Source organism: Pongo pygmaeus, chromosome 18 (genome assembly GCF_028885625.2).
Source record: "Pongo pygmaeus isolate AG05252 chromosome 18, NHGRI_mPonPyg2-v2.0_pri, whole genome shotgun sequence".
In the NCBI taxonomy this organism is placed as follows: domain Eukaryota; kingdom Metazoa; phylum Chordata; class Mammalia; order Primates; family Hominidae; genus Pongo; species Pongo pygmaeus.
This window is the reverse complement of record NC_072391.2, coordinates 33,318,200-33,390,288: the sequence shown is the minus strand read 5'-3', so window position 1 is coordinate 33,390,288 and position 72,089 is coordinate 33,318,200. Positions and strand designations below refer to the sequence as shown.

General features: G+C 40.1%; 1 protein-coding gene and 2 pseudogenes across 1 annotated transcript; 1 reads left to right on the top strand and 2 right to left on the bottom strand.

The window, feature by feature from the left end:
- Nucleotides 1-5,815: 5,815 nt before the first annotated feature.
- Nucleotides 5,816-6,730, bottom strand: LOC129015296 (putative vomeronasal receptor-like protein 4). The gene has a single exon (XM_054452986.2). The coding sequence runs from the start codon at nucleotides 6,728-6,730 to the stop codon at nucleotides 5,816-5,818; it is 915 nt and encodes a 304-aa protein (XP_054308961.1).
- An 8,199-nt stretch (nucleotides 6,731-14,929) lies between these two features.
- Nucleotides 14,930-53,888, top strand: LOC129015111 (Y-box-binding protein 3-like; annotated as a pseudogene).
- Nucleotides 53,889-70,874: 16,986 nt separating this feature from the next.
- On the bottom strand, nucleotides 70,875-71,811 carry LOC129015885 (vomeronasal type-1 receptor 3-like; annotated as a pseudogene).
- Nucleotides 71,812-72,089: the final 278 nt, after the last annotated feature.

Sequence of the window (72,089 nt, the reverse complement as noted above, 5' to 3'; positions counted from 1 at the left end):
CTAAAATTTCTTTGGTAGAATACGTTTCAAAAGTATTTAGATATAATAGAAGTATAATTCTTTATATATTTTTTTCTGTATAATCTCATTTATATGTAGAATCTAATAAAGTCTAATTCAAAAAAATAGAAATTGAAATAATGGTTACTAGAGGCTTGATGTGGTGGGAAGAAATTATAGAGTTTTTGATTGAAGGGTACAAAGTTTCAAATAGACAAGGTAAGTAGGTTTTGAGATCTATTTCACAGCAGCGTGACTATAGTAAACCACAATGTAATTGTATATTTTAAAATGACTAAGAGTAAATTTCAAATGTCTTACCACAAATAATGCTGGTAAGCAAGTTGATAGATGTTATTTAACTCAATCGTTCCATATTACATATATATATTCAAACATCATATTTAACCTCATAAATTCATTCAACTTTGATTGCCAATCAAAACTACTATTCATACTTTAAAGAGAAAGAAATAAACTTTAAGAAATTTGATGAGAGAAAAAACTGTTCATTTTAAAATCTTAGAAAACAGACACATATATTTTTCATATTATATATATATATATATATATTTCAAATGGCTTGCTCCCTTAGTGATGTAAGTAAACTTTTTTTTTTTTTGAGATGGAGTCTCACTGTTCCCCGGGCTGGAGTTCAGTGGTGTAATCTCTCACTGCAACCTCTGCCTCCCAGGTTCAAGCGATTCTCCTTCCTCAGCCTCCCGAGTAGCTGCGATTACAGGTGCCAGACATCATGCCCAGCTAATTTTCATAATTTTAATAGAGGCGAGGTTTCACCATGTTGGCCAGGCTGTTCTTGAGCTCCTGACCTCAGGTGATCTGCCCACCTCAGCCTCCCAAACTGTTGGGATTACAGGCTTGAGCCACTGCGCCCAGCCATAAGTAAACTTTTAATATAATGAATAGTCTAAACCCAACACTCAGGAATAAAATGTATATTTTTAATGTTCAAAATAATACAATACTATAAAAGCCCCTGAAGCAACTGCTTAGAGTAAAATTATTCCTACATTTGTAAATAAATTATTCCTTCACTTGTTAGAGAAAAGATATTTGAATATATATTTTAAACTACATTTCAATGTATTAAATCAAATGAACATATGTACTTGGCAATAAAAAATGTATTAAACAAGTAGACAAGAAAACTTGCCTTCTTTTCTAATTTTAAAACTGACAAACACTCAGCATTTAGGTGCTTATTTGTCTAGTGTTACTGGAGTGCCAAAGAGAAGTACTCAATGAGAAATCTTTCCATATTTATATCCATGCTGGGTGTGAATATATGGGAATTTTCCAAGGGTGGTATTATAAACATTCAACTACTATTATAGCCCCAGACTGACTGATTAGAATAAACATGGGTTACAAACCACTGATGTGGTCATCTTGTTTTTAGGCCTAACATTGATCATGATCTAACAGAATCAACAAATGAGAGCTATATGCTGGGTGCTCTTTGGGCACCTTTATTTGCATTAATTGCTTTAATTTTACCAAAACCCTAAAGTTAGGGATGCGATCAGGAACCAGCTCATAGCGAATTTCAATCTTAACCATTATGCCCAACACCATGTCATCCAATGCTTGTTTTAAATCCTGACCTAACATTTTGGCTTTAAATTTTTTAATTTAGTAAAAATAAAGATAAATTTACAAACCACTTCTTTTTATCCATAGATAGTATGCAGAACTTAATTTTTGGTTTAAAGTATTCATTACAAAGTCTGAGACAAACACTTCAGTAAATGAATTATCACAATATTCCTCTTATGACTTAAAAGAACCATTAATTTTACTTTTGAAATATATTGAGTGTTTATATTTAAAGTTAAAATGAGCCTATTATTATACAGAAAATTTGTTGTCTGCATGAACCTTGTCATCCATTGAGGGGTCTACAGTTGCTAGAAGTTTCAGAAACACTAATAAGAATACTGTTTCTGATTGAATAATTAAAAAATGTTATGCTTTTTCAGTGAGTAAAATAGATTGGAATTACTGATCAGTAACTTACAATGTGGTTTAAATGTTATTTAATGAATACATGTGAGGTTTCTCTTAAACTCATTTTAACAAATTACTTCTACTGTTTTTCACTTCTATTAGAAAAAAGTATTAAAATTTCTGTTATTGCAAGCCTATAAATTTTATTCAGATCTAAACATAGTGCTAATCTTAAAAGATCTGTATGCTTAGGATTATAAAAAGCCTATTGCCATTCACACATGGAAGATAAATAACTCCCTTTCAGTAAACCCAATGGGACAATTGTGACTCACAATTATAAGCTATTAAAATATTAACACTATCATCTAGATGACACTTTTAGGTATCTGCATGTTCAAGTTGTTTAACTTATAATTCAAAAATAAATTTTTATAAACGATAAAAAATATAAATAATTTTTTTTAGTTCTTAAATACTGTTATTATTTCTACTTGACATAACATTAAATTTTAGAGGCTATGGCTTTAGAAACAAGAAATGTCATGATTGACTCCACTTTACTTCCTGCCTTATTTCACACAAACACAGCAGCACAAAAAAGGCCAGAAATGCTACAACTTGACTGGTAGTACACCAGTACCCTTCTAGGGAGAATATATGTGGGAGTATATTTACTTGAAATGCATGACATCTTTTCTTGAAGTACAGGCTTCTATATGGCAAGTAATAAAGACAAAAATTTTATAGGGCTATAGAGTAAGAGACATACTCTAAAATTACCTTCTAACTCATTATTTCTTTTTTCACTAGCATGGTTGTGATGGAATGAGCATTTGCAGCAGTGTTTTTTTGTTGGGTTTTTTGTTTGTTTGTTTTTTGGTTTTTGTTTTTAGAGACAGAGTCCTGCTCTGTTGCCCAGGCTGGAGTGCAATGGCACGGCCCAGGCTGAAGTGCAATGGCGTGACCCCGGCCCACCACAACCTCCGCCTCCCGGGCTCAAGTGATTCTCCTGCCTCAGCCTCCCAAGTAGCCGGGTCACAGGCACGCGCTACCACACCCGGCCCACCTCTGGACTTCTAGTAGAGACGGGGTTTCACCATGCTGGTCAGGCTGGTCCCAAACTCCTGACCTAGTGATCCACCTGCCTTGGCCTCCCGAAGTGCTGGGATTACAGGCGTGAGCCATTGTGCCAGGCCCACAGCATGGTCTTAAATAATCTACACTCTCTGCTTCATCATTTTTGGGGTATGGCCATAAGAAGTTTATGATTTTATTAGAAAAAGTGTTTTCTTTTTCTAATTTGGAAATTCAACATAATTTCACAGGCGGATCACAAGGTCAGGAGTTCGAGCCCAGCCTAACCAACATGGTGAAACCCAGTCTCCACCAAAAATACAAAAATTAGCTGGATATGGTGGCACACGCCTGAAGTCCCAGCCACTCAGGAGGCTGAGGCAGAATTGCCTGAACCCAGGAGGCAGAGGTTGCAGCGAGTTGAGACCACGCCACTGCACTCCAGCCTAAGCAACAGAGAGAGACTCCATCTCAAAAAAAAAAAAAAACCAACTCATCTACAATAACTGTAGTAATTATACTTTGAAATAAATTTAACCAAAAGTGGAAAAACCTGTGCATTATGATCTAAACAATATTGAAGTACAAAATTAAATACACAAATGGAAAAATATTACCTATAAATGAATTGGCATTATTAATATTGTTAAATATCCATATTGCACAAAATAATCCACAGATATAATGCAACCTCTAGGAAAATACCAGTGACACATTTAATATAAATTTTAAAACATATATCTAAAATTTATATTGCACCACAGAAGACCCAAAGTAGCCAAAGCAATAAAGAAAAAAAGAAAAGGGTGAATATATCACCCTACCTGACTTTGAAATATACTAAAAAGCTATATTAGCTAAAACAGTATGGTAATTGAAGAAAAACAAACACATAATCCAATGGAGCAGGAAAAACAAAAAAAGACCAGAAACGGCTGACTTGAAGTTACAAACTAACTCCAGCAGAAATATTTATGGCTTATTACGAGCCTCAGTTACACAGCAAGCACTGTCATGTTTCTTTCTTTCTTTCTTTTTTTTTTTTTTTTTGAGACAGAGTCTCGCTTTGTCACCCAGGCTGGAATGCAGTGGTGAGATCTCAGCCCACCATAACCTCCACCTCCTGGGACCAAGTGATTCTCCTGCCTCAGCGTCCCAAGTCGCCGAGACCCCAGGCACATGTCACCACGCCCAGCCAATCTCTGCACTTCTTGTAGAGATGGGGTTCCACCACATTTGCCAGGCTGGTCCTGAACTCCTGGCCTCAGGTGACCCACCCACCCCGGCCTCCCAAAGTGCCAGGACCACAAGCATGAGCCACTGCACCCGGCCTCACTGTCATGTTTCTTTGATATATTTATATATAAAAACATTTTCATGACTTATGAAACTTCCCTAGTACTTACCTAAAAAGAAAATGACTCAATAAATAAGTAAATTCACTTATGTCATCTATAAAAAGTAAAAGGACAATAACTAAAGAAAAGTAGGCTTATATAGGCATCTGCAACTAAAAGAACAAAGCGGAATGTTCTAAATAAAATATAACAATACATTAATTATGGAATTACATCTAAAAATTGTGTGCACTACTAAATTTTATAAAAAATATTCTTATAATCACTGACCAGCTCAGGTAATGGATACTTCATAAACTATAAAACAAAAAATTATAACAAACAAAATTATAGGTCTGGCATGAGTACCAGGCAAAGAGTTTGTATGGAGAGATTGTCAACCATAAGCCATAAGGTTTTACAGTAATGAATTTAATACAAAGCTGGGGGCATAAATTTGCTTTCAGCATTTTTGAGGTTTTTATTATCTAGTAAATTAATCACCTTATTAAAATGATTTGTTCTGATATTGCTCTATTCTTCTGAAAATAGGTACAAACTCATACTCAGACAAACACACTCACTCCATAATTTTCTTTCCTATGGTTTATCTTTAGAGTAATGTGTGTGTATTTTTAACTTTATGTAAATCAAAATTTAAAGTCTTTATGTGTTTGCAGGCAGAGAGGCCACATGTTCAAATAAAAATATCTAAGAAGTTTATAAAAATATGTATTCAAGGCTCACAAATGTATGGATTTTATTCATACTTCTAAATAATATAATCATAGAAATTACCCTGTAGTCAATACCTATTTATTTATTCTTTTTGGGACAGAGTCCCACTCTGCCACCCAGGCTGGAGTGCAGTGGCACGATCTCAGTTCACTGCAACCTCCACCTCTCAAGTTCAAGTGATTCTCCTGCCTCTGACTCGCGAGTAACTGGGATCGCATGCACTCACCACCATGCCTGGCCAACCTTTGTATTTATAAGTACAGACATGGTTTCAACATGCTGGCAACACTGGTCTCGAACTCCTGACTTCAGGTTATCCACCTGCCCCAGCATCCCAAAGTGCTAGGATTACAGGCATGAGCCATGGTTCCTGGGCGTCGGTAACAGTTTAATTGTACATTTTAAACAAAAAGTGTAAAATTGAATTTTCTGTAATACAAAGGATAAATGCTAGAGGTGATAGATACCTAATTTACCATGAGGTGATTATTATATATTGTATGCATGTATCAAAATATGCCATATGTGCTTTCAATATATACATATACTATGTACCCAAAAAATAATAATTCTTTATATTTTACTTAAATCATATTTAAAAATTTCAGTGCTACTTGAACAGTTTGACTGATGGCTGAAGACTCTTTTCTCAGAAAACATTTTTCATCACTGACTTATTAAAAACCGATGGTACTTCAATTGCAATTTTGCATAATACTGATTATTGTTTTATCAGAACTGATTTGCACCAAAGGACTAACGGTGGCATAGGCATTGAGCACAGCTCTCTGCACACTCAGGACAATGTATGGGTCATACATCCATAGCAGGGTTAAAGAGGTTGAGAAGATAAAGTCCACCCAGTATATGACCACAAAGAAACTCACCAGCAGCAGGATGGTCTGGGTGGCCCTTTTCTCTGGGGAGGGTCTTGGGGAGAGGTGGGTGCTATGGAGGTGCTGGGATTGCCTCCAATGCCTGGACAGGAGAATCACCATGTATGCACTTGAGAGCAGCATAAGTACTACACAGGAGACATACTTGGATAATGTCACAGTGAAAAACACTCCCCTGATCATGGAGTTCATGGGGGAAAGTGAGCAGTATTTACTGACATTCAGTAGCTTGATATGGGTCATGTTGGAAGAATGCACAGAGAAAAAGATTAGCCAACTACTGAAGGACAAATTGAAGAACACCCAAAAGAAGAAAACATGCAAAATGTAATTTGTGGATTTATGTTTAAACCTTGCCAACCAGGAGGTGCTGGGGCTGATGCTGATGGCCTGGAGCATGTTCAGAAGGCAGGTGGTGCAGATGGAGAGGCCCCTCATTGCCCTGTTTGTGTAAAAAAGTGCCTTACACTTAAAGTCATTCCCAAAATGCAGTGATTCAAACATGTCTAGAGGCAAAAAATCCACTGCAGTGAGGAGCATCTGAATGTGAATGAGGGCCAGGTGACAGGTGAGTAAGTCATGGGGTTTAGGCCTGCAATTCAGAAGAAGAATAAAGATGTGGAAGAAAAGGAGAAATGTGTTGGCTGAGGATCCAATGCCACCTTGAAAAACAAAGGCATTTTTAACGATAACATAAGTAGAAAGTAGTTTCATCTTAATGGCATAGAGGAAACATACTTTCTATATCTGGAATAAAAGAAACAATAGATCCCGTGTTATCAATGTTTGTTGTTCAGTGTTCAAAATTGTTACCACCATCATCTTTTTCCCCACTTATTCTTTGTTAAGCCTGTATATGAATTCTTGGGAATCCAGCTTCTGCATTCTTTTCCATACCAAATCATTTATATTTGTAAAACAGTAAGACTTCTACAATCATACAGTGCACAGTGCCTGTATCCCACTGTACCTGAGCCTCACTTTTTAGAAATCATATCCTTATTGTTCTGCATTCTCTCCTATTATATTTAGCACCCAGAACAGTGATGGACAAACAAAATTACTCAAAAAAAGGGCCAGGCACAGTGGCTCATGCTTGTAGTCCCAGCACTTTTGGAGGCTGAGGTGGGAAGATTGCTTGAGGCCAGAAGTTCAAGTCCAGCCTGGGCAACATAGTGAGGTGCCATCTCTACAAAAAAATTAAAAAGTTAGTGAGACACTGTGGCATGCACCTGTAGTCCAAGCTACCCAGGAGGCTGAGGTGGGAGGTTTGCTTGAATCCAGCAGGTCAAGGCTGCAGTGAGCCATGTTTGCGCCACTGCATTCCAACCTGGGCAACAGAGTGAGATCCTATCTCATAACAAATACAAAAACAAATAAAATTACTCAAAGGTATTTTTATACATTTAAATTAAATGAAAATTTATTCTAATATGAAAAGAATCACTAAAGCAAGCAATTGAAAAAATATTCAGCTGAGTCATTCTCACATCTCATCACTTTGATACATTCTGTTCTCCAACACTCTTCCACATTTCTGGACCCTTGTGATTATACTGGACCCATGGTGATAATTTGTGAAAATCTCACTATGTTTCAACAGCAGACTAGCAATCTTGATCACATCTGCAATCTTTTATTTTCTTTGCCATGGACTCCAACGTATTCCCAGTATCTGGGGAATTAATATGTGAACATCTTTGGAAGGTTTTATTTTGCTTTTCTGAACTCTTCTTAATGTATCACTTAAAAATGGTCCCAGCTCTCTCCCAGTTTAGTTTCCATTCCAGTAATTTCTTTTTTTTTTTTAATTTTTTTTTTTTGAGATGGAGTCTCTGTGTGTCACCCAGGCTGGAGAGCTGGGGCAAATCCCGGCTCACTGCAAGCTCCACCTCCTGGGTTCACGCCATTCTCTTGCCTCAGCCTCCCGAGTAGCTGGGACTACAGGCACCCGCCACCCTGACCGGCTAATTTTTTGTATTTTTAGTAGAGACAGGGTTTCGCCGTGTTAGTCAAGATGGTCTCGATCTCCTGACCTCGTGATCCACCCGCCTCTGCCTCCCAAAGTGCTGGGATTACAGGCGTAAGCCACCGCGCCCGGTCCTTCCATTCCAGTAATTTCTTATGTAAACTCTTTTTTATCTCGGTATAACATTGCTAATGTCCACCTCTCAATTATCAACAAAAAAATCACTATTTTATTCACTTCACGACAACCACGAGGTTGCATCAAAAGAATCAGATGTTGGCCGGGCGCGGTGGCTCCCGCCTGTAATCCCAGCACTTGGGGAGGCCGAGGAGGGCAGATCACCTGAGGCTGGGAGTTCGAGACCAGCCTGGTCAACATGGTGAAACACTGTCCTTACTGAAAATACAAAAATTAGCCAGGTGTGGTTGTGCATGCCTGTAATCCCAGCTACCTGAGAGGCTGAAGTGGGAGAATCACCTGAGCCCTGGAGGTTCAGGCTGCAGTCGCTGAGATTGTGCCACTGCACTCTAGCCTGAGCAACAAAGCAAGAGTGTCTCAAAAAAAAAAAAAAGTCAAAAATTTTTTACTCATATGTTGATCTGTTTCCTGAGACTTCCCTTAATACAGGGATACTTTCCAATGCCTAGAAAAATACTTGGTTTCCAACAATAAAAATATCTTCCCTCAAGTTGTCTCAGGATATCTCTAATACCATATCTAATATCTTGCAAAATTTTATAGAATGATTTTTCAGGCACTGTCCTATGTTATTTAGCTTGGATTCAGGCATCATATATTACCAATTTAATTTAATCCACAGCTTAGAACAATTCAATTTCATGACATGTTAAGATAAAAAGCCACTGCATTCACTCAGATTTTTCTGAGGTGAAAAGGTGTCCAATTATATTTTCAAAATCACTTATTGGGATACTGTTCCATAAGTGTAAATAGATAAGGCAATGCATACATGGTAATAATTAGTATTTCTGGCTTATAACTAGAAATTAATGGCTGAGGTAAAAATTGCTCAAAACACACATACACACACATATAAGTATATATATGTACTTATATAAATACATATATATAATTTTAAAAAAAGAAAAGAAAAGAAAATGCCAGCTCCATCAGACCTACATAGGCAAAATGTTCTGTTTTCCGGAGGACACAGCTGTGAGCAAGGAAACCAGACATGACTCCCCATGGAATGTAGGCTGCTTTTCACATTCCCCTTCCATCAATTTGCCCAGGTACATTTGTAGAGGGCAGAAAGGCTCCTCCATTCCAAGCAGCTGGATGTTTAAATATGTAGTGTCCTCCCCAGGAGATCTTACTTTTTTTTTTTTTTTTTTTTTAGATGGAGACTCTGTTGCCCAGGCTGGAGTACAGTGGTGTGATTTTGGCTCACTGCAACCTCCGCCTCCCTGGTTCAAGCAATTCTCCTGCCTCAGCCTCCTGAGTAGCTGGGATTACAGGCATGTGCCACCACGGCTGGCTAATTTTTGTATTTTTGGTAGAGATGGGGTTTCACCACGTTGGTCAGGCTGGTCTCGAACTCCTGACCTCGTGGTCTGCCCTCCTCGGCCTCCCAAAGTGCTGGGATTACAGGTGTGAGCCACTGCACCTGGCCGAGATCTTACTTTGATGTAAAGTATCAAGCTATCCTGCTGTTGTGTTCCACCCCTCATTCTTCAGTCTCCTCTGCTGCTTCTACTCACAGGAGTGTTTTATTTCACACATTTATCAGTCAAGCACCCACTTGTTAGCAGTAGACACTTATTTTTAGCCCTTGTGATATCCATCAAGCACAATTTTAATCATAACTAAACATAACATTAACTTAATCATAATTAGGAGTGCACATATATGATCTTCTTCCTTAACAAATAATACCTATTAAACTGTTAGATGATAACATCATGACATTTCTTCTTATAAATCTAAGAATCTTAGCATAGGACAGCAGCTCAGCCTGTTTAGGTTCAGGATAATGAGCTATCTTTCCTACTCTGATGAAATTTCTCCATTTGACCTCAGTCAGGACCACCCAGCCCATAGACTTCTATTGTCCACAAGTTTACTTTTTCCTGCTCTCTCTAACCCAGTCCAACATATCATTTGTTGTAATCAACATGACTTCATTTCTCAATCCAGTTGGCTTTGTTGGATCTTGATTTATTTGCCTTCTTGCAAGTCTTTCAACTCCATTTGAAACTTTTTTCCCATTCCCCAGAGAAAAAACTGTCAATCAAAAATTATATGTCTAAGAAAGCTATAGAACAACAATAAAGACAAAATATGCATCTGATTAAGGTCTACAAACATCTGTAAGGAACTCAAACAAATTTACAAGAGAAAAATAATGCCATTAAAAAGTGGCAAAGGATATGAACAGACATTTTTGAAAAGAAGACATACGGGCTGGGAGCCACCTCACGCCTGTAATCCCAGCACTTTGGGAGGCCCGGGGGGCAGATCACGAGGTCAGGAGATCAAGACCAGCCTGGCTAAAATGGTGAAACCTCGTCTTTACTAAAAATACAAAAAATTAGCCGGGCTCGGTGGCATGCACCTGTAGTCTCAGCTACTCGGGAAGCTGAGGCAGGAGAATCACTTGAACCTGGCAGGCAGAGGTTGCAGTGAGCAGAGATCACGCCACTGCACTCCAGCCTGGGTGACAGAATGAGACTCCGTTTCAAAAAACAACAACAAAAAAAAGACATACATGCAGCCAAAAAGCATATGAAAAAAAGCTCAATATCACTGATCATTAGAGAAATGCAAATCAAAACCACAATGAGACACCATCTCACACCATTCAGAATGGCTAGTTACTATTAAAAAGTAAAAAAAAAAAAATAACAGTTGCTGGTGAAATTGTGGAGAAAAGGGAAACACTTATACACAGTGAAAGTGTACATTAGTTCAATCATTGTGGAAAGCAGTATCGCAATTCCTTAAAGAGCTAAAAGCAGAACTACCATTTGACACAGCAATCCCATTACTGGGTATATACCCAGAGGAATATACATTATTCTACCATAAAGACACGTGCATGCAAATGTTCATTGCAGCACTATTCACAATGGCAAAGATGTGGAATCAACCTAAATGTCCATCAATGACAGACTGGATACTAAAAATGTGGTACATGCCCACCATGGAATATTATTAAGCCATAAAAAAGAATGAGACCACGTCATTTGCAGAGACGTGGATGGAGCTGGAGGCCATTCTCTTTAGCACACTAACATAGGAACAGAAAACCCAATATCGCATGGTCTCACTTGAAAGTGGGAGGTAGGCCGGGCACTGTGACTCACCCCTGTAATCCCAGCACTTTCAGAGGCCAAGGCAGGAGGATCACCTGAGGTCAGGGGTTTGAGACCAGCCTGGCCAACATGGCAAAACCCCATCTCTACTAAAAATACAAAATTAGCTGGGCGTGGTGGTGGACACCTGTAGTCCCAGCTACTCTGGAGGCTGAGACAAGAGAATCACTTGAACCTGGGAGGCAGAGTTTGCAGTGAGTTGAGATCACACCACTGCTCCACAGCGTGGGCAGCAGAGTGAGACTCCATCTCAAAAAAAAAAAGTAGGAGGTAAATTACAAGAACTCATGAACTAATGAAAACACTGGGATTTATATACTTGAATGTGGTAGGTAGGAGGAGGGAGAGAAGCAGAAAAGATAACTATTGAGTACTGGCCTTAATACCTAGGTGTGAAATAATCTGTACAATAAACCCTCATGACATGAGTTTACCTATATAAAAAGCCTTCACATGTACTCCCAAACTGAAAATAATTTTTTTAAATATCAGCATTAATTATAGCAATTAGAGTCATAATCTTTTATAACAGAAGAAACTTCGAGTAATTTTTTAATTGTTCCAAAGGCTTATTCTCACACAATATTCTTTCTGATTATTTCTTGTTAACTGCAGAGAAACTGTAGAAATGTGAGATACTAAAAATTAAAAATAAATACATTGAAAAACACAAATTCTCAAAATGAAGTTAAGAAGAAATAAATATATAAATAGCTCTACATAGAAATAAATGTAACATATTAATAGATCTATAACAAAGAAAGAGATCAAATTAATTAGAACTTTTACACAAAGAAAAGCCCCAGGACAAATGGCTTAACTGGTAAATTCTATCAAGCATTCAATAAAGAATTAATACTGGGCCAGGCACGGTGGCTCACACTTGTAATCCCAGCACTTTGGGAGGCTGAGGTGGATGGATCACCTGAGGTCAGGAGTTCAAGACCAGCCTGACCAACATGGAGAAACCTGTCTCTACTAAAAATACAAAATTAGCCGGGTGTGGTAGTGCATGCCTGTAATCCCAGCTATTTGGGAAGCTGAGGCAGAAGAATCGCTTGAACCCAGGAGACGGAGGTTGCAGTGAGCCGAGATCACACCATTGCACTCCAGCCTGGACAACAAGAGTGAAACTCCATCTCAAATAATAATAATAATAATTAATACTAACTTTTCACAAATACTCCAAAAAATTGAATCAGTGAAAACGTTTCCCAAGTCATTCTTTCAGATCAGCATTACTATGATTCCAAAATCAAACAGAAACCTTACTAGATAAAAAATGACTTATCATTACCCTTCATGCATACAGACACTAAGATTCTAAAACAAACAAAAAAAAAAACTAGCAAACTGAATCTGAATCTAGCAAAATATAAAACTTTTTAACACCATTGTCAAATGGGATTATTTCACAAATGCGATGTTGGCTTAAAATCTAAAAATCAAACAATTTTCTAGTTTAGAAAATAAGTAGAACCATCTTCTATTACAGACTTACATAATCATGTATATTAGCAAGGTATTCCCCAAAAACCCACTAGACCTAATAAACAAGCTCACCAAGGTCACAAGATACAGAAACAACCTATAAGACTGAATTGTACTTTTAGATGAGAGCAATGAAAAATCTGAAAGTAAGCAATTCTTTTAATAACAGCATCAAAGAAAGAAACATTTAGAAATAAATTTGCTGAGCATGTTGGCTCATGCCTGTAATCCCAGCACTTTGGGAGGCCAAGACAGGTGGATCACTTGAAGACAGGAGCTCGAGACCAGCCTGGACAACATGGAGAAAACCCGTCTCTACCAAAAATACAAAAATTAGCCAAGTGTAGTGGCACACGCCTGTAGTCCCAGCTACTCAGCATGCTAAGGTGAGAGGATCACCTGAGTCCTGGAGATTGAGGCTTGCAGTGGGCCAAGATAGTGCCACTGCACGTCAGCCTGGGTGAGAAAGCAAGACCCTGTCTAAACAAACAACAAACAAAAACTAGAATGAGATCATAGTCATTGCTCAATAGATTATTATATCAAAAAGATGGTAACAAGTGTTGACTAAAGTGTAAAGAATACGGAATCCTCACACATTGTTGATGAGAATTAAAATAATGCAGCCATCACATGAGAAAAAGGCAATTCTTCACAAAGTTATACATGGTTTTACATATGACTCAGAGATCCCATCCTCAGGTAAATACCCAAAAGAATGAAAATCTGCAGCACTCAAAGATTCATATGTGAATGCTTACATCAGCACTCTTCATATAGCCAAAATGAATAGAATCCAAATATCCACTAACTAGTGGAAGAAAAAATAGTATGTGCCATAGCCATACAACAGAATATTACTCACTAATCAAAAGGAATGAAGAAGTGATGCTTACTACAACAGAAATGGACCTCTAAAACATTAAGCCAAGTGAAAGAAATCAGACCCAAAAGACTATTTAATTGATTATTTCACTTATAAGAAATTTTTATAAAAGACTCACCTTTAGAAACAGAAAATAGATTGAGGATTGTCTAAGGTTGGGACAGTAATGGGGAGTGAATGCGAATTGACTAAAATTTTCTTTAAGAGAAAAAGATCTGCTGACGGAGCCAAAATGCTGACTGGGTGCAAGGAGGAACATCTCCCACCCAGAGACCAGGACATCAGGAAGGCGGGCAAACTTTGAGCCGATCTTTGGAGGGAAGGCATTGAGAGTAGATGGAGGGAGAACACAGATGCTGGGCTGAAGAAGGAGGATGCTGGGAATGCTGCACAGGGCTGCTGAGCATTGGAACTCATTTCTGGCCCCTGGTGACTCTTGAAGAACGGGTGGGTTGAGCAGGTGAAGAGTGACCCACTCTCACCACAGACCTCTGGAATTCTATAAGTAGGAGGTCCTACAACCCCCACAAACATTTGAGCTGGCAGAGAGAGCTGCTTAGACAGAAGGAAAGGGCCGGACTCTAGCCTGTGCAGAGCCCAGAAGGGTTGGCATGGAAATAGCCACAGTGGGCCATGACTAAGGATGCCCATCTCCCAAGGTTTGTCATGCTCTTCTAGGAGACTTTAGCCTTAGAGTTACCATCATACCTGGACAGGGCAAGATAGTCTTGCAGTGGAATGGGCCAGTCTGGCTTGAGCACCTTCCTGTCTGCTGTCCTCTCCTGAGGACCCAGCATGGCTGCACCCATTTGCAGCACAGCCTCAGATGCCTAACCAGGGTGCTTCCCTGGGGCCCTCATCACAGCTCCTTTGCTGGAAGACTGAACCTGACTGTTGGACAGCTCCAGCAGACTGACCACTGCCAACATGCACCAGCCCACTCACAGATTACCCCCACTACAGCCTCCGCCTGCTGCTTTGCTGGTGTAAACTCACCCAAGAACACCCTCTCCCCCGGACTGCTTTGCTGATGTGCAGTGCATGTGGGTGGACCTTGCCTTTCCCACTGGGGCACGTGAACACATGCACCCCACAGCACCTGACCACCACCATTGTGAGTGCACCCCAACACCTTTCCTCTGCTAATGGGTGGGAACCCTGCTCTGCCACCACCATTGGCATGAAAACACACACAAATGCCCACAACTGTGCCACTGCTGCTGCTAGCACAAATGCATGCACAAACACCAGCAATCCACTCCTACTACACCACTGCCATTGAAGGCATGAACGCACACACAAACACTAACAAGCCCACCCTCACCAGTGCCCTGCCACTGCTACTGCCACAACCAGTGTGAGTGTGGGCACCACACATGTCTAATTTTAATTGTTTTTGTAGAGACAGGGTCTCCCAATGCTGCCCAGGCTGGTCTTGAACTCTTGGGCTCAAACAATCTTCCTGCCTCAGCCTTCCAAAGTTCTGAGATTATAGATATGAGCCACTGCTCCTGGACTAGCTCCAATTTCGAAAGAAGTTCTACTCTGTGTAAAGGCTATCAAACAGCATTGCATGTTACAAAGAACTCTTGGGTGAAAGAAAGAGTCAATTGGTATGGCAAATTTTATTGCTGTCTTATTTTAAGAAATTGCCACAGTCAACCCAACCTTCAGCAACAACCACCCTGATTCACAGCCATCAAAGTCAAGGAGAGACCCTCAGCCAGGAAAAATATTATGACTTGCCAAAGGCTCAGATGTTCATTAGCACTTTTTAGCAATGAAGTATTTTAAACTAAGGTGTGTACTTTTTTGGACATAATGCTATTGTACACTTAACAGACTACAGTATCATGTAAACATAATTTGTATGCACTGGAAAACAAAAAATGCATGTGACTTGCTTTATCGCAATATTCACTTTGTTGTGCTGGGCTGAAACTGAACATGCAATACTTTGCAGTATGCCTGTACCTTTTAAAAAATGAATACAGTGGATAAATATCACAAACATAATGTTACACCAAGAAGCCAGATGCAAAAGTATACATGTTATCTCATTTCATTTATTTAACAAAACAGCAGACAAAACAGAGTTTCTGGCTTCAGGTAAGGGTGGAGTCGCTTTCTGAACAAACACTTTCACTGAAAATAATAAGTTCTTGCATCCAACACAGGAGCACTCAGATTCATAAAACAAGCTCTTAGAGACCTATGAAGAGACTTAGATAAGCAGACAATAAGAGTGGGAGACTTCAACACCCCCACTGACAGTTTTAGAGAAATCACAGAGGCAAAATGTAGCAAAGATGTTTGGAACCTGAACTCAACACTTGACCAATTGGACCTAACAGACATTCACAGAACTGTCTACCTCAAAACAATAGAATATACATTCTTCACATGGCACATAATCTAGAATCAACCTTTCAATCGGCCATAAGACAATTCTCAGCAAATTCAAAAAATGAAATTATACCAACCACACTCCTGGACCACAGCACAGTAAAAATAGAAATCAGCACTAAGAAGATGCTCAGAACTATACAATTACATGGAAATTAACAACATGCTCCTGAAAGATTTCTGGGTAAACAATGAAATTAAGGCAGGAATCAAGAATTTCTTTGAAACAATGACAACAAAGATACAACATACCAGAAACTCAGGGACACAGCTAAAGTAATGTTAAGAGGAAAGGTTAAAGCACTAAATGCCCACATCAGTTAGAAATATCTCGAATTAACAACTTCACATCACAACTAGAAGAACTAGAAAAACAAGAGCAAACCAAACTCAAAACAAACAAGACAGGGAATAACCAAAATCAGAGCTGAACCAAATGAAATTGAGACATGAAAAACTGTACAAAGGAGCAATGAAACCAGAAGTTGGTTATTTGAAAGAATAAATAAGATTGATAGTGCACTAGCTAGACTAATGAAAAAAAGAGAAGATCCAAATAAACACAATCAGAAATTACAAAGAGGACATTACCCTTGACTCCACAGAAATATAAAAACTCTCAGAGGCTACCATGAACAACTCTGTGCACACAAACTAGAAAACTTAGAAGAAACAAATAAATGCCTGGAAACACACAACCTCCCAAGATTGAACCAGGGAGAAATTGAAACCCTGAACAGACCAATAATGGCTTCTGAAATTGAATCAGTAATAAAAAGCCTACCAACCAGAAAAAGTTCAGGACCAGACAGATTCACAGCTGAGTTTCACAGATATAGAAAGAAGAGCTGGTACTATTACTACTGAAATTATTCTTAAAAAAAAAAAATTAAAAAGGAGGAACTCCTCCCTAACTCATTCTATGAGGCCAGCAACATCCTGATACCAAAACCTGGCAGAGACACAACCGAAAAAGAAAAATTCACCCAATATCACTGATGAACAATTCAATTCTCGAAGTGAAGGAACTCAGATCCAAAAAGCTGTATATTCAGCTCTCTGTATCCATGAAGTTTGTATTCTTGGATTCAACCAACCAAGGATCAAAAATATAATTAGGCCTATGATGGTTGCATCCATACTAAATCTATAGAGTTATTTTTCTTGTTAGAATCCCCTAAACAATATCAGTATAACAACTATTGACATAGCATTTACATTGCATTAGGTATTATAAGTAGCCTAGATATGACTTAAAGTTTGTGTGCATAGGTTATATAAAAATAGTGTACCATTTTACATAACAGATTGAGCATCTACAGATTTTCATATTTGCAGGGATTTGAAAAAAAATCCACCATTTATACTGAGAGACAACTGTAAATTATATAAATCTATTTATAGAGCATTGTAAGAAAGAGCAAAATTATAGAGATGGAAAACGAGCAGTAGTGGCCAAAGGAAGGGATGGGGAAAGTTGTTTACAGAAAGAGACAGTGTAAGAGAAATTTGGTGGGTGAAAAAAAGTTCTGTGTGGTACTCCAGAGGTGAAAGATGACTCTAGACCATTGTTAAAACCTGTTGAACTGTACGTCACAAAGAACAAATTTTTCTGCATAAAAAATTTTAAAAATCAGGTCAGGTGCAATGGCTCATGCCTGTAATCCCAGCACTTTGAGAGGCCGAGGTGGGTGAGGTGGGTGGAACACCTGAGGTCAGGAGTTCAAGACCAGCCTAGACAACATAGTGAAACTCCATCTCTGAAATACAAAAATTAGCTGGGCATGGTGGTGGGCACCTGTAATCCCTGTTAAGCTACTTGGGAGGCTGAAGCAGGAGAATTGCTTGAACCTTGGAGGTGGAGGTTGCAGTGAGCTGAGATTGTGCCATTGCACTCCAGCCTGGGCAACAGAGCAAAACTCCATCTCAAAACAAATTTTTTTTAATAGATCAAGTTGCTGAAGAAATTCAAATAGAATATAGACAATGACAGATGAATTAAACTATATTTCAAATGTATGACATGCTGACTATTTTACCAGGGTTGGGGATGAAAAGTCCTGACCCAAGTAACTTTGGTAAACATACTGGATACTTCAAGAATCAAAATCTCTATGCAAACACTAAACTATATTTCAACTTTATTGTTCAAATTCCTCTGTCAGGAAGATTTGTCTCTTCTCTCCCTCTTTCTTCCTTCCATTCTTCCTTCCTTTTCATTTCTTCTTTCTTTCTTTTCTTTTTTCTTTTTTTTGAAATGGAGTCTCACTCTATCACCCAGGCTGGAGTTCAGTGGTGCAATCTCAGCTCACTGCAACTTCCGCCTCCCGGGTTCATGTGATTGTCCTCTCTCAGCCTCCCGAGTACCTGGGACTACAGGCATGCACCACCACACTTGGCTAATTTGGTATTTTTACTAGAGACAGGGTTTCACAATGTTGTCCAGGCTGGTCTTGAACTCCTGGAGTCAGGTGATCCACCTGCCTCGGCCTCCCAAAGTGCTGGAATGACAGGTGTGAGTCAACGTGCCCGGCTGGTATTTACTTTCTAATTATACATGGACCTTTACATAAACGCTTTGTGCATGCATGCAATTCTGTATGCATATTATAACATCAATAAATATTAAATATTACAGGTTGGGCATGGTGGCTCATGCCTGTAATCCCAACACTTTGGGAGGCCAAGACGGGTGGACCACGAGGTCAGGAATTGAAGACCAACCTGACCAACATGGTGAAACCTCATTTCTACTAAAAATACAACAATTAGCCAGGCATGGTGGCATGTGCCTGTAATCTCAGCTACTCAGGAGGCTGAGGCAGGAGAAACACCTGAACCCAGGAGGTAGAGGTTGCACTGAGCCGAGATTATGCCATTGCACTCCAGCCTGGGCAACAGAGTGAGACTCCATCTCAGGGGAAAAAAAAAAAATCTGAACTCAGTATCTCAGTGTAACAGAAATGTTTTACTTTCTTTTGTTTTGTAGGGGAAAGAAAGACAGATCAGACTGTTACTGTGTCTGTGTAGAAAGAGGAAGGCATAAGAAACTCCATTTTGATCTGTACTAAGAAAAATTCTTCTGCCTTGAGATGCTTTTAATCTGTAACCCTAGCCCCAAGCCTGTGCTCGCAGAAACATGTGTATTGACTCAAGGTTTAATGGATTTAGGGCTGTGCAGGATGTGCTTTGTTAAAAATGTGTTTGCGGCAGTATGCTTGGTAAAAGTCATCGCCATTCTCCAATCTCAAGTACCCAGGGACACAATGCACTGTGGAAGGCCGCAGGGACCTCTGCCCAAGAAAGCCTGGGTATTATCCAAGGTTTCTCCCCACTGAGGCAGCCTGAGATACGGCCTTGTGGGAAGGGAAAGACCTGACTGTCCCCCAGCCCAACACCTGTAAAGGGTCTGTGCTGAGGAGGATTAGTGAAAGAGGAAGGCCTCTTTGCAGTTGAGGTAAGAGGAAAGCATCTGTCTCCTGCTTGTCCCTGGGAATGGAATGTCTCGGTGTAAAACCCAATCGTACATTCTATTTACTGAGCTAGGAGAAAACCACCTTATGGCTGGAGGTGAGACATGCTGGCAGCAATACTGCTCTTTATTGCACTGAGATGTTTGTGTAGAGTCAAACATAAATCTGGCCTATGCACACACCCAGGCACAGCAACTTTCCTTAAACTTATTTATGACACAGTCCTTTGCTCACATGTTTTCCTGCTGACCCTCTTCCCACCATTACCCTATAGTCCTGCCACATCTCCCTCACCAAGATATTAGAGATAGTAATGAATAAATACTGAGGGAACTCAGAGACCAGTGCCAGTGCAGGTCCTCACTTGCTGAGCACCGGTCCCCTGGGCCCACTTTTCTTCCTCTATACTTTGTCTCTGTGTCTTATTTCTTTTCTCAGTCTCTCATCTCCACCTTGCGAGAAATACCCACAGGTGTGGAGGGGCAGGCCCCTTTCACATTTTAAAGTGGGACATGTCCACTCATATTGTCAGATGAGTTTTAATATTTTAAGATATTTATTCATGTCCTACCCCTTGGGTGATCCCTAGGTCTTTCAGTTTTTGTCTCAAGAAATTTTCATGGTTTTGATTTTTACGCAAATTATTCTGGCAAAGGCCTCCTCCACAATAATGCTCACCAAGGCCAGGCACCTTGTAGTAGGGCACTTGAAAAATGCATAGAAATCAGGAGCACAATGAACAGCAGAAGTGAGTCATTACAGGAATGCTTGTAATTTTTGCCCATTGATTTTGTATCCTGAGACTTTGCTGAAGTTGCTGATCAGCTTAAGGAGTTTTTGGGCTGAGATGATGCAGTTTTCTAAATATACAATCATGTCATCTGCAAACAGAGACAATTTAACTTCCTCTCTTCCTATTTGAATACCCTTTATTTCTTTCTCTTGCCTGATATCCCTGACCAGAACTTCCAATACTATGTTGAATAGGAGTGATGAGAGAGGGCATCCTTGTCTTGTGCCAGTTTTCAAAGGGAATGCTTCCAGCTTTTGCCCATTCAGTATATTGGCTATGGGTTTGTCAAAAATAGCTATTATTTTGAGATATGTTCCATTAATACCTAGTTTAGTGAGAGATTTTTAAATGAAGGAATGTTGAATTTTACCAAAGGCCTTTTCTACATCTATTGAGATAATCATGTGGTTTTTGTCATTAGTTCTGTTTATGTGATGGATTACGTTTATTGATTTGTGTATGTTGAACCAGCTTTGCAAAAGAGATGAAGTCAACTTGATCATGGTGGATAAGCTTTTTGATATGCTGCTGGATTTGGTTTGCCAGTATTTTATTGAGAATTTCTGCATCAATATTCATCAGGGATACTGGCCTAAAGTTTTCTTTTTTGTTGTGTTTCTGCCAGGTTTTGGTATCAGGATGATGCTGGCCTCATAAAATGAGTTATGGAGAAGCCCATCATTTTCAATTATTTGGAATAGTTTCAGAAGGAGTGGTACCAGCTCTTTGTACATCTGGTAGAATTTGGCTGTGAATCCATCTGGTCCTGGAATTTTTTTGGTTGGTAGGCTGGCAGAGAGCCAAATCATGAATGAACTCCTGTTCACAATTGCTACAAAGAGAATAAAATACCTAATACAGCTAACGAGGGATGTGAAGAACCTCTTCAAGGAGAACTACAAACCACTATTCAAGGAAATAAGAGAGTACAGAAACAAACGGAAAAACATTTCATCCTCATGGATTGGAAGAATCAACAACGTGAAAATTGCCATACTGTCCAAAGTAATTTATAGATTCAATGCTATTCCCATCAAACTACCATTGACCTTCTTCACAGAATTAGAAAAAACTACTTTAAATTTCAAATGGAACCAAAAAAGAGCCTGTATAGCTAAGACAATCCTAAGCAAAAAGAACAAAGCTGGAGGCATCATACTATCTGACTTCAAACTATACTACAAGGCTACAATAACCAAAACAGCATGGTACTGGTACCAAAACAGACATATAGAACAATGGAACAGAACAGAGAACTCAGAAATAACACCATACATCTACAACCATCTGATCTTCAACAAACCAGACAAAAACAAGCAATGAGGAAAGGATTCCCTATTTAATAAATGGTGCTGGGAAAACTGGCTACCCATATGAAGAAAATTGAAACTAGACCCCTTCCTTACACACCTTAGACAAAAATTAACTCAAGATGGATTACAGATTTAAATGTAAAACCCAAAACCATAAAAACCCTAGAAGAAACCCTAGGTAATACCATTCAGGACATAGGCATGGGCAAAGACTTCATGACAAAAACGTCAAAAGCAATTGCAACAAAAGCCAGAATTGACAAACAGGATCTAATTAAACTATAGAACTTTTTCACAGCTATAATCAGAGTGAACAGGAAACCTACAGAATGGGAGAAAATTTTTGCAATCTACCCATCTGACAAAGGTCTAATATCTAGAATCTACAAGGAACTTAAACAAATTTACAACTAAAAAACAACCCCATCAACAAGTGGGCAAAGATATGAACAGACACTTCTCAAAAGAAGATATTTATGTGGCCAGCAAACATGAAAAAAAGCTCAACATCACTGATCATTAAAGAAATGCACATCAAAACCACAGTGAGATACCATCTCACGCCAGTCAGAATGGTGATTATAAAAAGTCAAGAAACAATAGATGCTGGCGAGGCTGTGGAGAAATAGGAATGCTTTTACACTGTTGGTGGGAATGTAAAGTAGTTCAACCATTGTGGAAGACAGTGTGGTGATTCCTCAAGGATCTAGAACCAGAAATACCATTTGACCCAGCAATCCCATTACTGGGTATATACTCAAAGGAATGTAAATCATTCTACTATAAAGATACATGTACACATATGTTTATTGCAGCACTATTTACAATAGCAAAGACATGGAACCAACCCAAATGCCCATCAGTGACAGACTGAATGGAGAAAATGTGGTACATATACACCATGGAATACTATGCAGCCATATAAAGTAATGAGATTATGTCCTTTGCAGGAACATGGATGAAGCTGGCAGCCATCATCCTCAGCAAACTAACACAGGAACAGAAAGCCAAACACTGCATGTTCTCACTCATAACTGGGAGTTGAGCAATGAGAACACATGGACACAAGGAGGGGAACAACATACACCGGGGCCAGTCATGGGGTGAGGGGTGAGGAGAGGAGAGCAGTAGGACAAATAACCAATGCATGCAGGGCTTAAAACCTAGATGACGGGTTAATAGGTGCAGCAAACCACCATGGCACACATATACCTACACGTTCTGCACTTGTATCCTGGAACTTAAAGTAAAATAAAAGAATTGAAAAAATAAAAAGAAGTGGGTTATTACAAAGGATAGTCAGTAGGTAACGGAGGCAAGACTGAAAGGCCACAACTGAGCAGCAAACATTTTTACATTCATTTAAGAAACTATTTTCAACTAGTTCACTAAGAGATATTGATTTAAATCAGTGGTGCTAGGCTTAGCCACACCCTATAATCATCTAGAGAATTTTAACCACAGTTACTGAGGTCTCCAGGAATTCTGACTTGTTATATTGTAACTTGGGTTTGAGAATTTTAAAAGCCCCCAGGTGATTGTAACATGCAGCTGGGGGCAAGAATCCCTGGTTGAGGGTGAGGGATGCATTAGCTGCGTGTGATTTCCATGTGAGCTGTGGAGATTTGCCCTATGGCCATTGCTGAGTTTCAGGTCATGTAAAACAGCTTTGCCTTATTAAAAATCAAAGAACACCTACAAGCTATACTCAGCCTGTTAGGCTAAATTGCATAGGAGGAAATGTTTTCTCAGAAGATCTGTCTTCATGTCACTTTCTTTCAGAATTAGAGGTTTTTTCAGGCACAGCAGTATAATTTAGTCTTTGTTGAAAATCATAGATAGCATACGAATACCAAAAAGGGACAAAAATAATTTGCAGACATGTAGAGTATATTACATGTGATTCTCCTATGATAAGAAATTTTTAAAAAATAATGCTGGGCCTTGATTTTCTAAACTCAGCCCTCAGCAATTTCCCCAAATTGTAACAGACCCAACATATTTGTATGAGCATGTCACAGTAATATACCAATACACTGAGGCAGCAGGGTTTGCAGCAGAGAAAGAGTTTGCTAATCACAGGCAGCTGAAATAGAAGATGAGAAGACCCCTCAAATCCAACTCCCTGAGGAGTTCTGGGCTGGAGTTTTTAAGGGGATCATGAAGAGTGAGGGGCTGAGCAACTGGGGTCATTAATTGGCTGGGATAGGTGGCATGAAATCCTGAGGATGTGGAAACTGCATTCTTTTCTAAATTAGTTTCTTGTGGGATCTTTCAGACCAACTGACATCAGTAGTTTTACTTGTATGCAGGACCTGAAAGAATGTCTCAAATGGAAAACTTGACACTTCATAATTCTTAAGTTGTTATCTATAGAGAAATTGAGGGGAACTATAATCCCATGACAGGGAGTGTGTGTGATTCTGGGCAATCAGCAGCCAACTGTGAGGAAGCAGATCGGGGAGCAGCTGAGCTCATGATCAATGCTGAGTGTGTTGCAAGCCTGACTTATTTTCATTTCCCACCTGCCCCCCACCCTTTTTCCTGATTAATTTTATAAAGCATAAACTTTACAGTGTAAGGAATGGTTTCAAAATTATTCCAAGTTCTTCCCAGATGTTTCAGGAACATTCTCTGGAGGGGATTATTCCCAGTGGTAGAGTACTAGATGGATGAAAATGTCAAAGTAATTACTGCTTCTATTGCAGAAGTGTCACTCTCCAGAACCTCAAAGGCCTAGGGAAGCTTCATGAGTAGTGTGATCTACAGAGGTGCATGGGCTTTGGGGTCAGGCAGGGTTGATCCTGAGCCCCAGCCCAGTCTCTTAGTAGCTGTGGGGGTTTGGAAAACAAAAGGGGTTCAGGCCCTTCACCTCCCTGAGGTTAGAAGAGACCTTGGAGCTTCACTTCAATGTGGCAACCACTGGCCATATGAGCCTACTGAGCACCTGGAATGTGTATGGTCTGAACTGAGAAGTACCGAACACTTAAATACAGAGAGAATTTTGAAGCTTTAGTACCAAAATATATACCTTATTAATAATTTAACTTCGATCAAATATTACAATAATATTTTGAATCTACTGAGTTAAATAAATTATAATCAATTTCACCTGTTTCTTTTTCTTTTCTTTCATGTGGCTACTAGAAAATGTAACGTGATGCATATGGCTCACCATTTATATCTATTGGACACTGCTGCATTAGAGGATTGCCTCTCTTTTTAAAGCTCAGGCTACTTCCTCAAATGACTAGAGGCCAGGAAGTTTATAAAATGTAAATTTTTAAAATAATTGTCACTTTTCCATTTTTGAATAATATATTTATTATTTATAAATAAATATAACTTTATATACAAGGTTAAATGTGAATGTCCCACAGGTGGGACCAGGCCCCAGAGCAGGGAGAAAGCCCAGCCTGAAAAGGGCTGCACTGCAGCCAAGAACCTGTGATCCTGGCCTCATTCAGCCTCATGCCCCATTGTAACTCCTGTCACTCAGGGGTTGAGCAGGGCAGGCACTAGAGCCCTATCCATTCAGTGGCACTGGGGTGGGAACTATTAAAACAGGCACACAGCCAGTTAGAAGAGGGCAGCCCTCCACCATCTGGTGGGTCTCTGTCTCTCTTTTATCTGCCTGACGTGGGGGCTGGTCTCCACTACTCTGTCTCCTACATTCCAGGGCACCCCAGGTGGCTCTGCAGCAGCCATAGTTGTCCTATGACCTGCAAATACTGAGAGATACATAGGAAGGCTGCCAGGACAGCCCAGAATCCAGAAAATGGTGAGTGTGTCAGAGCAGGTGTACTGAGATGGAGAAGGAGGCTGATTGAACCTGGCTAGGAATGGCTGTGGCAGGACCTGATGAACCCACTCGGCAGACAAGAGCCCCCACTGCCTCAGCTCAGGCCTCAGCCCCTCCAGCATAGGGCGGGTGCTAGACAGCAGCTGAGAACCTACATGTTCTGTTCTTTTCCTAGGAGGCAGCTTCAGCCCCAGCCAGGAGCCCTCTCTGGGCAGCTCTGTGCCTGCACCCTGAGTCTCTCCCAGAGTGTGTGGTGATGATGTGGGTGCCATCAGGGAGAATACCAACTCAGATTATGGGATTCCTGCATGAAGGAAGCTGTGGTCCATGGGGTTTCCAGTCCCTCCTTTCTCATGTTAAAGATTAGACTGAGTTACCATTAAAGTGTTAAAGACCTTATTTGAGCAGATAGCAATTCATGAATCAGGAAGCAACTGGCCATGGTTTGTGGTTTGGGTGCTCACTGAAGGGGCTTTAAGGAAAGGCTTTTTATAAGGTAAATGAGGAAGCAAGCCCCATTAAGTTGTTCATTGGTTACAGTTATGTGGTCACCTTATTTGTACTATTCAGGTGGAAATTTTCTGATTACAGAACATAATCGGGTTAACTGGCAGTTTGTAGTTGGTTAAGCCTGTCTTTTTTCCTCTAAATTAGTAATTTACAAAAAAAAAATGCATTTAAGTTATATTTAAGTTTTCTTAGGTATAAACCTAGAGTATTACAGCTGATTCAATTTAATCACTTCCTACTTAGTTATTTTCACACACACTGAGAGCCTAGTTTTTCCTGCATTTTCTGCATGTATGGAAAGCACAGTCTCAAATCCACCTGTTCCCTGAGGATAACTCTTCTAGTGCTTACAGGAAAATCCTAAATTTCCTATTCCTTTTCCACATTCCCAAACACCAATTTTAGTTTTTTATTAGTCAGTTTTTGATATTATGCTCAATCTTTAGAAAGACTATTATAAATATTTTATTTTAATTATACCCAAATTCTACACAAAATTTCTTTCCTAAATTCCCTTTCACAAACCTTAACACAACTTATTTTTTTATTTTATTATTATTATACTTTAAGTTTTAGGGTACATGTGCACAATGTGCAGGTTAGTTACATATGGATACATGTGCCATGCTAGTGCGCTGCACCCACCAACTCATAATCTAGCATTAGGTATATCTCCTAATGCTATCCCTCCCCCCTCCCCCCATCCCACAACAGTCCCCAGAGTGTGATGTTCCCCTTCCTGTGTCCATGTGTTCTCATTGTTCAATTCCCACCTATGAGTGAGAATATGTGGTGTTTGGTTTTTTGTTCTTGCAATAGTTTACTGAGAATGATGATTTCCAATTTCATCCATGTCCCTACAAAGGACATGAACTCATCATTTTTTATGGCTGCATAGTATTCCATGGTGTATATGTGCCACATTTTCCTAATCCAGTCTATCATTGTTAGACATTTGAGTTGGTTCCAAGTCTTTGCTATTGTGAATAGTGCCACAATAAACATACGTGTGCATGTGTCTTTATAGCAGCATGATTTATAGTCCTCTGGGTATATACCCAGTAATGGGATGGCTGGGTCAAATGGCATTTCTAGTTCTAGATCCCTGAGGAATGGCCACACTGACTTCCACAAGGGTTGAACTAGTTTACAGTCCCACCAACAGTGTAAAAGTGTTCCTATTTCTCCACATCCTCTCCAGCACCTGTTGTTTCCTGACTTTTTAATGATTGCCATTCTAACTGGTGTGAGATGGTATCTCATTGTGGTTTTGATTTGCATTTCTCTGATGGCCAGTGATAGTGAGCATTTTTTCATGTGTCTTTTGGCTGCATAAATGTCTTCTTTTGAGAAGTGTCTGTTCATGTCCTTCGCCCACTTTTTGATGGGGTTGTTTGTTTTTTTCTTGTAAATTTGTTTGAGTTCATTGTAGATTCTGGATATTAGCCCTTTGTCAGATGAGTAGGTTGCAAAAATTTTCTCCCATTTTGTAGGTTGCCTGTTCACTCTGATGGTAGTTTCTTTTGCTGTGCAGAAGCTCTTTAGTTTAATTAGATCCCATTTGTCAGTTTTGGCTTTTGTTGCCGTTGCTTTTGGTGTTTTAGACATGAAGTCCTTGCCCATGCCTATGTCCTGAATGGTATTGCCTAGGTTTTCTTCTAGGGTTTTTATGGTTTTAGATCTAACGTTTAAGTCTTTAATCCATCTTGAATTAATTTTTGTATAACGTGTAAGGAAAGGATCCAGTTTCAGCTTTCTACATATGGCTAGCCAGTTTTCCCAGCACCATTTATTAAATAGGGAATCCTTTCCCCATTGCTTGTTTTTGTCAGGTTTGTCAAAGATCAGATAGTTGTAGATATGCGGCATTATTTCTGAGGGCTCTGTTCTGTTCCATTGATCTATATCTCCGTTTTGGTACTAGTACCATGCTGTTTTGGTTACTGTAGCCTTGTAGTATAGTTTGAAGTCAGGTAGTGTGATGCCTCCAGCTTTCTTCTTTTGGCTTAGGATTGACTTGGCAATGCGGGCTCTTTTTTGGTTCCATATGAACTTTAAAGTAGTTTTCTCCAATTCTGTGAAGAAAGTCATTGGTAGCTTGATGGGGATGGCATGGAATCTGTAAATTACCTTAGGCAGTATGGCCATTTGCATGATATTGATTCTTCCTACCCATGAGCATGGAATGTTCTTCCATTGGTTTGTATCCTCTTTTATTTCCTTGAGCAGTGGTTTGTATTTCTCCTTGAAGAGGTCCTTCACATCCCTTGTAAGTTGGATTCGTAGGTATTTTATTCTCTTTGAAGCCATTGTGAATGGGAGTTCACTCATGATTTGGCTCTCTGTTTGTCTGTTATTGGTGTATAAGAATGCTTGTGATTTTTGTACATTGATTTTGTATCCTGAGACTTTGCTGAAGTTGCTTATCAGCTTAAGGAGATTTTGGGCTGAGATGATGGGGTTTTCTAGATACACAATCATGTCATCTGCAAAGAGGGACAATTTGACTTCCTCTTTTCCTAATTGAATACCCTCTATTTCCTTCTCCTGCCTAATTGCCCTGGCCAGAACTTCCAACACTATGTTGAATAGGAGTGGTGAGAGAGGGCATCCCTGTCTTGTGCCAGTTTTCAAAGGGAATGCTTCCAATTTTTGCCCATTCAGTATGATATTGGCTGTGGGTTTGTCATAAATAGCTCTTATTATTTTGAGATACGTCCCATCAATACCTAATTTATTGAGAGCTTTTAGCATGAAGGGTTGTTGAATTTTGTCAAAGGCCTTTTCTGCATCTATTGAGATAATCATGTGGTTTTTGTCTTTGGTTCTGTTTATATGCTGGATTACATTTATTGATTTGTGTATGTTGAAACAGCCTTGCATCCCAGGGATGAAGCCCACTTGATCATGGTGGATAAGCTTTTTGATGTGCTGCTGGATTTGGTTTGCCAGTATTTTATTGAGGATTTTTGCATCAATGTTCATCAAGGATATTGGTCTAAAATTCTCTTTTTTGGTTCTGTCTCTGCCCGGCTTTTGCATCAGGATGATGCTGGCCTCATAAAATGAGTTAGGGAGGATTCCCTCTTTTTCTATTGATTGGAATAGTTTCAGAAGGAATGGTAGCAGCTCCTCCTTGTACCTCTGGTAGAATTCAGCTGTGAATCCATCTGGTCCTGGACTCTTTTTGGTTGGTAAGCTATTGATTATTGCCACAATTTCAGCTCCTGTTATGGGTCTATTCAGAGATTCAACTTCTTCCTGGTTTAGTCTTGGGAGCATGTATGTGTAGAGCAATTTATCCATTTCTTCTAGATTTTCTAGTTTATTTGTGTAGAGGTGTTTGTAGTATTCTCTGATGGTAGTTTTTATTTCTGTGGGATCGGTGGTGATATCCCCTTTGTCATTTTTTATTGCCTCTATTTGATTCTTCTCTCTTTTTTTCTTTATTAATCTTGCTAGTGGTCTATCAATTTTGCTGATCCTTTCAAAAAACCAGCTCCTGGATTCATTAATTTTTTGAAGGGTTTTTTATTTCCTTCAGTTCTGCTCTGATTTTAGTTATTTCTTGCCTTCTGCTAGCTTTTGAATGTGTTTGCTCTTGCTTTTCTAGTTCTTTTAATTGTGATGTTGGGGTATCAATTTTAGATCTTTCTTGCTTTCTCTTGTGGGCATTTAGTGCTATAAATTTCCCTCTACACACTGCTTTGAATGCATCCCAGAGATTCTGGTATGTTGTGTCTTTGTTCTCATTGGTTTCAAAGAAAATCTTTATTTCTGCCTTCATTTTGTTATGTACCCAGTAGTCATTCAGGAGCAGGTTGTTCAGTTTCCATGTAGTTGAGTGGTTTTCAGTGAGTTTCTTAATCCTGAGTCCTAGTTTGATTGCACTGTGGTCTGAGAGACAGTTTGTTATAATTTCTGTTCTTTTACATTTATTGAGGAGAGCTTTACTTCCAAGTATGTGGTCAATTTTGGAATAGGTGTGGTGTGGTGCTGAAAAAAATGTATATTCTGTTGATTTGGGGTGGAGAGTTCTGTAGATGTCTATTAGGTCTGCTTGGTGCAGAGCTGACTTCAATTCCTGGGTATCCTTGTTAACTTTCTGTCTCATTGATCTGTCTAATGTTGACAGTGGGGTGTTAAAGTCTCCCATTATTATTGTGTGGGAGTCTAAGTCTCTTTGTAGGTCACTCAGGACTTGCTTTATGAATCTGGATGCTCCTGTATTGGGTGCATATATATTTAGGATAGTTAGCTCTTCTTGTTGAATTGATCCCTTTACCATTATGTAATGGCCTTCTTTGTCTCTTTTGATCTTCATTGGTTTAAAGTCTGTTTTATCAGAGACTAGGATTGGAACCCCTGCCTTTTTTTGTTTTCCATTTACTTGGTAGATCTTCCTCCATCCTTTTATTTTGAGCCTATGTGTATCTCTGCATGTGAGATGGGTTTCCTGAATACAGCACACTGATGGGTCTTGACTCTTTATCCAATTTGGCAGTCTGTGTCTTTTAATTGGAGCATTTAGCCCATTTACATTTAAGGTTAATATTGTTATGTGTGGATTTGATCCTGTCATTATGATATTAGCTGGTTATTTTGCTGATTAGTTGATGTAGTTTCTTCCTAGTCTCGATTGTCTTTACATTTTGGCATGATTTTGCAGTGGCTGTTACTGGTTGTTCCTTTCCATGTTTAGCACTTCCTTCAGGAGCTCTTTTAGGGCAGGCCTGGTGGTGACAAAATCTATCAGCATTTGCTTGTCTGTAAAGTATTTTATTTCTCCTTCACTTATGAAGCTTAGTTTGGCTGGATATGAAATTGTGGGTTGAAAATTCTTTTCTTTAAGAAGCTTAAATATTGGCCCCCACTCTCTTCTGGCTTGTAGAGTTTCTGCTGAGAGATCTGCTATTAGTCTGATGGGCTTCCCTTTGAGGGTAACCCGACATTTCTCTCTGGCTGCCCTTAACATTTTTTCCTTCATTTCAACTTTGGTGAATCTGAAAATTATGTGTCTTGGAGTCGCTCTTCTCAAGGAGTATCTTTGTGGTGTTCTCTGTATTTCCTGAATCTGAATGTTGGCCTGCCTTGCTAGATTGGGGAAGTTCTCCTGGATAATATCCTGCAGAGTGTTTTCCAACTTGGTTCCATTCTCCCTGTCACTTTCAGGTACACCAATCAGATGTAGATTTGGTCTTTACACATAGTCCCATATTTCTTGGAGGCTTTGCTCATTTCTTTTTATTCTTTTTTCTCTAAATTTGTCTTCTCACTTCATTTCATTCATTTCATCTTCAATCGCTGATACCCTTTCTTCCAGTTGATCGCATTGGCTCCTGAGGCTTCTGCATTCTTCACATAGTTCTTGAGCCTTGGATTTCAGCTCCATCAGCTCCTTTAAGCACTTCTCTGTATTGGTCATTCTAGTTATACATTCTTCTAAATTTTTTTCAAAGTTTTCAACTTCTTTGCCTTTGGTTTGAATATCCTCCCGTAGCTCGGAGTAATTTGATCATCTGAAGCCTTCTTCTCTCAGCTCGTCAAAGTCATTCTCCGTCCAGCTTTGTTCCGTTGCTGGTGAGGAATTGCGTTCCTTTGGAGGAGGAGAGGCACTCTGCTTTTTAGAGTTTCCAGTTTTTCTGCTCTGTTTTTTCCCCATCTTTGTGGTTTTATCTACTTTTGGTCTTTGATGATGGTGATGTACAGATGGGTTTTTGGTGTGGATGTCCTTTCTGTTTGTTAGTTTTCCTTCTAACAGACAGGACCCTCAGCTGCAGGTCTGTTGGAGTTTGCTAGAGGTCCACTCCAGACCCTGTTTGCCTGGGTATCTGCAGCGGTGGCTGCAGAACAGAGGATTTTTGTGAACCACGAATGGTGCTGTCTGATCATTCCTCTGGAAGTTTTGTCTCAGAGGAGTACCCGGCCGTGTGAGGTGTCAGTCTGCCCCTACTGGGGGGTGCCTCCCAGTTAGACTGCTCAGGGGTCAGGGGTCAGGGGTCAGGGACCCACTTGAGGAGGCAGCCTGCCCGTTCTCAGATCTCCAGCTGCGTGCTGGGAGAACCACTGCTCTCTTCAAAGCTGTCAGACAGGGACATTTAAGTCTGCAGAGGTTACTGCTGTCTTTTTGTTTGTCTGTGCCCTGCCCCCAGAGGTGGAGCCTACAGAGGCAAGCAGGCCTCCTTGAGGTGTGGTGGGCTCCACCCAGTTCGAGCTTCCTGGCCTCTTTGTTTACCTAATCAAGCCTGGGCAATGGCAGGTGCCCCTCCCCCAGCCTCACTGCCACCTTGCAGTTTGATCTCAGACTGCTGTGCTAGCAATGAGTGAGACTCCATGGGCATAGGACCCTCCGAGCCATGTGTGGGATATAATCTTTTGGTGTGCCATTTTTTAAGCCCATTGGAATAGCGCAGTATTAGGGTGGGAGTGACCCGATTTTCCACGAGCCGGCTGTCACCCCTTTCTTTGACTAGGAAAGGGAACTGCCTGACCCCTTGCGCTTCCTGAGTGAGGGAATGCCTCACCCTGCTTTGGCTCATGCACGGTGCGCTGCACCCACTGTCCTGCGCCCACTGTCTGGCACTCCCTAGTGAGATGAACCCAGTACCTCAGATGGAAATGCAGAAATCACCCGTCTTCTGCGACACTCACACTGGGAGCTGTAGACCAGAGCTGTTCCTATTCAGCCATCTTGGTTCCAGCCCCCCGAATTTCTTAGTTTTAGTGAGTTTTAGTAAATTCCTGACAATTTTTTATGTAGAAGATTACATTGTGTGCAATGAAACACAGTTCTACTTTTTTTATTCAATCTGGACAATTTTATTTTACTTTCTAGTATAATTTCCTGGCTGGAGTACAGTGTTGGATAGAGGGTTAAAAGTGGAAATTATGATCCTGTTCACAAACTCATCAGTAAAGTACTCAGTCTTTCACCATCAAGTATAATGCTAGTTGTAGGTTTTTGTAGATTACTTTTAGCAGAACTCACTTTTTTTTCTATTAGTAGCGTTCTGGGTTTTTGTTTTTTTTTAAATCACAATGTAGGTTGGATTTTTGTCAAATGTTTTTCTGTGTCTATTGCAATGTTCTTTTTGTCATGTATTCAACTAATATTGCACATTATTGTAACTGACTTTTAGATATTAAGCTAACATTGCATTTATGAAAATAAAATCTCACTTGGCTATGGCATATAATAATGTTTATTATGTTCCTGGAATAAGTTTCCTAGTATTTAATAAGGATTTCTGTGTCTGTAGTCATTAGGGATTTTTCTCTGTAGTCTTCTTGTGATGCTTTTTTCCACCTTTGGTATCATGGCACTCCTGGCCTCATAAATTTGGAAGCATTGCTTCTATTTTTGGAAGTTACTTTGAAGAATTAGCATGAATATTTTATTAGATGTTGATAAGATTTATCACTTAAAGCTTTTGATTCAGAGATTTTTGATATAGACTTTTAATTAATATTTTGTCTTCTGATATGACTTTATATACAGCCATGTATTATTTATCAATGGAGATGTATTCTGAGATATGCGTTGTTAGGCATTTCAGCACTTTGCAAACAGCATAGAGTGTACTTACACAAACCTAGATGGTAAACCCTATTGCACACCTAGGCTATATGGTATAGCTTATTGCTCCTATGCTACAATTCTGTGCAGCATGTTACTCTACTGAATGCTGTAGGTAGTTGAAACACAATGCTAAGTATTTATGTGTCTGAAGATACCTAAACATAGAGAAGGTACAGCAAAAAATACAATGTAAAAGATAGAAAATGGTACACCTGTATAGGGCACTTACCATGAATGGAGCTTATGGGGCTGGAAGTTATATAGTAAATACATAAATTAATAACATAGTCATTTATTATCATTATCAAGTATTATATGCTGTACATAATTGTATGTGATATACATTTATATGACTGACAGCACAGGGTTGTCTACCCCAAGTGATATGGTTTGGCTCTGTGTCTCCACCCAAATCTCATCTTGTAGCTCCCATAATTCCTACATGTTTTGGGAGGGACCCAGTGGGAAATAACTGAATCATGGAGGCAGGTCTTTCCTGTACTGTTCTTGTAATAGTGAATAAGTCTCATGAGATCTGATGATTTTTAACAACGGGAGTTTCCCTGTACATGCTCTCTCTCTTTACCATCCACCATCCACGTAAGATGTGACTTGCTCCCCCTTGCCTTCTGCCATGATTGTGAGGCCTCCTCAGCCATGTGGAACTGTAAGTCCTTTAAACCTCTTTCTCTTGTAAATTGCCAAGTCTCAAGTATGTCTTTATCAGCAGTGTGAAAATGGACTAATGCGGTAAATTGGTACCAGGAATGGGGCACTGCTGAAAAGATACCCAAAATTATAAAAGTGACTTTGGAACTGGGTAACAGGCAGCGGTTGGAACAATTTGGAGGGCTCAGAAGAAGACTGGAAAATGTGGGAAAGTTTGGAACTTCCTAGAGACTTGAATGGCTTCACCCAAAATGCTGGTAGTGATATGAACAATAAAGTCCAGGATGAAGTGGTCTCATATGGAAATAAGGAACTGGAGCAAAGCTGACTCTTGTTATGTTTTACCAAAGAGACTGGTGACATTTTGCTCCTGCTGTAGAGATCTCTGGAACTTCAAACTTGACAGAGATGAGTTAGGGTATATGGCAGAAGAAATTTCTAAGCAGCAAAGCATTCAAGATGTGACTTGGGTGCTGTTAAAGGCATTCAGTTTTATAAGAAAAGGAGACCATAAAAGTTCAGAAAATTGCAGCATGACAATGCAATAGAAAAGAAAATCCCATTTTCTGAGGGGAAATTCAAGCCAGCTGCAGAAATTTTCATAGTAACAAGGAAGTGAATGTTAATCCCCAAGACAATGGGTAAAATATCTCCAGGACATTTCAGAGGTCTTCACAGCAGCTCCTCCCATCACAGGCCTGGAGGTCTAGGAGAAAAAAATTATTTTGTAAGCTGGGCCCAGGGCCCTCCTACTGTGGGGAATATAGGTACTTGGTGCCCTGAGTCCCAGCCACTCCAGCCACTTGGCTGACTAAAAGGGGCCAAGGTACAGCTCAGACCATGGCTCCAGAAGGTGCAAGCCCCAAGCCTTGGCAGCTTCCACGTGGTGTTGAGCTGCAGGTGCACAGAAGTCAAGAATTGAGGTTTGAGAACCTCTGCCTAGATTTCAGAGGATGTATGGAAACACATGGATGTCCAGGCAGAAGTTTGCTGCAGGGGTGGGGCTCTCCTGGATATCCTCTGCTATGGCAGTGCAGAAGGGAAACGTGGGGTCAGAGCCCCCACATAGAGTTCCTACTGGAGCATCACCTAGTGGAGCTCTGAGAAGAGGGCTACTGCCCTCCAGGCCCGAGAATGGTAGAACCACCAAGAGCTTGCACTGTTCACCTAGAAAAACTGCAGACACTCAACACCAGCCTGTGAAAGCAGCTGGTAGGAAGGCTGAACCTACAAAGCCACAGAGGCAGAGCTGCCCAAGACCATGGAAACTCACCTCTTCCATCATCGTGACCTGGAAGTGAGACATGGAGTCAAAAGAGATCATTTTCGAGCTTGAAGATTTGACTGCCTGCTGGATTTTGAATTTGCAAGGGGCTGGCAACCCCTTTGTTTTGGCCAATTTCTCCCATTTGGAATGACTGTATTTACCCAATGCCTGTACCCCCATTGTATCCAGGAAGTAATTAACTTGCTTTTGATTTTAAAGGCTCATGGGAAGAAGGGACTTGCCTTGTCTTGGATGAGACTTTGTACTGTGGATTATTCAGTTAATGCTGAAGTGAACTAAGACTTTGGGGGACTGTTGGGAAGGCATGATTGGTTTTGAAATGTGAAGACATGAGATTGGGAAAGGCCAGGTGTGGAATGATATGATTTGGCTCTGTGTTCCTACCCACATCTCATCTTGTAGCTTCCATAATTCCCACACGGTATGGAAAAGACCCAATGGGACATAACTGAATCATGGGGGTAGGTCTTTCCCATTCTGTTCTCATGACAGTGAATAAGTCTCACAAGATTTGATGGTTTGAAAATGGAAGTTTTCCTTCACAAGCATTCTCTGTTTGCCTGCTGTCATCCACGTAAGATGTGACTTCTCTCTTTGCCTTCTGCCATGATTGTGAGGCCTCCCCAGCCATGTGGAACTGTAAGTCTATTAAAATTCTTTATTTTGTAAATTGCCCAGTCTCTGGTATGTCTTTATCAGCAGCATGAAAATGGACTAATACACCAACATTACCACAAATATGTGAGTAATACCTTGTGCTACAATGTTATGATGGCTATATTACTAGATGGTAGGCATTTTTCAGCTCTATTATAATTTTCTGGGACAATTATCATATATATGGTACACGGTTGACTAAAACATTGTTATGCAGCACATGACTGTATTCTAGTTTTCATTTATATGACTGTTTATATCATCTACTTTTTGAGTTTACTTTCAAAATGTGTGCCTATCATAATATTTATTTTTAATTTGTTTTATTCCATGCTAATGGATTTTCTGAGAATAATAATAGAGGATGAAGTTTTATGCCCATCAATGAATGATCCAAAGTTTTCTCTGTTGTAGGATGGAGATTATTACTACAATTATTTTACCTAAATAGTCATATTTACTGTTTGTGACAAATAAGTAACTGAATACAAAAGCTATTTGTAAAATTTGACTTTCGATTTGATGAAGAGGGCTGATAGAGACTACCTCAGATTTTTTCACCTATATTTAGATAGAACAGAAACATAATTTTTAATAAGAACAAACAAAATACTGTAATTGAAGAATGGCATGAATAAAAGATTACTTGATGACTCAAAGTGGTTAGCACTTACTTATCACATGCAGTGTTTTAGATATTGTACTAAGCCATGGCACATTTATAGGCATAATACCTAGAGTTTAAAAATAAATAATCAAAAATTCACTGGAAATGACAAATTGGCACATCTTTAGTCATACCAGGTGACAGTAAGACAATTGTAAAAACGGACTTTTGGTATACAGTTAATAAATGAATATAAAGAATGTTACATAATTTTGTTAGAAATTTGACAAAGTTGTCATAGAAATAAACAGGCAGCATTTTGACCAGAAAAGAGAGGATGTGCATTTTAAAAACAAAACTGATGAGGTATGCTTTACACCTGAAAATTGTTATTGAATTAATGATAGGAATGTAATTTGTCATATTTTCTGAACACTCTAAATTACAATAGAAAGTGTCATTAAAATGTATTGGTTCATTCTCATGCTGCTATAAAAAATGCCCAAAACTGGGTAATCTATAAAGGAAACAGGTTTAGTTGACTCAGTTCTGCAGGGCTGGGGAGGCCTCACAATACTTACAATCATGGTGGAAAAGGAAGCAAACACGTCCTTCTACACATGATGGCAGGAAAAAGAAGTGCAGAATGAAGGAGGGAAAGATCCTTATAAAACCATCAGATCTTGTGAGAACTCACTCTCTATCATGAAAACAGCATGGAGGTAACAGACTCCATGATTCAGTTAGCTCCCAGTTGATTGCTCCCCTGACACATGGGGATTATGGGAACTACAATTCAAGATGAGATTTGGGTGGGGACACAGCCAAACCATATCATTATGCCCCTGGCCCCTCCCAAATCTCATGTCCTCACATTTTAAAACACAATCATGCCCTCCCAATAGTTCCCCAAAGTCTTAACTCATTCCAGCATTAACTCAAAAGTCCAAGTCAAAGTCTCATCTGAGACAAGGAAGGTCCTTTCCACCTATAAGCCTGTAAATTCAAAAGCAAGTTAGTTACTTCCTAGATATAATACGGATACAGGCATTGAGTAAATACACCCATTTCAAGTGAAAAAAAATGGCCAAAATGAAGGAGCTACAGGCCCCATGCAAGTCCAAAATCCAGCAGGGCAGTCAAATCTTAAAGCTCAAAATGATCTCCTTTGACTCCATGTCTCATATCCAGGTCACACTGATGCAAGAGGTGAGTTCCTATGGCCTTCGGCAGCTCTACCCCTTTGGCTTTTCAGGGTACAGCCCCCACCCCTTGCTGTTTTCACAGGCTGTCATTGAGTGCCTGTGGTTTTTCCAGGTGCAGGGTGCAAGCTGTCCATGGATCTACCATTTCTGGGGTACAGGATGGTGGCCCTGTTCTCACAGTTCCACTAGGCAGTGTCACAGTAGGGACTCTGTGTGGTGGCTCCGACCCCACATTTTCCTCCCACACTGCCCTAGCAGAGGTTCTCCATGAGGGCTCTACCTCTGCAGCAAACTTCAGTCTGGACATCCATGTGTTTCCATACATCCTCTGAAGTCTAGGTGGAGGTTCTCAAACCTCAATTCTTGACTTCTGTGCAACTGCAGGCTCAACACCACATGGAAGATGCTGAGGCTTGGGGTTTGCACCCTTTGAAGCCACAGCTCAAGCTGTACTTTGGCCCTTTTTAGCCACTGCTGGAGCAGCTAGGATGCAGGGCACTAAGTCACTAGGCTGCACGCAGTAGGGGGGCCCTGGGCCCAGCCCACAAAACTATTTTTTCCTATTAGGCCTCCAAGCCTGTGATGGGAGAGGCTGCCATTAAGGTCTCTGACTTGCCCTGAAGACATTTTCCCCTTTGTCTTGTGATTAACACTCAGCTCCTCATTGCTTATGCAAATTTCTGCAGGAGGCTTGAATTTCTCCCCAGAAAATGGGCTTTTTTTTTCTGTTACATCACCAGGATGCAAATTTTTCAAACTTTGTGCTCTGCTTTCTCTTGAATGCTTTGCTGCTTAGGAACTTCTTCCACCAGATACTCTAAATCATCTCTCTCAAGTTCAAAGTTTCACAAATCTCTAGGGTAGGGGCAAAATGCCACCAGTCTCTTTGCATAGCAAAAGTGACTTTTACTGCAGCTTCCAACAAGTTCCTAATCCCCATCTGAGACCACCTCAGCCTGGACCTCATTGTCCATATTACTATCAGCATTTTGGTCAAAGCCATTCAACAATTTTCTAGAAAGTTCCAAACCTTCCCATATCTTTCTCCCTTCTGAGCCCTCCAAGTCTCTAGGAAGTTCCAAACTTTCTCACATTTTCCTGTCTTCTGAGCCCTCCAAGTTTCTAGGACGCTCCAAAGTTTCCTACATTTTCGGGTCTTCTGAGCCCTCCAAAATGTTCCAACCTCTGCCTGTTACCCGGTTCCAAAGTCGCTTCCACATTTTGGAGTATTCTTATAGCAGCACTCCACTCTGTGTGTACCAATTTACTGTATCAGTCCATTCTCATGCTGCTATGAAAAAATACTGGAGACTGCATAATTTGTAAAGGAAAGAGGTTTAATTGACTCACAGTTTGCCCGCATGAGGTATTGGATTGTGAGAGTGCTCACAATCGTGATTTCAAATACCACTTTTCCACTCAATCAGTCCTGCTACTTGGGGATTATATGACACAATCTTGGACCTCATGTCCGGTGAAATGCATGCCTTGGTCACAATCGATGTCTCAAGGCCATCCATATGTGACACTGACCTCAATCCAAGCCATTAATAGCGGCCATTTGGTTTGGCCTTTTGCAAGGGAAGGCCTGCAGCAATTCCATGGCAGTATCTACACATGTTAGTGCATACTTTTGACCCATGTTTACTGGCAGGTGTTTAATGTGGTCTAAAACAGGGGCAGCTGTCTTATGTATGTGTCCAGGTATATGTGGGATGCTGCAAGGGCACATATGGGAGTGAACTAAGCAGTTTGTTAATACTGTAGCTAAATCCACATAGCAGGGTGGTGATCCTGTTCCCTTTGCTATTTGCCATCTTCCTCGTTCACTGCAGTGCCTCCAACCTCCCTTCCTCCTCCCCAAAGGTAACCAAGATCTTAAAAGTTAACATTGTAAATCAACCTTGTCATTTCATACGAATGTTTTAATACAGGACATTTTTGGAAAATTTTTTTTTACATATATTTAGGGGACACAAGTGCCAATTTCTTTTTTTTTTTTTTTTTTGGAGATGGAGTCTCACTCTGTCACCCAGGCTGGAGTGCAGTTGTGTGATCTCGGCTCACTGCAACCTCCACCTCCCAAGTTCAAGTGATTCGCCTGTCTCAGCCTGGGACTACACGCACACGCCACCATTCCCAGCTAATTTTTCTATTTTTAGTGGAGATGGGGTTTTACCATGTTGGTCAGGCTGGTCTCGAACTACTGACCTCAGGTGATCCACCCACCATGGCCTCCCAAAGTGCTGGGATTACAGGCACGAGCCGCCGTGCCCAGCCACAAGTTCCAGTTTCTTTTTTTTTTTGAGACAGAGTCTTGCTCTGTCACCCAGGCTGGAGTGCAGTGGCACGATCTCGGCTCACTGCAAGCTCCGCCTCCCAGGTTCATGCCATTCTCCTTCCTCAGCCTCCCAAGTAGCCGGGACTACAGGCACCCGTCACCATGCCCGACTAAGTTTTTGTATTTTTAGTAGAGACGGGGTTTCACCATGTTGGCCAGGATGGTCTCGATCTCCTGACCTCGTGATCTGCCTGCCTAGGCCTCCCAAAGTGCTGGGATTACAGGCATGAGCCACCGCACCTGGCCACAAGTGCCAGTTTCTTACATGCATACATTGCATAGTGGTGATGTCTGGGCTTTTAGCGTACCCATCACCCGAATAATGAAATTTCTGCCCAATCGTTTTTCACCCCTCACCCTCCTTCCACCCTCCAATCTTTCATGGACTCCAGTGACTGTTATTTCACTCTATAAGTCAATAAGTACCCATTGTTTCGCCCCCACTTATGAGATCAAACAGTATTGAACGTTCTCTTCTTGAGTTATTTCACTAAGAAAAATAGCTTCCAGTTTCATCCTTGTTGCTGCAAAAGACATGATTTCTTTTTTTTTATGGCTGAGTATTTTGTGGTATATGTGTACCACATTTTAATTTTTTTATTTTTAATTTTTCTGTGTAACATAGTAGGTGTTATATGTCTACAAGGTATACGAAATATTTTGATACAGACATATAATGTGTAATAATCATATAGGGGTAAATGGAGATTCATCACCCCAAGCATTTCTTGCTTGTGTTATAAACAATTCAATTATATTCTTTTAGTTATATTTAAATGTGCAATTATGTAATTTTTGACTATAGTCACCCTGTTGTGCTAGCAAATAGTATATCTTATTCTTTCTATTTTTTTGTATGCATCAATTATCCCTACTCTCCCAGCCACTGGTAACCATCAGTGGATTATGGTCTGGGGGTGCATATCATTCTCAGCCTCTGGTAAACACCATTCTACTCTCTCTATCTCCATGAGTTCAATTGTTTTAATTTTTAGCTGCCATAAATAAGTAAGAACCTGCCAAGTTTGTCTTTCTGCACCTGGCTTATTTTACATAATGTGATGACTTCTGGTTCCATCCATGTTGTTGCAAATGACAGAATCTTATTCTTTTTTACAGCTGAATAGCCCATTGTGTACATGTGCCACATTATTTATACATTCATCTGTTGGTGAACATTGAGGTTGCTTTCATATCTTGACTATTGTGAAGAGTGCTGTAAATAAACATAAGAATGCAGATATATTTTTAATATAATGATTTATCTCCCTTTGACTATATACCTAGTAGTGGGATTGCCGCAGCTAATGGTAGTTCTATTTTTAGTTCTTTGAGAACTCTCCATGCTGTTTTCCATAAAGGTACTAATTTACATTCCCACCAACAGTGTATAAGCATTCCCTTCTCCCTGTAGCCTCACCAACATCTGTTGCTTTTAGACATTTTAATAATAGCCATTCTGACTCATGTAAGATGGTATCTCATTATGGTGATGATTAATGATATTTAGGATCTTTTCATATGTTTATTGGCCACTGGCATATGTTGTTTTGGAAAATGTCTTGTTATGTCTTTTGCTAAATTTTTAATGGGGTCACTTGTTTTCCTCTTGTTGAGTTCCTTGTAAATTCTGGCTATCAGCCCTTTGTCATATGCATAGTTTGCAAATATTTTCTTCTGTTCTGTAGGTTGTCTGTTTACTCTGTTATTTCTTTCGCTGTGCAGAATCTTTTTAGTTTAATTGAGTCTACTTCTGTTTTTTTAGTTTATTTTTGAGGACTTTGTCATAAATTCTTTGCCCAGGCCAATGTCTGGAAGAGTTTGTCCTAGGTTTTCTTTCTTCCAGAATTTTGATAGTTTCTTATGTTTAGATCTTTAATCCATCTTGAGTTAATTTTTCTATATGGTCAGAGGTCTAGGTCCAGCACCATTATTGAATAGGGAGGGGGTCATTTCCCCAGTGTACATTTTTGTTGACTTTGTCAAAGATTGGTTGTTTGGCTGGTTCATTGGATGTGACTTTGTTTCATGGCTCTTTATTATGTTCCATTGATCTATGTCTATTTTTATACCAGTACCACGTTGTTTTGATTACTATAGCCTCATAGTATAATTTGAAGTTGGATAATGTGAAGTCTCTGGCATTGTTCTTTTTGGTTAGAATTTCTTCGGCTATTTAGGTTCCATATCAGGATCTTTTTTTGGTTCCATATGAATTTTAGGAATTATTTTCTAATTCTGAATAAAAGGACATTGGTAATTGGATAGGGATTGCATTGAATCTATAGATTGTTTTGGCCAGTATGGCCATTGTGAAAATATTGATTCTTCCAATTCATGAGCATATGCCATTTTTTCTTTGTTTATGGAATTTGTTATTTTTTTCACTAGTGTTTTGTAGTTTTCCTTATAGAGATCTTTTACCTCCTCAGTTAAATATAGTCCTGGGTATTTTATTTTTTGTAGCTGTTGTAACTGGGATTGCCTTCTTGTTTTGTTCCTTAGCTAGATCATTATTGGTGTATAGAATCTGTACTGATTTTGGTACATTAATTTCATATCCTGAAACTTTACTGAATTTATTGATCAAATCTGAGAGTTTTTTGGTGGAGTCTTTAAGGTTTCCTAGATATAAGATCATATCATCAGTGAACAAGAAAAAGTCTACTTCCTCTTTTTCAGTTTACATGCCTTTTATTTCTTTCTCTTGCCTGATTGTGCTGGCAAGGACTTCCAGTACTGTGTTGAATAACAGTGGTGACAGTGGGCATCTTTGTCATCTTCCAGTTCTTATGGGAAATGCTTTCACCTTTTTCCCAGGAAGTATGATGTGGGCTGTGAGTTTCTTGTATATGGGCTTTATTATGTTGAGGTATGTTGCTTTTACAACTGATTTGAAGCGATGCTGAATTTTATCAAAGGCTTTTTCTGCATCTGTTGAGACAATCATACCATTTTTGTCCTTAATTCTGTTTATTGATGTATCACGTTTATTGAATTGTGTATATTGAACTATCCTTGCATCTCTGGTATGAGTCCCACCTGATCACAGTGCATTATCTTTTTTATGTGCTACTGGATTTAATTTTCTAGTATTTTGTTGAGGATTTTTGCATCCATTGAAGTATATTGGTCTGTAGTTTGTGTATCCTTGTCTGATTTTGGTATCAGAGCGACACTGGACTTGTAGAATGAGTTAGGGAGAATTCCCTTCCCTTGATTTTTTGGAATAGTTTCAGAATTGGTATTAATTCTTTTTGTGTGTTTGGTAAAATTCAGCTGTGAATCCATCTGGTCCTGAGCTTTTTGTTGCTGTTGTTGGAAGTTTGGTGGGGGGTGGGGGAGTTTTGGCTTTGGGGATTTTTGTTTGTTTGTTTTCACTAATTCAATCCTGCTACTCGTTATTGGTTATTCAGGAGTTGTACTTCTTTCTGGTTCAGTCTTGACAGTTTGAGCATTTCCAGGAATTTATCAATTTCCTCTTGGTTTGTGCATGTACAGTCTTTCATGACAGTCTCTGAGGATCTTTTGCATTTCTGTGGTATCAGTTGTAATGTCTCCTTTTTCATTTCTGATTATGTTTATTTGGATCTTTTCTGGTTAGTCTAGCTAGTGATTTATCAATTTTCTTTTAAAAGAACCAACTTTTTGTTTCATTGGTCCTTTGTATTTTTTGGTCTCTATTTCCTTTAGTTCTGCTCTGATCTTTGTTATTTCTTTTCTTCTGCTAACTTTGGGTTTGGTTTATTCTTTTTCTATTAATAGTAACTGAAGTTGTAATGTTAAGATGTTAATTTGTGATCTTTCTCCCTTTTTGATGTAGATGTTTAATGCTATAAACTTCCTTCATAGCACTGTTTTTGCTATATCTCACAGCTTTTGGTATGTTATGTTTTTTTCATTTATTTCAAAAAATAATATCTGTCTTAGTTTTTCTTATCAACCCAGTGATTTGTCAGGAGTATGCTTTTAATTTTCATATATTTATGTAGCTTCCAAAGTTTCTCTTGACATTGATTTCTAGCTTCATTCCACTATGATCTGAGACAATTTGATTGTTTTAAATCTTTTAGGACTTGTTTTGTGGCCTAGCATGTTGTCTATCTTGGAAAATGTTCCATGTGCTGATGAAAAGGATGTATATTCTATAGTTGTTGGATAGAATGTTAGAATGTTCTATATGTCTCTGAATTTCCTTTGGTCTAAAGTCCAGTTTAAGTCCTATGTTTCTATTGATATTCTCTCTTGGTGATCTGTCTATTGCTGTGAGTAGGGTGTTAAAGTCCCCTACTATTATTGTATTGCTGTCAAATTCTTTCTTTAGGTCTGGTAGTATTTGTTTTAGGTGTTCCAAAGTTGGGTGCATATATATTTAGAATTGTTATATTCTCTTGCTGACAATTGTTATATCTTCTTGCTCTCAGATGATCTCTTTATCATTATATATGAACTTCTTTGTCTTTTATTACCTTTTTGGATTTAAGTATATTTTATCTGATATAAATATATCTACATCTCTTGGTTTTGTTTCTGTTTGTATGGAATATCTTTTTCCACCCCTCTGCATTCAATGTATATGTCTTTACAGGTGAGTTTTTTATAGGCAGCATATAGTTGAATAATGTTTTTAATCAATTCTGCTAATCTGCATTTTTTAAGTGGGGGATTTTAATCCATCTACATTCAAGGTCAATATTGATATGTGAGGCTTTGTTCCTGTCATATTATTGACTGTTTTCAAGCTGTTTTATAATTCTTTCTTTATTTTTCTTTTTTTTGTCATTGTGGTTTGATGAAATTATGTTGCATTGACATTTGATTCCTTTCTCTTCCTCCTTTGTGTGATTTTTTTGTGTAAACACACAAAGTGAGTTTTATATTTACATGTGTTTTTGGTGATGGTGAATATTGAGCTTTCATTTCCATGTTTAAGACCACTTTGAGCATTTCCTGTTGTACTGATATAGTGTTGACAAATTCACTCAGCATTTCCTTGTCTAGGAAAAACTTTCCTCTTCATTTATGAAGCTTATTCTGGCAGGATACAAAATTCTTGGCTGACTAATAACATTTTAAGCATATAGAAAATACACAAAGTAATGTAATAAACCTGCCACGCAGCCTCCACAGGTACTAATCATGTGCCATTTTTGTTTCATCTATATTTCAACCCACTCCTCACCCCTCGCAACTGTTTTATTATTTTAGGGGTTGTTTGTTTGTTTTTGAAACGGAGTTTCGCCCTTGTTGCTCAGGCTGGAGTGCAGTGGTGCCATCTCGGCTCACCACAACCTCCACCTCCCGAGTTCAAGCTATTTTCCTGCCTCAGCCTCCTGAGTAGCTGGGATTACAGGCATGTGCCACCACACCCGCCTAATTTTGTATTTTTAGTAGAGACTGGGTTTCTCCATGTTGGTCAGGCTGGTCTTGAACTCCCGACCTCAGCTGATCCGCCCACCTTGGATTACAGGCGTGAGCCATATTTTAGGGTTTGTGTGTGTGTGTGTGTGTGTGTGTGAGACAAAATGTACATACATTAAAAGAATCTTAACTGTACCCTTTTGAGAAAACAGTACATCCATATAAACTTCCTCCTTCTAAGAATAAAATTCCCGGCCAGGCGCAGTGGCTCACGCCTGTAATCCCAGCACTTTGGGAGGCCGAGGCGGCCGGATCACCTGAGGTCAGGAGTTCGAGATTAGCCTGGTTAACAGGGTGAAACCGCGTCTCCACTAAAAATACAAAAATTAGCCTGGTGTGGTGGCGCATGCCTGTAATCTCGGCTACCCAAGAGGCTGAGGCAGGAGAATCGCTGGAACCCAGGAGATGGAGGCTGCAGTGAGCCGAGATCGTGCCACTGCACTCCAGCCTGGGTGACACAGCAAGACTCTGTCTCAAAAAAAAAAAAAAAAAGAAAAAAAGAAAAAGAAAAAAGGGGGCAGTGAGATCCAGCGAGGAGCCCAAGACCGAGCGCGCATCCCGAAGCTCGAGTTGCCTCCGCTGCGAGACCCCACCTCTGCCACCGCCGCCTGCGCCGCGAGATCACCCCCGGCCTCCCCGAGAGCGAGCCCCCGCCGCGGCGACCACCAGCCGCGCTAACCGCCGACCAACCGCCACCGAGGCGCCTGAGCTAGAGCAGTGGAGGAGGAGGAACGAGCGAGGCGGGCGAGGCCACCACCATTACCACCACCCTCCAGCAGGCTCCAGCGGAGGCGGCCGCCGCGGCTCCCCAGGACCCGGCGACCAAGAGCCGGGTGGGCAGCGGTGCGCCTCAGGCCGCGACCCGGGAGCCCGCCGCCCTCCTCGCAGGAAACCCGGGTGGGGATGCGGCCGCCGCCTCTTTAGCCACCGCCGCGGACAGCGAAGACGCGAAGAAAAAAGTTCTCGCCACCAAAGTCCTTGGCACTGTCAAATGGTTCAACGTCAGAAATGGATATGGATTTATAAATCTAAATGACACCAAAGAAGATGTATTTATACATCAGACTGCCAACAAGAAGAATAACCCACGGAAATATCTGCGCAGTGTAGGAGGTGGAGAAACTATAGAGTTTGATGTGGTTGAGGGAGAGAAGGGTGCAGAAGCAGCCAGTGTGACCGGCCTGGGTGGAGTTCCTGTGGAAGGCAGTCGTTATGCTGCTGATCGGCGCAGTTACAGACGTGGTTACTATGGAAGGCGCCATGGCCCTCCCCGGAATTACGCTGGGAGGAGGAGGAAGAAGGGAGCGGCAGCAGTGAAGGATTTGACCCCCCTATCACTGATAGGCAGTTCTCTGGGGCCCGGAATCGGCTGCGCCGCCCCCAGTATCGCCCTCAGTACAGGCAGCAGCGGTTCCCGCCCTACCACGTGGGACAGATGTTTGACCGTCGCTCACCGTCTTACCCCATCCCAACAGAATACAGGCTGTTGAGATTGGAGAGATAAAGGATGGAGTCCCAGAAGGAGCACAACTTCAGAGACCAGTTCATTGAAATCCAACTTACCGCCCAAGGTACCGTAGCAGGGGACCTCCTCGCCCACGACCTGCCCCAGCAGTTGGAGAGGCTGAAGATAAAGAAAATCAGCAAGCCTCCAGTGGTCCAAACCAGCCGCCTGTTCGCCGTGGATACCGGCGTCCCTACAATTACGGGCGTCGCCCACGGCCTCCTAACGCTCCTTCGCAAGATGGCAAAGAGGCCAAGGCAGGTGAAGCACGAAGTGAGAACCCTGCTCCATCCACCGAGCAGAGTAGTGCTGAGTAACACCAGGCTCCCCAGGCACCTTCACCATCAGCAGGGTGACCTAAAGAATTAATGACCATTCAGAAATAAAGCAAAAAGCAGGCCGCAACCTTACCAACACCAAAGAAACATCCAAGCAATGAAGTGGAAGACTAACCAAGATTTGGACATTGGAATGTTTGCTGTTATTCTTTAAGAAACAACTACAAAAAGAAAATGTCAACAAATTTTTCCAGCAAGCTGAGAACCTGAGAATTCCTGCACAGAAGAGAGCAGCCTCCCCAGTTTCAGCAAGCGCTAGGTTTATATTTTTTTTCCTGGTTTTTACTGTTTTGGTAATATATATTGAAACAAGTAATATTAATACCGCATGGGGAGAACCAAAACCAGAGAAATCTGAAATATATAGTAAATGCTTTTTATTCCGTTTTTGTTCATTTTGGATGCTGGTGCTAAGCCTCCAAGTGTCATGATTTTTTAAAAAAATTATATCCTTATTTATTTCTAGGATGAGGGAAGGATAACATTTTTGCTTTCTTATGTGACTCTCTTTGAAAATGTGCAGTAAGAAGTTCCTCAAAAATAAAATTTTTACCCTTCAAAGGAAAAAAAAGAATAAAATTCCCCAACTTAACAATTATTAATCTGCATATGAATCATATGGGAATATTATTAATGTGTCAGAGGTTGAGAAGTGGCCAGAAAAAGAAAAGTATTTTGATGGCAGGCTGGAGAACATCATGAGAGTAAACTTCGGGCCTGTTGACTATCATCTTGGCAATGTATTGGGTCCTGGCCAAAGTGCTTGGATGCAACATGGGGCCAATCAATAAATCCATCCCCCATGCTTTTCCTGGCCATGAGGTAATCGGCAGCCTAGCTCATGTCTTGATGGGAACCTTTGCCTTGTGGAAGGATCACATCTCAGGTTTCTTGACAACTGGATGACTTTTGAGAACAAAGATCTAGGACAGATCCTTGGATTATGGACAGGCATCAGCCTACTAACATCATATGGAACAGGTGACATCCAAATATGTTAAGAACCTCTGACAATGAAAAGTAAAACACAAACTGAATTTTAAAAGGCACAGGACCTATGAAAACATTTTATGGTAAAAGAAATACAAATGGTCATTTCCCACATAAAGATGCATCTAACCTCAATGGTGGTCGCAGGAAAATAAATTACAAAAAAAAATGTTTTGTGTGACCATCAGTTAGGAAAATTAAATGCTTCCTACTAATCTTTTCATGATAAGTAAAAACATACTAGCCAGGCATGGTGGCTCATGCCTGTATTCTCAGCATGTGGGGAAGCTGAGGCAGAAGGATACCTTAAGCTCAGGAGTTTGAGGCTACAATGAGCTATGATCATGCACTCCAGCCTGGGTAACAGAGAGTGAGACCCTGTTTGTAAATAAATAAATAAATGAGTGCATGAGTGAACATACATACATACATACATATACACACACTGTTTTTTACATGTTTATAGAGAGTATAAATGGCCAATGACCTTTTAAGTCACAATTAACGAATATGTATTAAGTGGAAAGATGCATGTTATTGCATGCAGGATTCTACCTCCTGGAATGCATCTGATGACACTACTTGAAAATGTGTGTAGAAATGCCCACACTAGCATGTTTGTGGTGGACATATAAATAATAGCAAAACAAAACAAAGGAAAAAGAAAAGTACATATATGTGAGGAACCCTTTGGGTTATCCTGGGTTTTTAAGATAATGTTCATAGTGGGAAAGCAAATCAAATGAAGAGCAATTGAGCAGAAAACGAACGGGGGAAATACCCTCAGAGTAATAAGATTATCTCATTACACTGAAGTTTTGCTGATGCTTCAAGTTTCCTGGGTAAGTTATGCGAAGCATCTTTCTCTGAAAATCTTCTTGCTGCAGAACAAACCATGTTTAGTGTCTGTATATGTCTCAACTTCCTGTCCCCACCTGAGGGATGGGAAAAACGACACGGTCCTTGCTTGTGTTTTGGAGTGAAAGAAGCATTAAAGGTCTTGCAAACTTTACCAAGGATTCTCCTGGTCTCATTTCAGATCCAACTTCCAACTCCAGGCAGCCTCTGTGTTTTTCTTTAATGTATAATCAGGATGTACTTCAATCTGGACTCTATTGCTATTTGGCCTGTATATGCAGTTTCAAGATAGCTCCATACACCTGCCTGCAATGATCCTTCAGGAATAGAATGGGCTTCTGAGTTGAGGAACTTGGGAGTATACTGAGCCCTTTGTGTATTTTTATTTAGTTTCTCTATTCATGCCAGGAGAAGGCTGTGGACAAACAGTAAAGGAGGAGACACTGGAATTGTGATGTCCAAAGATTCCAATGTTCAAGGATTATTTCAACCCTTCAGATATCTCATTTTTGCTTTGTTCCTTCTGCCAGTCTTAGTAAAGGGTCCTGGAGTCAGAAGTCGCCGGGGCTTTCTTGGTTTCAGTGTCTACTTTTTATTTAGGCCCATGGGTTTGGGGACAGGGTCCCACCACAGCACTTCACTGGGCACCTCCTGATCCTGGCCATGTGTCCTAACATCTGGCAGTTCTTGCATGTTCTCTGTGGCTTGAGGAGCAGGGAAGTCAATGAGTCAGCAGCAATCACAGGTGGCTTTCAGAGGTTCTTGTGAGGATATATTTTTGGATTTGGGTATTGGTTTTTCAGGACAGAAACAGACAAGTGGCCCATTAGGTGTCTGGAAATTCATAATGCAAAGTCATATCCACAACTTATTGTAAACAGAAACACAAAGAGAAAGAACCAAAGCATGCAAGGTTGATGATGATAATCCAGCTGAATGGATCAGCTTAGATCACGGATGCCGAGCAGACTCTACAGAGTATAGTGGGGCTCCCAGGGTGACTGAGGGAGAATGAGGTAAAGGGAAAGTTTTACTCTTCAGCTGGACTTTTTGCTGCCTCAAGAATTCAGTTGATTGGGTTAGCTTTACATGTGATCTAATCAGACCAATACAGTCACATTTGATCTAATCATCTCCCCCACTTTCAAGCTAGGAAAGGATATTTTATTTGGTGTTTACTTTTTCTCTGCATTATTATCTTACCACATATGCATATATCTAATATAATGAGCTATAATTTGATATTTGTCATTTCCAAGCATTTGAGAAATTATAACATCTATGTGCACAATTTTAACACTATAATTTTCTTCATGTGCAAAATATATACACATGTCAATATGTGGTCTGTCTAATTCTGCATCTTGAAATCTGGGCAGGATCTTAAATACTTCTAGGTGGGAATTGGGGCACAAATCAGATAGGGATAAGTTCCTTGCATTCCTCTTCCTGTGCCCCCAGCTTTGAATTCCTGCTTCTTAACATGATGACGGGGCTCTGCATCTAGATCTTATCTGTGTCTAGGTCCCCAAGGTATTCATGATGGAAAAATTTCTTATTGAGGCCATGATGAGTGGCAGGAGGGAGAAATCTCTTCAGCCAGTAGGAGTGAGCCATGTCCAGCTTAAGGGCTTAGAAAAACAGGTTCACAAGAACAACCTGCACCTGATTCTGTGCATGTGAGAGAGAGAGAGAGATCACCTTTCACTGGAGCTTCACCATGGGATGGGGAACTGAAGACCAGACTCCCACTGCCCCTCCATCCAATGCCCCATTGGCCCACCTTCTTTCCAACAGATCTCCTTTACAGAAAGGGGCTTGGATAAGGAGGAAAGACCATCAGAAGAAAAGATAAGACACTCTCTTCTCATTCCAGTAAGAGCCACACGCAAGGCAAAGTAAGGCCTTTGGCTGTTCCTATGGAGGCTGGCAGGAGGGGCAGAATTAGGGATACTGATCTGTGTCTTTGGTGGGGTTTCATTTTGAGATTAGAAATGGGAAATGACTTACAGTCATCACAGGGATTTCAGAAATATAGTGATGATCCCCTGGAACTCTATGCTTCCCATTCACACTCGACACTGGCTGAACAGCCTTGATTGAGAGAATGACCCACAAATATGGGTCAGGTATAGACTTTGGGACTCTGTGCCTAGGAAGAGATGAGTCACCTAAACTTTCTTTTGCACTGAGATCAGAGCCCAATTCAAATGAGGAAGATAATTCCAAGGAAACTAAGCTCAATGTCAGAAACAGCACTGCTAAATTATGTAAGATGTGATTCTTTCAAGGTGAGAAGAGATAGTGGATGGGTAAACACAGTCTCCTCTGGGAAGGGAACTGGGAGCTCTTTGGCATCCAGGGAGAAGAACCGAGTTTTGGTGGCAACCTCAGCTCTGGTGTGTCCAGGATGGACTAGAGCACCTAAGGTGTTCAGTTGGAGGCAGTCACTCAAACTTTCATTTTATCCACAGAATCAGAGTCCAGCTCAGATGGGGGAACTCTAGGAAGAGAGAAATCTATTCCATGGACAGCTGCCAAGATAGAGCAGGTAGGATCTTGCTTTTTTGTTCCAAAGGGCAGATAAGCAGGTTATTTATACTGAGTTTGAGCAGGAAAGGGGTTTCTCAGTGGCTGAGAGGATTTTAGAGATCCTGACATCCAGAAAGCATTTGGGGTCCCAGAAGGGATTTAGCCTCCCTTCCTTAGGGAGACAGAGGGAGCAGGGAAGGAGGAGGAAAGACAAGTGGGGTTCACCTGAAGGTGCATGGGGACATTCTGGGAATAAGCATCCACGGGAGCTGTTCTGGTAAGTCTCTCACTCATATGCTTCCTCTTCAGGACAGCATCAAGGACATGAGCCAAAACTGCAAAAGGACTGCTTGACTTTGGAAAAGATACCAAAGGCCTCTGACACTGTACACATCAGTGAAATGAGGAGACCCATGATGCCTGCTGTGGGGGACTCCCAGAGGCCCACACCGGGCACAGCGAGTGGCCCAGATCTCAGTCTCTAGGAGACCACCCACTACCACTTCAGAAAAACCTGGTGACCTCTCTGCACACTCCGCCTGAAGCCATTTATCACAACACAGACCAGGTGTGGGAACAGTAGGCCTATTCTCTGCTGACCTGGGAGCAGCTGTCTGAGCTCACTTGGCTCCAGGGGCCTCTGTGCTGTGGTACAAACCTGTGCCGTGGCCACCCAGATGGCCTGTGTCTTCCCTGCTGAGGGTTAGCTCATCCCAGCCACACTCTCTGGTCCCTAGGATCCAGCCCTGGATGGAGAAGCTCAGAGCTCCTCCTAGGAAGAAGGGCCTCCCCCTTCCCTGGAGAGGAGATAAAGGAGCCTGTTGGTGGATCAAATGAGGCTTTAGCTGGGGTCACCCAGACCCTATTCAACAGAGGACACAGCTATAAGAGTGAGAACAAAGACCTGCTACTTCTCAGGCAATTTTAGACACACTGTGTTAATACATGACACAACCGGGGGCAGTCTTGGGAAAGGAGTTTGAACAATATCCTCAAAGTGGAAACTGTGTTTCATTTGGGTCTAAAACTACTGAAAAATTTTGTACTTCATGTTAGACATTTGATGTTTTTGGATGTTTTATGACAGTCACACATTTCTTTGTAATCAGAAAATATTAGGGTAATCATTCATATGTGTTTGTGTATTGCAAAGTATAGCAAAATGAATATATATGTAGCTCTTCCCCCTTTAAGTCAGAAAAGGCTGTAGCTCTTTACTTTCCCATCCTGAGTCAGTAATAAAGGACTGATATCTACTAACCTTTAACAACATTCTCTATGGAGAAATGTTGGTATTTTTTCAATTCGACGAAATGATAAAATCACCATGCCATTGTTTCATTTTCTTTGTTCTAAAACTGTCAGAATGTATTAAGTGCTTGTTGATCACATTTATTTATTCTTCAGCCTGGATTATATTATTGCCTAATTTTAATCTTCCACTTTATAGGCTTCAATTGAGCTTATTTTTTAAAACAGCTTTATTAAAGTATAATTAACTTTCAATAAGCTGCACGTATCTAAAAGGTTTATTTTGTTTTGATGTATGTGTATACCTAGGGAGTCATCAACACAGTCAAGATAATGAAAATATCAATTCTCCCCAAACATTTTATCATGATTACCCCCCATTGCAATTCTTCCTTTGCACTCCTTCCAACCCTAAGTGCTCTCTAAGCAACCACTGCTTCCAGTAACAATAGATTGATTTTCGCTTTCCACAATTCTATATAAATAGAATCACACAGCATAAGACCAAGTCCCACTGTAGCAGGTATCAACAGTTCATCACCTTTCAATGCAAAATTATATTCTAGAGCTTGTTTATTTATTCACTAGTTGAAGACCATGTGAATTGTTTCTAGTTTTTGTCTATTACAAATAAAACTGGCATAAATATTCATATACAAGTTGCTGAATAGACATATATTACAATTTTTCTTAAGTAAATACTTCGGAGTTTAATGTTGAAAAAAGGAAACAACCACTAAACTGTTTTGGAAAGGGGTGGCATCATTACACATTCCCATGAAGACTGTACGAGGGTTCCATTTCCCCTACATTCTCATCACATTTGGTATAGTCCCTCTTTTTAATTTTTCTGTTTTTCTCCTTCTTAACTTTTATTTTAAGTTCAGGGGTACATGTGAAGGTTTGTTACATAGGTTGAAGGTTTTTTACTTAGGTAGACTCATGTCACAGGGGTTTGTTGTACAGATTTTTTCATCACCCAGGTATTAAGCCTAGTACCGAATAGTTACTTTTTCTGCTCCTCTCCCTCCTCCCAGTCTCCACCCTCAAGTAGACCCCAGTGTTTCTTGTTCCCTTTTTTGTGTCCATGTGTTCTCATCATTTAGCTTTCACTTATAAGTGAGAACACATGGTATTCGGTTTTCTGTTCCTGTATTAGTTTGCTAAGGATAATAGCTGCCAGCTCCATCCACGTTTCTGTGAAAGACATGATCTTGTTTCTTATGGCTGCATAGCATTCCATGGTGTATATGTACCACATTTTCTTTATCCACTCTGTCATTGATTGGCAATTAGGTTGATTTCATGTTTTGCTATTGTGAATAGTGTGCAATGAACATTCACATGCATGTGTCTTTATGGTAGAATGATTTATATTCCTCTGGGTATATATCCAGTAATAGGATTGCTGGGTCTAATGGTATTTCTGTTTTTCAGTCTTTGAGGAATCACCATACTACTTTCCACAATCGCTGAACTAACTTACACTCCCAACAACAGTGTGTAAGTGCTCCCTTTTCTTCACAACCTCACCAGCATCTGTTATGTTTTGATTTTTTTTTTTTTTTTTTTGACGGAGTCTCGCTCTGTCACCCATGCTGGAGTGCAGTGGCACAATCTAGGCTCACTGCAAGCTCCGCCTCCCAGGTTCATGCCATTCTCCTGCCTCAGCCTCCAGAGTAGCTGGGACTACAGGCACCTGCCACCACGCCCAGCTAACTTTTTGTATTTTCAGTAGAGATGGGGTTTCACCACGTTAGCCAGGATGGTCTCGATCTCCTGACCTAGTGATCCACCTGCCTTGGCCTCCCAAAGTGCTGGGATTACAGGCGTGAGCCACTGTGCCCGGCCTGTTTTGACTTTTTAATAATAGCCATTCTGACTGGTGTGAGGTGGTATCTCATTGTAGTTTTGATTTGCATTTCTCTAGTGATCAATAATATTGAGCTTTTTTCAGATACTTGTTGGCCACATGTATGTCTTATTTTGAAAAGTGTGTGTTCATGTCCTTTGCTCATTTTTTAATGAGGTTGTTTGTTTTTCGCTTGCAAATTTAAGTTCCTTGTGGATAGGAGACCTTGGTCAGATGCATAGTTTGTGAAAACTTTCTCTCATTCTGTAGGTTGTTTGTTTACTCTGTTGATAGTTTCTTTTGCTGTGCAGAAACTTAAATTTAATTAGATACCATTTGTCAATTTTTGCTTTTGTTGCAATTGCTTTTGGTGTCTATCATGAAAGATTTGCCCATTCTTATGTCTAGGGTGGTATTGTCTAGGATGTCTTCCAGGATATTTTATATTTTTTGGTTTTACATTTAAGTCTTTACTGTGAGTTGATTTTTGTATATGGTATAAGAAAGGGTCCAACTTCAATCTTCTGCATATGGCTAGCCAGTTATCCCAGCACAATTTATTGAATAGGGATTCTTTTCCCCATTGCTTGTTTTTGTCAGCTTTGTCAAAGATCAGATGGTTGTAGCTGTCTGGCCTTATTTCTGGCCTCTCTATTATGTTCCATTGGACTATGTGCCTGTTTTTTTTTACCAGTTCCATGCTGTTTTGGTTACTGTAGCCCTGTAGTATAGTTTGAAGTCAGGTAGCATGATGCCTCCAGCTTTGTTCTTTTTGCTTAGGATTACCTTGACTATTCAGGCACTCTTTTGGTTCCATATGAATTTTTAAATAGTTTTTTCTAGTTCTGTGAAGAATTTCATTGGTAGTTTGATAGGAATAGCATTGAATCTACACATTGCTTTGGACAGTATAGCCATTTTAATGATATTGATTCTTCCTATCCATGAGCATGGAATGTTTTTCCATTTGTTTGTGTCATCACTGATTTGTTTGAGCAGTGTTTTGTAATTCTCATTGTAGGGGTCTTTCACCTTCCTGGTGAGCTGTATTCCTAGGTATTCTATTCTTTTTGTGGTGATTGTGAATGGGATTGCCTTCCTGATTTGGCTTTCAGCTTGTCTGCTGTTGGTGTACAGAAATGCTAGTGATTTTTATACATTGATTTTGTATTGTGAAACTTTGCTGAAGTCGTCTATCAGCTGAAGGAGCTTTTGGGCTGAGACCATGGGGTTATCTAGGTATAGAATTATGTCATCTGCAAACAGGGATAGTTTGACTTCCTCTCTTCCTATTTGAATGCCTTTGTTTCTTTCTCTTGCCTGATTGCTCTGTCTAGGACTTTCAATACTATGTTGAATAGGAGTGGTGAAAGTGAGCATCCTTGTTTCGTGCTTGTTTTCCAGGGGAATGCTCCCAGCATTTGCCCATTGACTATGATGTTGGCTGTGGGTTTTTCATGGATGGCTCTTATTGTTTTCAGGCATGTTCCTTTGATACCTAGTTTATGGAGAATTTTTAACATGAAGCATGTTGAATTTTATCAAAAGCCTTTTCTGCATCTATTGAGATAATAATGTGGCTTTTGTCTTTAGTTATGTTTATTTGATGAATCACATTTATTAATTTATGTATGTCGAATCAACCTTGCATTCCAGAGATGGTGCCTACTTCATCCTGGTGGATTAGCTGTTTGATGTGTTGCTGGATTTGGTTTGCAAGTATCTGTTGAGGATTTTTGCATTGATATTTATCAAAGATATTGGTCCTAAAGTTTTCTTTTTTGCTGTATCTCTGCCAGGTTTTGGCATGAGGATAATGATGGCCTCATAGAGTGAGTTGGGGAGGCCTCCTTCCTCAATTTTTTGGAATAGTTTCAGTAGGAATAGAACCAGCTCTCCGTTTTACATCTGGTAGAATTTGGCTGTGAATTCTTCTGGTCCTGGGCTTTTTTTAGTTGATAGGCTATTTATTACTGATTCAATTTTGGAGCTCATTATTGGTCTGTTCAGGGAATCCATTTCTTCCTGGTTCTGTCTTGGGAGGGTGTATATGTCCAGAAACTGATCCTTCTCTTTTAGGTTTTCTAGTTTGTGTGCATAGAGGTATTTATAGTCATTTCTGATGTTTATTTTTATTTCTGTAGGGTCAGTGGTAACATCTCTTTCATTATTTCTAATGTATGTTTATTTGGGTCTTCTCTCTTTTCTTCTTTATTAATCTAGCTCTAGTGACCTATCTATCTTATTAATTTTTTTAACAAAGCAACTCAGATTTGTTGATCTTTTGAATGGCTTTTCCTGTCTTGATTTCCTTCAATTCAGCTCTGATTTTGGTTATTTCTTGTCTTTGGCTAGCTTTAGGGCTGATTTGTTCTTGCTTCTCTAATTCTTTCAGTTGTGATGTTAGGTTAACTTGAGATCTTTCTAACTTTGATGTGGCCATTTAGTGCTGTGAATTTCCCTCTTAACACTGCCTTAGCTGTGTCCCAGAGATTCTGGTATGTTGCATCTTTGTTCTTATTAGTTTCAAAGAACTTCTTGATTTCTGCCTTAATTTCATTATTCACCCAAAAGTCATTCAGCAGCATATAAGAAAAACCATAGAAAGTACCCAAAATATATAAATACAGACATAAGCAAATGGAAAATTGCATCACATTTTAAGTAGAAAAAAATATTATCAACATCAGTTGTGCTTAAGGTAATTTATTAATTTAATTTTGCTTCAATACAGATACAATTAGGTATTAGAGGTAGGCATGTTATTGGGGAAAAAAAATCTTGTAGAGGCAAACACAAATAAGCCAAGAAATTTCTAAGGAAAAAAAATAATATTGGCCATCCCTGTGAGACATCTTGATTGATGAAAACACTGATAGAACATTGGAACTAAAAATTCAGACACAGACCAACGTTAAACGACAGAAATTTATTGCTCACCGTTGTTGAGGCCGGAAAGTTCAAAATCAATGCATCAGCAAATTTGGTGTCTGATGAGAGCCCTATTTCTCATAGATGATAGCTTCTAGGTGTGTCCTCACATGGCAGGAGGGGCAAGGGCACTCCCTTCGACCTGCTGCACAAGGACACTAATTCCATTAATGAAGATGGTGCCCTCCTGGCTTATTCTCTTCCCCAAAGATCCCATACCTCATACTGTTACATGGGGGGGATAAGTTTCCATATATAAATTTAGAGATTTGGGAAGACAAATATTCAGACCACAGCAAAGAGTTAATAAGCAATAAAAATTACAGTGGAGATGACATTCATTAATACTTGGAGTTTGGGAATTTGATGTTCCTATCACAAAGGTTAAAACAACAATGTATTCCTTACAACCTGTAACAAAATGAAGCTCCAATAAAAGGTAAATCTGTATAGCAAAAAAAAAAAAAAATCAGTTTTGGTAAGGTTAATGCTAACGGGTTGTACCAGGAATTTTGAGGTTTCTGAGGATAGGCAGGGCCCCAGAGTTCCCTCCTATGACATTTTTCCTGAAGTTTCTCACACTCTTCCTCAAACTGAAAGTGAATAAAATATTTTCTGTTTTATTATTTAAGAAATTAAACAAAAAGAAGGCCAGTTATGCATGATCCTCAAACAATTATTCGGTCAATAGTTCTCTGTTGAGGAAGGGCACAGAACCTCACACCCACAGACACATGATGTTTTATGAGACAGGAGACATCTCCCTGAGCCAGAGCCCCACCTTTTACAGCTGACCAGAGGTTTCCACAAGCATGCACTGCTCTGCAGCCCTGCCACAGAGGCTTAACCCTGAGAATCTGACCTCAGAAGGTAACTGATTACCATGTGCCACAACACTGTGCTCTACAGAGATTCTGCCCTCTCTTTATTTTTATATTTTTAGTTTTTGTGGGTACACAGTAGGTGTATATATTTATGGGTTACATGAGAGATTTTGATACAGGCATGCATATGTAATAATCACATCAGGATAAATGAGGTATCCATCCCCTCAAGCATTTATCCTTCCTGTTACCGGCAATCCAATTATACTCTTTTAGTTGTTTTTAAATGTACAATTAACTTTTTTTTTACTATTGTCACCCTGTGGTGCTAGCAAATAAGATTAGGTCTTATTCATTCTATGTTTTGTACGCATTAACCCTCCCCACTTCCATCCCCATCCCTCCACTACTCTCCCCAGCTTCTGGTAACCATCATTCTACTCTCTGTCTCCATGAGTTCAATTGTTTCATTTTTTAGCTGCCACAAATAAGTGAGAAAATGTGGTTTGTCTTTCTGTGCCTGGCTTATTTCACTTAACATAATGACCTCCAGTTCCATCCATTTTCTTGCAAATGGCAAGATCTCATATTTCATGGCTAAATAGTATTCCAATGTGTATATGTACCACATTTTCTTTATCCATTTATCTGTTGATGGACATTTAGGTTGTTTCCAAATCTTGACTATTGTGAATAGTGTTGCAATAAACGTGGCAGTGCAAATATCTCTTCAATATACTGATTTCCTTTCTTTGGGGTATATTCCTAGGGGTAGGGTTGCTGGATCATAAAGTAGCTCTATTTTTAGTTTTTTGAGGATCCTCCAAACTGTTCTCCATAGTGGCTGTACTAATTTACATTTCCACAAACAGTATACAAGTATTCCCTTTTCTCCACATCCTCACCAGCATTTGAATTCTGTCATTTTTTCTTTTTTTTTTTTTGAGATGGAGTCTCATGCTGTCACCCAGGCTGGAGTGTAATGGTGCTATCTCTGCTTACTGCAACCACTGCCTCCTGAATTCAAGTGATTGTTTTCAGTTTGCAGCCCCAAAGATGATGTCCTCATTCAAATAGTCTGTAGTTTTCAATATGGAAGACCAAACAGCTAGAAAGTAGTCAATGACACAAAACTCTTGAGTTCTGACCACCGAGTGGAGTGACCACTCCTGCTTCAAGTTCCACATGGCTGGCACTGAGGTTAAACACCCACAGCAGCCCAGTGGAACCTTGAAGTGTCATTTTTCCCTAACCCATTAGAAAACTAGGACTAGGCATTTAGTAAATACTCAGTGAAATGTGTGTTGTGGGGGAGGGTCCCATAGAGCCAGCAGCATTGCTTTGGACAATGGAGGGGGGCAAAAAATTCCCACCAAAGACGAATCCTAATTTTTCCTTTAGAGCTGTTTCTGTTCCAGTCCAATTTCCTTCTAGATTATGTTATTTCTATTTACCAAGTGGCATTCTGAGATCATTTATAGAGTTCAAATTGACCCATCTCAAAATTGAAATATAAAGCTATATTTCAGGAAATATAGTACCTTTCAGGAAAGGTCCCAGCCCTAAGTTTGGCAGGAGCCCCTGACTTTAAGCAAGCTCAAAGCTGATGTAGAAATCAGTGTAACTAGTAGTGTTATGGTTGCTATGAGTTCAAAATCCCAAAGAATAAAAATAGAAAAATTAGCTGGGTATGGTGGCGTGTGCCTGCAATCCCAACTACTCGGGAGGCTGAGGCAGGAGAATCGCTGAGGTGGAGGTTGCAGTGAGCCGAGATCATGCCACTGCACTCCAGCCTGGGTGACAGAGCGAGACTCTGTCTCACAAAAAAAAAAAAAAAAGAAAAGAACAGAAGAAAGAAAGGGAAGGGACGTGAAGGGAAGGGACGTGAAGGGAAGGGAAAGAAAGAAAAGAAAAAGAAAAAGAAAAGAAAGGAAAGAAAAAACATCTCTGCCCAGGAAGGGAGGGGCAGCTCAGGCTCCTAACCTAGGCAAGAGGGTGCACCAAATGCCTGAAAATATGCCCGGGCAAGGAGCAGAGAAACCAACACTGCAACAAGGCCTTTGCAAGGAAGGGAGAGGTGGCTCAAGCTCTTAATCTGGGGGAGTGAGTATGCCAGAAGCCAAGAGACAAGTCCGTCTATGAGCAGAGAGAGTGCCGCTGCATCATGTTCTCTGCATGGGAACGGACAGGCAGCCCAGAACTCACAACCCAGGTGAGAGGGTGCACCAAATGCCTGCAGACATGCCTCGGCCAAGAGCAGAGAAGATGCCTCTGCACCAAGCTCTTCGCACAGGAAGGGAGTGGTGGCCCATGCTCCCGATCCAGGTGAGCAGGAGTGGGATCTGTCTCCCTCCCCGTCCTCAGAACCAGCTGGGCTCACTCCCCTGACTGACCAAGGGGGCAGGCTGGGGCGCCCAGAAATGCTATACATAGACTGGTCCCAGGTTGCAAAGCCACCTCTGGCCATAAATATCACCACCTGAGAGCAACCATGGCTTCAGCAAATCTCCTCCCTTTCCAGTCCTGTAATGAAAGAAAGCGCGATTCCGGTGCCTATAGCGGAAGTACACGCCACACTTGCTGCTCAATTCGGCCTATGGGGGTCCTTCTCCTGCTCCAGAACAAGTGCTTTAATCTTTCTCACCAGAGACCTAAACACCTGCGGCAGCTGCTGCTGCCCAGCCACCAAACAATGACTGCCTTGACATGAGCCAGAATTGAAAATGGCATCCTCCTCTTGGTCCTAGGTCTGGGAAAATGCCTGCAGCTTTTCCCAGTGCCTTTCCCTCTCAGAGTCTCCCAACCTCTCCCCAAATTCGCTCCAGGGCTTGGGAGAAACAAGATGCTCTTCCATGTCCTGGGTTCCATATGTCCCCGGTGAAAACGTGAGTTACTGAGACTCTCTGTCCCTTCACATACTAGGGATTCACTCACTTTTCTCAGATGAATGCCACCACCCAAGCTGCTTGCCCACCTTCCCTTCCCCAGGATCTGAAGTTATCTATGCTTCTCTGGTGAACTCTCATGTTCCTGCTCGAATAAAAGCTCAGTGTTCATCTCTATGGACTATTTTGCTATTTCCGACATGGAAGACAAAAAAACAACTAGTGTTCCTAATAGCCCCATCATGAATACTACTCATATGCATTTACAGTGGCATGATTAAATTCATTGCTTGATGTTCAGATGATGCCATTACTTTAGAGGGCAAAAACCTCAACCAACCTAATAATTCTATCACCTACCTAATGAATGAACCACAATAACATACAGGTAAGTTTCCAAACATGTGGAATTCAAAATCTACATATGAAATAAGTTACACTATATGATTTCATATATATAAGCTACAAAACAGGTGAAAGTACAGGTAAGCTATACTGTTAGGAGTCAGAGTCGTGGTTACTCCTAGAGGTAGTGACTGGGAAGGGCACAAGGAGGTGGCTGGGGTCTGACGATGTTCTGTTTTGCAACCTAAGACATGCATACAGAGTTGGGTTCAGTTTGTTAAAATTTCATTTAGTTGTGCACTTATGGCCTGTGCAAGTATTCCAACTTTTTTAAAAAATACATATCAATTAAAACACAAAGAGAGAACATAAATGGATTAGTGATTTTTGTTGTTGTTGTTTGAGACAGGGTTTCTGAGACAGGGTTTCACTCTGTCGCCTAGGCTGGAGTCAAGTGGTGTGACTTGACTCCAGCCTAGGCGACAGAGTGAAACACACAGAGCGAACACACAGCCTTGGCCTCTTGGTCTCAAGTGATCCTCCTACCTCAGCCTCCTGAGTAGCTGGGACTTCAGGCATGTGGCACCATGCCTGGCTAAGTTTTTAATTTTTTGTAGAGACTAGGTCTCGCTGTGTTGCCCAGGCTGGTCTCAAACTCCCTGGCTGAAGCAATCCTCCTGCCTCGGCCTCCCAAAGTGCTGGGATTACAAGCGTGAGCCACCTCACCTGACTTGATTAGTAATTTAATGCCTTAATGTTGTCAAAGTGGAGGTTGAAAGTATTAAATAACTTTATACCATGATTAATATATATTAATATTATATTATTAAATTATAGTATATCTATATATTAGTATAGATTAATAACCTCTGTGTTAAAAACTAAGATATGCTTGTATATAACTCCTAAATAACAGATATTAACTGTGATTTTTAAAAATCGGTATATAACATAGAAGACGTTAAAATTGGAAGAATCAGAAAAGATGATGGGTATTCAGAAGAATACAGAAAGTTGGTATATCCAATGCCAAATATAGCCTTTAAAATATTAAACATAAATAGCTAAATTATTCCTGTCAAAGTCAAATATTATTTGACTATATTCAATTGGATATTCCTTCAAGAGATACAACTAAAACATAAAAATAATCTTTATATATATTTATGTTTTAGTTATATCTCTTGAAAGAGTAGAAAAATTAGAAGATATATGTAATTTTAACCAATTAAAATTAAAGCAGAAAAATTAAAGGTACATTATATATGATTTTAACCAATTAATCAGTGAGGATGGTGATATATCAGATAAAAAAGACAGTACAGTTAAAGTAGTTTAACATTGTTATAATTAATATTATTTTTACATTTCTTAAAGCATAATTTTCCAATATTATTGCTTGATGAATAACAAACATAGTCTGATTATCCCCACACAGTTAGACATATGTAGGTGTTTTTCTGTATGTATCACCAATCCCTTGCAACGTCAGTTTCACAACTGTGCTTATAATTCTGTGGGGGATGAGTAAACAACTGAACATTGTGCAAAAATACACAACATACATATATATTATAAAATTAGCAGATTTTGTATTCTGTGTCAGGCAAATCAGAACCTGGAGACACCAGAGTCACAGTTGATGGAAACAAAAATGCTGAGAGCTAGGGAACACACAGCACTCAGGGCAGAAATGTTCACCAGCCACTGCCCAAGAGGATTAAAAAGAGCTAAAAATTGACAAAAGGAAAAGAGAATGTAAAAGCATACATAGATGCTCCCCAGGACCAGGATGGCTTAGGTGACTCTGGACTCAGGGGAGGACCTGAACAGCCAGTGGGTCCCATGAATGTGTTGGACCTGCAGCTTGTGCTGGCACAGGATGAAAACCACGGAGCCTCTGGCCCAAGCCGTGATTCCCAAATCCAAAACATCAAGGAATCAGAACAGCACTGCACACAGTGAGTGGGCAATTTTGACATGAATCATGGCATAACAGTAGCCATTATCTGTTTTCCTTGTGATGGCTACATTGAGTTATAGCCAGACACATAAAGAGGAAAATTATTTATTAGTGTGTTTAGGATCCAGCACGAGAGAATCAAGTGTCCAATGAGCTTGGGAACTATTATTCTAAGCTCTGCCCTACTGGAGTTCCTGGGGAAATAGCGATGGCCTGGAAGACACTCAGGAGGCAAGTGCTGCCAGGAGGAACACCCCTGCCCAGTCTCTGAAGGAAGAATAGAAGTTCACATGAAAAATCGTTGAAGTTGTTCAAACCAAAGATGTCATTGTCTGCCAGATTTCTTTAGAGGGAATGACCAAAGAGTTGGGTACAATCAGGTGCGTGAGAATCAAATCTGTGCACCTTAACCTGCACCCAGTGAGGAAAAGGGAGACAATGATAAAGAAGAGTTTCCCAGGCTTTTCAGAGTCAAATATGTCAGTCTGTCTTCGCTAAACAATCCATCGTGGTTGAGTATCATTGAGCAAAGTGATTCCTGCACCTGCAGATTATTCAGGTGATTATGACATGACCTCTAGGACAGGGTGTTCCAGAGAAACAAAACCAATTTAAATTGTTTAAATTTAAATAACTCAAATCATTGAGTTAATAAATTAATTTAACTTACTTTAAATACATACATGCAATTTATTTAAGTATAGATATTAATACTTAATAAATGTTTATTCATTTTAAGAAATTGGCTCATGTAACTATAGAGGCTGAGAATTCCCATTATCTGCTGCCTTCAGGTCAGAAATGCGGGACACCCAGTGGTGTCGCTTGAAGGTTTGAGAACCAGGAGTGCTGAGGGCAATAGAAGATCCCTTCAGGAGTTGCCCCAGGTAAGGGACCCCAAAGAGTGACCTCACTTCCTTGACAATAGACCCCAACAGAACTTGGAACACTGGAAACCAGGCACCCACATTCTAGAAACAGTCTCTCCCCAGCTCACTTGGCTGAAGATACTAAAGAGAACTAGATGTTATCTAGTGTTATCCTGCTGATCCCAATTTCCTATAGTTCTGGCACCAGAAAATCCTGAATGATAGGTTTTTCTGAAGCTGCTGACATCGGGTCAGCCCTCAACACCATCACCTTTGGCCATGTTCAGGAGGTACTCAAAGGTAACACTGGCAGCCAAGAGCAGGCCAATCAATGTCTGGCCACCACCCTAATTGCACCTGGACAGTCACACCCCACCTCCCTATGTGTGTTCGTGCAGTGGGGGTGATGTCATGTGGGTCTAGCCTGTCCTGAGCAGAACCAGGTGTTGGGTTGTCAGAAACCCAGTGACCCATCACATTCACTCCTCAGATCATGGCTCAAAAGTCTGCAGAGCAGAGACAAGAGATTGACAAAGAGGTGTTGATGAGGTCATGTATTCCATTTCCCTAGGTGAAAGGCAGATGCACCACACTGTGAACAAGGACTAGTGCTGGACTGGAGTGAGTGCAGGAGCAAAAGGTTCTCTAAGCTGGGCACAATGGCTCACGCCTGTAATCCCAGCACTTTGGGAGGCCGAGGCGGACGGGTCACCTGAGGTCGGGAGTTTGAGACCAGCCTGGCTAATGTGGTGAAACCCTGTCTCTACTAAAAATACAAAAAAATTAGCCAGGCATGGTGGCGGGTGCCTGTAATCCCAGCTACTTGGGAGGCTGAAGCAGGAGAATTGCTTGAACTCGGGAAGCAGAAGTTGCAGTGAGCTGAGACCGAGCCATTGCACTCCAGCCTGGGCAACAAGAAAGAAAATCCATCTCAAAAAAAAAAAAAAAAGTTCTCTAATCCAGAGCCTGGAGGGGGCTGGGGAAGGCCTTCTGCTGAGACACTACTGTAAATAGCTTTATTCCATACACACACACACTCACACCCACGCACACGTGGGTGAAAAAATATGTAAACCTTGATATATAGATGTAGATGTAGATATTAATTCTATTAGTTCTGTTTCTCTGTCTTCTTGAGTATGGCCATCCTAGTGGGTGTGAACTAACACTTCGTTGAGGTTTTGATTTGAATTTCCCTAATGAATAAGAATTCTGAATATCTTTTCACGTGCTCATTAGCCATTTATGTTTTATTCTTATATCCTCATGTGTTCTTATCACCAATAATTAAAACTTTCTCTGGTAAAATATTTTTCTAAGTTAGTTTACTTATAAAAATTACAAAGGCATGAAGTGATTTACTCAATGAATGCTGTTATCTCATTTAATTTTTCATGTCATATTATGAGCTGATTGTCTCATTGGCATGTCCTGTATTTCTGAAATGAATCCTTCTCAATCATTTTGTGTACCCGCATATTAATTATACATGCAAATCCATGACTTACACTTGCTTAGTTTTAAGTTTTGACATAATGTATGTATTAGGTATCTTATTATTTAACAGAAATCACTTTTTCCTCTAAGTTTTCTAATTTATTAGCATAAAGTTGTTTGTCTTAGAATGTAGACTTTTTAAACATCTCCATGAAGTTTTAAATACTGTTTTTTTAATATTAAGTATATCTTTTCACATTTTTATTAACATTGCAGTAAGCTCTATTTTATCATTAATTTTTTTATATCCCATGTAATACTTATTCCAAATTTTTTACTTACATTATACTTTATGATAACACATTATTTAGGCTAAGCTTCTTTTATTTTTTTGAGACAGTGTCTTGCTCTGTCGGCCAGGCTGGAGAGCAGTGGTGCAATCTGGGCTCACTGCAACCTCCGCTTCCTGGGTTCAAGCGATTCTCCTGTCTCAGCCTCCCAAGTGGCTGGGATTACAGGTGCCTACCACCATGCCTGGCTAATTTTTGTATTTTTTGTAGAGATGGCATTTCACCCTGTTGGCCAGGCTGGTCTCAAACTCCTGACCTCAGGTAATCCGCCCACCTCAGCCTCCAAAAGTGCTGGTATTACAGGCATGAGCCACCTCTCCTGAACAAGCTGAAGCTTCTTTTTTAAATTTAATTTCAGAGTTTGACATCAAAAACACATATTGTCAGGCATCTTCTATTGTAGTATTTGAATTTGCAGCCATCTAATTTTCTCTACTTTTGAACAAATACAGTGCACAACTTGAATATGAAGAATTTTTATTGTCTTTTCATCTGAAAAGTTCTAAATATTAATTAGGAATATTGCTCAGTTTTTAGGTTTAGTATTTTAAATTGCTTCATAAACTATTTCAAAATATTATTATTTAATAGTAGCAAGGTTAATCTCTACGATTAAAATATTTTACATTCGTTAAGGCTCCCTCTGTGATTACACTATTTCAGTCATTCCATACTGCTGAGTAATGTGATACATAGCCCAGGTTCGATATATGTCCATTGGACGAAACTTCTGCATTGTATTTTTCAAATATTTGAATTTTCAAGACATGTTACCTGCTTTACCTAACAGTAATGAGAAAATATCTGTGGAAATTTTTCGCTTCAGCCACATGATTAGCCTGTTTGTATTATGATTGTTTCATATTGGCTCCTTTGAATATGTCAAGGCAGCAATTACCACCAACTTGCTAGAAAAATGGAAGCACAAGCCTCCCCAGAGTCCCTGGCGTTGGCTCCTCCAGGGACAGTGACTGGTTCCGCCAGATTCACTTCCCAGAGGTCACCCTGACGCCTATTTCTTCTGAACAGGCTAATTGGGATTATTGCTAATACAGCATATTCTACCCTCACAGGGTCCTAAAAACTAGGCAGTTTTCTTGATGAGTCTCATATTCATCAGCTGTGAGTCGAATTCTAATGAAAATCTCTTTCTAAAGTCCTGTGCTCATTTCGCTCCACCCAGACCACTGCGTCCATTTTTACCTTAAAATATTTGAAATGGATGACTCTCCTCCCACAAAAAATTCACAGATTTCACAGAACTAACTTTCTTTTTAGAATTTAAGGTAAAATGCCACCCGCCGTGGAAGCAGCTGGGTGGGGAGCGCAGCTGCAGTCCTGGGGGACAGGAGCGCAGAGCCAGTTAGAGAGGGGCTGCGGCCAAGCGGGAGGCCCAGACAAGGCGACCAAAGGGCCAGTTTTCAGTGTATGAATCTTTGAGTGAAGCCTCAGCCCAAATGAGAAGAAATCTGCAAACAATAACTACTGACAGTGAGTCTGCAGAGTCATCTGAATGCATAACATGGAATGTTCTCAATCCAGAAGTAGCAGAATGTGTGACTCCGTTGATGAGGAGTGACTACCGGCTATAGGCCCTGGGTCAAGACAATTTTTATACCTTCCTGGTGGTTCAGAAAGGAGTCTCTGTAAAACCAGAAGCAAAGAAAGGAAACAATCTGAATTTTCTTTTTTTTTTTTTTTTTTTGAGACGGAGTCTTGCTCTGTCGCCCAGGCTGGGATGCAGTGGTATGATCTTGACTCACTGCAACCTCCACTTCCCAGGTTCAAGCGAATTTTCTGTCTCAGCCTTCTGAGTATCTGGGATTACAGATGCCCACCACGTCACCTGACTAATTTTTGTATTTTAGTAGAGAAGGATTTTCGCCATGTTGGCCAGGCTGGTCTCAAACTCCTGACCCCAAGTGATCTGACCGCCGCGGCCTCCCAAAGTGCTGAGATTATAGGCGTGAGCCACCACACCCAGCCATTATTGCGAATTTCTATATTTTCTCTGTCCAATCTTCTGTAATTTATTTTGTCCTGTTATTACAGGAAAGGGGTCCCGATCCAGACCCCGAGAGAGGTTTCTTGGATATCACACAAGAAAGAATTCAGGGTGAGTCCACAGTGTAAAGCAAAAGCAAGTTCATTAAGAAAGCAAGTTTATTAAGGAAGTTTATTATGGTAAAAGGACAACTACTCCTTAGACCAAGCAGGGCATTCCTGAGAGTAAGAGGAGGAAGGCGTCAGCCCTAGGTACAATGTTTGTATATGTACAGGATTAAAAAAGATCTTGGGGAGATGTGCTCTGCTACAAGGACTTGTGATAAAGGATTAATTTTCTTAATTACTATATTTTGCAAGAATCAATATTATTATCTTTAAAGCAAAATTAGGAATGCCTTTGTTCTCCAGATATCAGCATATCCGGACACTCCCAAGTCTGGATCTGTTTAGTAAACATTATTTGTTCCCTTAACCATGAACATGTAGAGGCCAGCCTCATTTTCCTAGCCCTCACTCAAAATGGAGTCACTCTGGTTTGAACACCTCTGACGCTGTGCTTGTGTTTCTTTTATTTTGAATTACAAAAAAGAAGTATGATGGCAGCTCATTCACCCTTTCGTGATTATTCCAGTGAGACGTTACTGTTCTGCTCTGGAGAAGATACTGTCAGATAATGTCCCGCATTTCCATCAGCTGGCATGCATGCCTTTGGACTTGGACAGGGTTCTTTGGATTGTAGCTGAATTTTCAATGTTTAGTCAATATGGATCTGATCTCTGCATGATCTTTTTTGTGAATGCCAACACCATTTTGTAACTTTTTTCCATTCTAAACATTTTTCTTTTCACTGCCAGCCCTCTGCCTTGTGATTGTATGGGAAATCAAGGACCTGCTATTATTTGTTAATTTGCCATCATTTATGTATATATTGAAAGGTACGAAACCCACAAGCACAATGATCATTTTTATTTGTTTGAAACTTCAGCAGAATAGATATCTGCATGCTTTATGAAGTTGCTTCGACAGCAGCCCCTGGGATGCCAGAAATTAGCATTTCTTTGCTGTCATGGGCTGATGATACTGCTGCTATTAGAGAAAGTTTAGCTGTGGCACCAAGTCACAGCATTTTCATAGAAAAAAATTATTTGTAGCTTATTTTAGAAGTAGGAACATTTGGTCTATTCGACTAGACTTGCAATTTTAAAAAAAGTTTGCATTCATTAAAGAAAAAATGAATTTAAGGTAAAATGACAAAACCTGGTCTTTAACATCCTGAAGAATCTGATACATTATTTTCCCTCCAACTCCATCCCAGGCCTGGTAGTAGAACTGCTATTTTTCCTTCTTACCTTTTAGAAAAGTATGCATCTAGATTTTATTCAAAAATAGAAGAAAAAATAGTAGAATCATATAAATAGCAAAAATTTGAAACTCAAAATATTAAGCATAAATTACAAAAACATATAAACAACAGAATATGTGGGATAAATACCAAATTTGATACAATTACTCTGGATTAAAAGGCTGAACGTTCAGGTGAAGGAGCAGAGAATGCTCCTTCAAAACCAAAAGAGAGAAAATCTTCGTATAAGAAGCGTGAACATAGGATCTACACATCAGAAAAATTATAGAAGGACAGAATTATTTTTAAATAATCAAAAACTAGTCTCATTAAAATAAAGTATAATCATCAAGGACAAAAAGAAAATTCTACAACCTGAAAATGGGAAAAAAATGAAGATTAATTCAAAACAAAAAAGGGCATGAACTATGACTTTCTTCTCACTTTCTTCATTGATCATCACTTAAAGCTTCTTTATTTCATTAAACTTTTCTTACACTGTTGTGCCCAGTTAATTCCATGACATTCTTTATTAATTGGTTTAAAGTTGCATTGTTACAAATTATTAGAGGCCCATATTTAATGAATAATTTGCCTCTAAACTTCTCCATTGCAACATTAACAAAATGAAAATTATGAAAGCACTTTGAAAAACATTTCATCTGTAACTGTCGTTTATGATACATGAAAAATCCTTGAAGGGCAAAGACAGATTCTGAGTCTTACACACACTTTGCAATTGACTGCCAATTGTGGTGCTTAACCTTCTGCAGGAAGAAATCAACAAATGGCCATTCATTGTACAGTAAGAAGACAATCCACATAAGTTGAAAAACTATCTGATCAGCTTAGGAAACTGTGGATTCCTTCCACAGCAAGCAGAGCCCAGCCTGGGTATCCTGGGATGGCTGCTCATGAGCACAAAGGGGCTGACCGTGGGAAAACAGGCAGTGATCAGTGCCGAGGTGTTCAACAGCCACCAACTGGGATTAGGAAAAAGACGTGTAAAGATGGAGGAGAGCGAGTAAAATAACACAAGGTGCTCACCAGGACCAGGACACTTTGAGTGACTCTGGACTCAGAGGAGGATCTGGGGGAGAGGTTGGTCCCATGAATGTGCTGCACCTGCTGCTTGCGCCTGTGCAGGATAAAAACCATGGAGCCACTGGCCAAGGCCATGAGCCCCAAACACAAAACATCAAGGGATGATAACAAGACAATATGTAATGACTGTAGAATTCTGCTCCTACCTCTTCCAGAACAATACTTATAATCATTTGTCTTTGTGCTATTTATGCTGTTCCACTTGCCAGTCACATGTAGAGGAACAGTAATACTTACCAGCGTGTTCAGAATCCAGCACAGGACCAGGATGTTGAAGGACCCCATGTATCTGGGAGCATGTAGTTTAAGCTGCGCCCACCTGAATTCGCTGGGGCTGCTGGTGATAACCTGTAAGACACTCAGGAGGCAGGCGTTGCCAATTCACACAGCCCTGCCCACTCTGTGAACATAAAACACAAGTTTGCATCCAATATCACTGAGGGAATCTTTCAACCCAAAAGCAGCCATTGTTTGTGGGATTCGTTTAGAGAGTATATAACCAAGGAGTTGGCTACGGTCAGATGCTTGAGAATCAGATGTGTGGACCATAACATACCTCTGGTGAAACAAAAGAAACTATAGTGGTAAAGAAGAAAGAAATTCACCAGGAATCCGACCATGATCTGAGATAAGAAGATCATGCCTATTGCAAAATCCCTGGAGGCCATTTGTCATTTTTCAGTGTCTGATAATTACATTCAAAGTGAGAGAACACTGTGTGGAAACATAAAGTCTGTTTGACTTTTGCAAATAAAATCCACTATTGTCCACTTACCATTGTTTACAACTCAAACATTTTCTTATTAGACCCTTTTTTTTATTTTTTTATTTTTAATACCTAGTTATTTTATATTTTATTTTATTTTATCTATTTTTTATTTTATTTTATTTTATTTTATTTATTTTATTTTATTTTTTATTTTCTTTTCTTTTTAGACAGAGTCTC

What these genes read in the sequence shown, in the direction of transcription:
- LOC129015296 (XM_054452986.2), bottom strand. Translation starts at nt 6,730, where the DNA reads ATGAAACTACTTTCTACTTATGTTATCGTTAAAAATGCCTTTGTTTTT.